This window comes from Perca fluviatilis, chromosome 5 (genome assembly GCF_010015445.1).
Source record: "Perca fluviatilis chromosome 5, GENO_Pfluv_1.0, whole genome shotgun sequence".
Taxonomy (NCBI): domain Eukaryota; kingdom Metazoa; phylum Chordata; class Actinopteri; order Perciformes; family Percidae; genus Perca; species Perca fluviatilis.
Window position 1 is genome coordinate 5,173,032 of NC_053116.1, and position 72,089 is coordinate 5,245,120.

Genomic DNA, 72,089 nt, shown 5'->3' on the forward strand with positions numbered 1-72,089 from the left:
TTGAATAACTTTTTACCACTTGGTTTCTTCAAACCTCGGTTGCTAGGTAACCATACTGTATACAAAAAAATAGGTACTAACTAACGGTTGTATGCTTTCACTGAAGACAGAAAGCGCAACTGTAGTATCCATTTTCCTCTAGAAATTCAATTGTTATAAACTTTAGAGACAAAACTTCCCTAATATGCCAGTTTCTGCGGTCATGGAAGATGAACGTCCGCCATGATTTCGGTGCACGCGAGCAACGTTTTTTTGTTGTTACGTCACAGGGTGTAAATAGCTCAGCTGTGTGGCCGAGGCTATTCGTACCGGGGGTGCAAATAGACACTCCAAAATTTTTATTTTAACAGCTGTAAACCAAGCAAATTTCTAGCTCTGAAATTAAAACAAAGCGAGTCCAGAGCTACTATCAATAGCATCCACACGGACCGAGGTATCTCAACAATTCCTAAGGAGATTACTGCCACTTTCCAATCCTTTTATTCAAAGCTGTATGAATCCTCCTGCAATCCAGATCCGACGCAGTGTCAAAAGTTCCTAAAAGAGCTAAACCTGCCTCTTCTTGACCCAGAGGAGGCAGAACAACAGGGTCAACCTATAACGTTAGAGGAACTTAAATCAGCGGTTTAAGTTCATGCAGCAGTTTTATCACTGGATGCGGAAAAGGCTTTTGACCGCCTAGAGTGGAACTGCCTGTGGCAAGTAATGGAGAGGCTTGGTTTGGGAGCCAAATTCATTGACATGGTACGCACTTTGTATGCAAATCCCACAGCCATAAGCTATGTTTCCATCCACATGTTTTTATCCGAATTAAGTGATATCGAATGAAAAATGCCTTATGGAAACAGTAAAATACGATTGAATTTCATGAATATCGACTCAAAGAAAATACGTTCGGTCTCATCGGATTTTCTCTTGATCGATATACGGCTTATGCGATAAACGCTGATGGAAACATTATTTGCCGAATAAATAATGAATTGCGATTAAGTTTTAGGTCATTTTATGGTTGCAACCCGCAATAAAACGAAGAAGTTTCAGTTCATTTCCACCCAGTATTTCCGCTCTGTTTGCAAAACAAAAACAGATGTAAGTGGACAAACGAGAAGACAAGATACTTTTTTAATTTAATTTACCAGAAAAATATAACAGCTATTTTAGATAGCAAAAATCGAAGAAATGCCATCATTTATCAGGAGCTCGGAAAGGAAATGACCAACAGTTACGACAGGGAAATTAAACACTTAACGTGAAAAAGCTTAACGTGGTTTAATGTGTCTAAACAACGATCAATCATCACCAGATTTATCATGATCATATCTTGACATGAACACTTAAGCCTGTCAAAAAAACTAAATCGAAATCCAACGATTATAGAAGTTATCTCACGTTAATGTTTTCTTCATCCCCTTCATTGGCCCTATGGCGAGGAAAAGTTTAACGTGGTTTAATGTACCTAAACAATGATCAATGATTACCAAATTTCTCTCTCATATTGCTCCTCATAACCACTGAAAACTGTCAAACTCGAACCCAAAGTCCAATTATTATGGACATTATCTGACATTAAGCGTTTCTGCTTCATTAGAGCCTATGGAAAAAGCTTAACATGGTTGAATGTACCTAAACAATGATCAATCATCACCATATTTCTCTCTCATATTACCCCTCATAACCAAGGAAAACTGTCAAAAAAATCGAACCCAAAGTGTAATGTTCTTATTCATCTATTTGAATAAAACATCAAGAATGCCTCTGGTGTTAGCTTCAGCCATTTTTTATTGAACCGTCTCTCGTCTTGCAAGCTCACTCTCTGCCACCTTATACAGTCAATCCAGCACCTGCTGACGTTAGAGCTCCCCCTATTAGTAGCTCCTTAGTTAGCACTTATCATTACACAAAGTCCTATTATTATGGACGACATATTGTGGAATCCCATGTCTGGCGAAAAACCTTTCACGTGTGTGATGACAGACTGTGCCGATGTACTGGAAAGCTGTGCAACTTCCGGATAGTTAGAATAGTAGTCAACCACCAGAAGGTAGTCTTTGCCATGCAGATGAAACAAATCCGTGCCTACCTTTTGCCATGGTGCAGTGGATAGGTCTGCTCCAGTCTCCTTGGCTTGACGTTCCATGCCCTGAGCCTTTAACAGACTCCTCCGGTTTCTCCTTAACACTTGTCCATTCTCCGTCTCAACAATAAATGACCTGGGTCCTAGCCTACTTCAGAGAACTGTTGCCTTCCTGTCCCAGCAGTCAGGGCCCTCAATCTTCACAACATCCCTTTCCTGAAGAGGTTCCAGATGCCTTGCCGTTTTGTCATAGTTCATTTTCTGTCTGTGCTTGAGTCTCATCCTTATGTCAGTCAGCTTGTTGTTGTGTCCATTAGCATTGTTTTGTGGAATTCGTGGAAGTGTGGTGCGCAGCGTTTGACGCATGAGCAGCTCAGCAGGGGACGCTCCACACTCTAGAGCTGAAGCTCTGTAGCTTAGCAAAGCCAAGTAAGGATCAGTCTTACCGTCTCTTGCTTTTTTCAACAGTCTCTTCACAATTTGTACCCCTTTTTTGTGGATACAAGGGACTAGAGGTGATATGTTGAAATCCATATTGCATTGCAAAGTCTCTAAATTCACCACAATCTTACTATGGACCATTATCGCTGACGACATATTGTGGAATCCCATGTCTGGCGAAAAACCTTTCACGTGTGTGATGACAGACTGTGCCGATGTACTGGAAAACTGTGCAACTTCCGGATAGTTAGAATAGTAGTCAACCACCAGAAGGTAGTCTTTGCCATGCAGATGAAACAAATCCGTGCCTACCTTTTGCCATGGTGCAGTGGGTAGGTCTGCTATCAGCATCGGCTCCTTTGCTTGTTTGTAGTGATGTTTGAGACATGTTTCACATTTCTGTATCATCTCTTCAATATCCTTGTTGATGCCAGGCCAGTAAACTGCCTCTCTCGCTCTCCTCTAACATTTCTCCACACCTAGATGTCCCTCGTGGATACGCCGGAGCATATCCTTGCGCATGGATTGTGAAATGACAATCCTGTTTTGTCTCAGCACCAGCCCATTAGCCATACACAAGTCTGCACGCACCGAGTAGAACACTCTCAGCAGACTCCTCTTGATTCCTTGATTAGGAATGAATTTTCCCAGGAAGTTGATCATTCCCATGGCTCTCAAGACACCTTTCTTGTCAGTGGGGGCTGGCATGTCCAATATGGCTTGCACTTTTGACTGATCAGGTTCCACCCCTTCACTCGTGACCTTGTCCCCCAAGAAGGTCATCTCTGTAACGCCAAAGAGGCACTTGTCTCTATTCAGTTTTAGTCCATTCTTTTTGACACTCTGTAAGAGTTTCTCCAGTCTTTCATTGTGTTGATGTTTTGTATTTCCCCATACAACCAGGTCATCTATATAGACTCTGGTACCTTCCAGACCCTCTATTATGGATTCCATAGCTCTGTGGAAGATCTCTGGTGCAGATTTAATGCCAAATGGAAGCCTTAAGAAACAGTAACGCCCAAATGGTGTGTTAAAGGTAGTGTACTTGCTGCTTTCTGGGTCCAGCCTCAGCTGCCAAAACCCATGTGAAGCATCTAGTTTGCTAAAAAACTTAGCACCAGCCATTTCACTCATTATCTCTTCTTGTTTTGGGATCTGGTAACGCTCTCTTTTAATATTTTCATTTAGATCTTTGGGATCAAGACAGACTCTTAGAGCACCAGTGTTCTTTTTCTTGACACATGTGATGGAGTTTACCCAATCTGTGGGCTCTTCCACTCGCTCGATGACACCCATTTGAGTCATTCTTTCAAGTTCTTTTTTTAAGCCAGCCCTGAGTGGTGCAGGCACTCTCCTTGGGGCATGCAGTACAGGCACGGCATCATCCTTGAGCTGTATTTTGTACGTGTAAGGTAATGTCCCTTGTCCTTTGAAGACCAACGGGAATCTATTGACAATGTTTGAACTTCCCTCACACTGTTGCTGTTCCAGTCGTTTGCTTTGTTTGACCACCTTCAAGCTGTCAGTGTTTATCTGATAGATCCTCTTTACTAGTCCTAGGTCCTCAGATGCTTTGTTTCCTAAGAGTGACTCGTGTCCATCAGGGACAATGATGAACAACATGTTATGCCGTTTGCCTTTCGCAGTCACTTTAAGTCTGCATGCGCCTTCTGTTCGTATTGGCTGATTATTATAAGCCTTCAGAGGTGTGACTTTCTCCGACAATCTTTTAGGCCTTTCAGTCAGTGTGTTGAAATCCTTCTCACTGATCAAGTTAGCTTTGGCCCCTGTGTCAATTTTAAATGTAACAATTGTCCCATTGACTAACAGTGGAGCAGTCCATTTATCCTCTGTGACTGTACTTACAGTTTGTCCTGTATTGTTTATTCCTGAGGACTGAGAAGTGACATCTTCAACATGTGACACCATCTTAATGAAAAATGTGTCACTCAAATCATCGCTGTCATCTGTGTCTTCCTGTACTGTGTGAACACCCTGCCTTTTTTTCTTAGAGAGACATATTCTTGCATAATGATTCTGTCCTTTACATTTTGCACATATTTTTCCATAGGCAGGACATTGTCTTGGTCTGTGTTTCTCACCACATCTCTTGCAAGTGAACATTTCTTTATCACTGGTTTTAACCCTGCTATCATTGTCTTTAAATTTGCTCCGTGGCTTTCCTTTCGTTGCCACAGCGTTCACTGCTCCGTCTTCTTCTCGCGCTGCTCCATGAGCAGCCTCTCTGAAAGTCAGTACATGTTGTCGTGCTAGCTCACTGGCTTGACATATTTTTATAGCACTGTCCAACGTGAGTTCTGTCTCTCTATATAATTTCTCCCGGAGCATCTTTTCATTAGTTCCAAACACTATTTGGTCTCTTATCATCGAGTCTCTGAGAACACCAAAATTACAGGTTAGCAGCATGGCTATTTTCCTTTCATCTGCCCGTCCATCCACTCCGACAGCCGCAATATACAGCAGAAACTGCTGTTTGAAAGCCCTCCAACTTGCATCTACGTTTCCAGTCAGCTTCAGCGGACTTGGCGGTTTCATTGCATCCATCTTGTTGTGTCGCTTCCTATTCTTGACCCCACTCCTGGTAACATGTAATGTTCTTATTCAATCTATTTGAATAAAACATCAAGAATCCCTCTGGTGTTAGCTTCAGCCATTTTTTATTGAACCGTCTCTCCTCTTGCAAGCTCACTCTCTGCCACCTTATACAGTCAATCCAGCACCTGCTGACGTTAGAGCTCCCCCTATTGGTAGCTCCTTAGTTAGCACTTATCATTACACAAAGTCCTATTATTATGGACGTTATCTGACATAAAGCATTTCTGCTTCACAGCAGGGCAGCGGAGCGGCTGTGGGTTGACTCTCCACGGTTCTCATTGGCTTTATAAGTCCTAATGTGAAAAAACTTAACGTGGTTTAATGTATCTACACAACGATCAATCATCACCAAAAAAAATCCTCTCCTATATTGCTCATCATAACCACTTAAAATGGTCAAATCTAACCCAATGTCCAAATATTATGGACGTTATCTGACACTATGATGAAGAAAACATTAACGTGAGATAACTTCTATAATCGTTGGATTTCGATTTAGTTTTTTTGACAGGCTTAAGTGTTCATGTCAAGATATGATCATGATACATCTGGTGATGATTGATCATTGTTTAGATACATTAAACCACGTTAAGCTTTTTCACGTTAAACGTTTTAGAATGTCCCTTACGACAAGCCGTGGGACGTCCTGCGGAGTAAATGGAAGGCGCTCAAACAGCGATACACGGCTCAAAAAAGAGAGTTGTCTCGCAGCGGTGCCGGAGGGAAATTAAAAGGCAAGTTCCAGCTTTTTGATGAGCTTAGCTTGGCTTCTAATATTAACGACAACAACTACTTTTGTCTAGCAAAACTTTGTTAGCAAAAGTTCGCTTGAATGTTGTGCGATTCAGTGCAAAAATGAATGGAAACACCTTAAAATGTCTCAAATCAATTTGATATACCAATTTAATCGCAAAACAGCATGTGACATCATTACGCACATGTTTTTATTCGCTTTAGAGCTGTTGGATGGAAACACACTTTCACCAGCTTTATTCGCATGAGTTTTTTTACCGAACTTCAGATAATTCGATTGACAAGTGGATGGAAACTTAGCTATAGTCTCAAACAATGGCCTGCATTCACAGCCAGTCCCCATCGTACGGGGCTCGAGACAGGGATGCCCGCTATCTCCCATGCTATTTGCAATCTCTCTTGAACCGTTAGCCCAGGCCATAAGGCAAAATAAAATATGTAATGTCTAGATTAAATCCAATAACTCAATATCGTTATTTGCAGATGATATTTTACTGTACATATCTGACCTTGAGGACTCTGTTCCAAAAATCCTTAAGATCTTTAACGAATTTGGCTCAATCTCCGGCTATAAAATCAATTTGAATAAATCGAATCTGCTCCTGTTGAACAACAAACAGGTAACATCAGCTATTAGTAATACAATACCAACCCAAAGCAAAATTACATATTTGGGCATCACCATCCACCTACAGCGAGTTGTCCAGGACAACTATGAAACTATACTAAGTAGCGTTCAAAGGGATCTGACTAATTGGTCTGCGCTGCCGGCATCGCTACGGTCCAGGATTGCTGTGATTAAAATGAACATAGTTCCTCGTGTGAACTTCTTAAGTACAATGATCCCCTTACCCCACCAATACATTTCTGGAAGAAACTCTATGCTGTAATCCGGCAGTATATTTGGAATAGTAAACAAACTAGGCTAAAATACTCTACCTTGCAACGTACCACGAACACGGGAGGCCAGGCCCTCCCCAACCTTAAAGGGTACCATAGAGCCTTTCAGCTACGGGCCCTCAGAGTGTGGATAGACCCCTCATCTACAGTTCCATGGAGAGAAATGGAGCAAAACCTCACTGGAAGTGTAAGACTGCAAGACCATGTCCAAAAACGTGTATGCTAACCTATGACCCTATTATCACCAACACATTGACCAACTTTAAAACAGGTGGAGGAGCAACTTCGCTACACCAATAAGTGGCATTTGAGCACCCCAATTTGGCACAATATGCACTTAGTGTCTGGTAACAAACCTTTTGTTTGTAACCAGTGGAGTGACAGAGGTATTTATACTTTAGACCAGTTATTCAATGGGGAAGGTATGTTGAGCTTTGAGAACCTGAGAACTAGCTTTGAGATCCCTAGGACATCCTTTTTCCTTTATCTTCGCCTAAGATCAGCCCTCGGGGTAGTACCATGGGGAAACAGTCTCGAGACCCACCCAATCATTAAATGGCTTGTTGATTTTCCTGCAAGAGTATTTGGTGTCCAGGATTTATGCTAAATTGATGCAAGTATCCTTAGGAGAACTCCCAATGCTAAAGAAATGGGAGCAAGAGCTGAGCCCGGAGGAGAATGTAATTAATTGGGAGACAGTTTGGGACAACATTTCCCACTGTTCCAAGAACCCAAATCACCAGCAGATCCACTTCAACATATGTCATAGGACATATTGGACACCTCAGAAGAGATACGTTTCCAAAGGCATTCCTACTCCCTATTGCACGTTCAGTCAACCTGAACAAACTGGAACTTTCCTACACATGGTCTGGGAGTGTGAACAGGTACATGAGTTTTGGAATGAAACAATATCAATTATATCTGATGTAATAGGATGTCGAATTTCTACTGACCCGATTGTTTTGTTACTTAAATACTGCTTGGGAGACAGAATAAAATTTGGCTAGCTGGCTCAACTGCGACCAAGAAAATGATAGCCCAGCACTGGCTCCCACTGGCAACCACTGTTTTATACAAAGCGAGTGGGGGCTCGCTTTGTATAAAACAGTGGTTGCCATACTTCCTGGACATAGTTATTTGAGCTATAGCAAGGATTAACAAAGCCAGGTCATCGACTATAGACCTATGGAAAGGTGCAGCAGCAAAAATATCAGTCCTAATGACCTCAGCATCACAAGAAGTAGAGGAGAGCGACTAGGCAAGGTGTGATTTCGGTTTTTGTTTGTTTGTTTTTTCTTTTTCCTCGGTCCAGGGGTTCCGAGCAGGAGTGTCCATGCTATCCGGGTGTGAGTGTTCAGTCTGCAGGGAGGTCCAGTAGTAGCGAGCAGAATGGTGGATGGCAGGAGTGAGTGGCAGTCAGGTTCCAAAAACCTGTAGCACAAGAGAAAACAGGTCAGGACAGGCAAAAAACACAAAGGGCAATATCCAGCGGGTTGAGTCAGCAGCAAGACTAATGTGGTCATCTTGACTATGATCTGATGACGAGTGACAAGTTGACTAGGGTATTTAAAGCTGAGGTGATTATGGTGAATGAGCTGCAGCTGGAACCCTGACTACAGCACACCAGGCTTCACTCCTGCAATTAACAGACAAAGGGGAGGGACAGAAAGCTACGTGGCAGTAGCAGGCCTAACAGTACCCCCCCCCCACGGACGCGACAGGGCTTATCAGGATGCAACCGATGAAAGTCACGGACCAGAGCAAGATCCACAATGAAGCTACGGGGAACCCAGGAGCGTTCCTCAGGACCATAACCCTCCCAATCCACAAGGTACTGGAAACCACGGCCCCGGCAGCGAACATCCAGAAGTCGGCGGAAAGTGTAGACAGGACCCCCACCCACGACCCTTGGCGGAGGTGGGGGACGAGAGGGCGGGCACAGAGGGTTAACAGACACAGGCTTAATCTGGGACACGTGAAAGGTGGAATGAACCCGTAGGGAGGCAGGAAGCTGGAGTTTCACAGCACAGGGGTTAACAACAGACAGTATGTTAAATGGTCCGATAAAACGTGGTGCCATCTTCTTAGATTCCACTTTTAACGGAAGATCACGTGACTTAAGCCATACCTCTTGCCCAGGAGAGTAAACGGTATATATAATTACTTAAAGTGATGGTTCGGAGTAATTCACCCTAGGGTCCTTTGCACCATGACCTCGAGCCAAACACCCCCCCAGAAGCTTTTTTCACCTAGGTCTAACATTGGGAGAGTTAGCTTAGAGTAGCGTTATCAGCTGAATAGCTTAGCGCAGGGGCTAACGGACCCACGTTTGTATCTCGTAAATTACCCCACTAATAATGCCCGAATGATAATCCAAACGTTTATAGAAAGTAGCTAAAAACGATGGATTGGAAAGTTTGTAAGTACACCAGAAGTTTATGTAAATAACACTTGCCTGCTGGCTTCTGCTCTCTGCTGTTGTTGCTGCTGTAAGACGAGTGCTTAGAGCCGTCTACAAATAACAACACCGAAAAGAGATGCAACAAAAATATTTATTAATTTAACTTTTTTTTTTAAAGTAAGTGCTGTAGTATAACTAGCAGGAGACAAGTAATAATTGAGGTAAGTTTGGAGACATTACCTTATTTAATCATTGAATTAATACATATTTTTGTTGTAACTCTTTTCGGTGTAGTAATTTGTAGATGGCCCTAAGCACTCGTCTAACTGCAGGTAGCAGCAGCAGCAACAGAGAGCTGAAGAGGGCAGGCAAGTGTTCATAAACTTCTGGTACTTACAAACTTTCCAATCCATCGTTTTTGAGAGCATAACCTATTTGTACTACTTGTAACGTTTGGTATCATTTCGGGCATTATTAGTGGGGTAACTTACAAGATACAAACGTGGGTCCGTTAGCTCCTGTGCTAAGCTATTCAGCTGATAACGCTACTCTAGCTAACTCTCCCAATGTTCGACCCAGGTGAAAAAAGCTTCTGGGGGGGTGTTTGGCTCGAGGTCATGGTGCAAAGGACCCTAGGGTGAATTACTCCGAACCATCACTTTAACCATAACTGGTCACTTGATTAATTTATAATAATACTGAAAAAGCATTACTAAACCATATAAACAGTTATTAATGCCCCTTGGTATCCTTATTGTAAAGTTGAGAACATATGCACCTTAACTAACACTTGATTAATCTATAACAATACTGAATAAGCATTACTAAACAATGATTTGATTTGATCTTTTCAAAATAGAAGCGTTAGAAAACGGCTATGAATTATTAAATGAGAGAAAGAAAATAATATCAGGGTCATTTAGAGCTATCTTAGCTGTTAAATTAGCTCTAACATAGGCTCAAATTAGCAAGCATGGCTAAATATAAATTAATTAACATTAAGATATAGAGATAGCTTTAGGTAAACAAAATGACCCTATTCTCTGGCAGATTTTTCTGTAGAGCTAACCTAACAGCTAGGCTAGGTCTAAGTGACCCACATATTATTTTGTTTCACTTTTAAGAATCCATAGCAGTTTTCCAGCTATAGAGCTTTTATGTTGAAAAGATATATATATATATATATATATAAGTATCTGGCTGTCAGATGCATCAATGCATTAATATTCTGGACACAATCTAGATAATGGATAATTATATTCATTTGGTAGAGTGTGTACCATTAAGTCAAAGAGTATTAATAAACTATGAATCATTGTTTAGTAATGCTTATTCAGTATTTTTATACACTACCGGTCAAAAGTTTTAGAACACCCCAATTGTTTTAGTTTTTTATTGAAATTTTAGCAGTTCAAGTCCAATGAATAGCTTGAAATGGTACAAAGATAAGTGGTGAACTGCCTGAGGTTAAAAACAAAAAATAATGAAACATTAACATAATAATGTACATTTCAGTATTTTATAAAAAGGCTTTTTTCAGGGAACAAGAAATAGGTTAACAACGTAAAGCTGTTCTGCAGCAATGGAGGTTGATCAAGCTTTGAAAGTTGGTGGTACCAATTCCCACAGGTGTTCCAACTCGTCTGGATTACTTACAACCCTCTCTGTTTGTAGAAAAGTATTGTTGGAACACACTGTGGTACCATACCCTCGTGAGCATTATTTGAACAGTATTGTACTGCAGAAAGTAGTGTGTTGCTATAAAAATGGCGAAAAAAGCAATTAACAATGGAAGAGAGACAGACCATCATAACACTTAAGAATGTTGGTCTTTCCTACAGAGAAATTGCGAAGAAAGTAAAGGTGTCAGTGAGTACAGTATTCTTCACCATCAAAAGTCACTTAGAAACTGGGGGAAACTCTGACAGGAAGAGGTCCAAAGCCACAACAGAATCAGAAGACAAGTTTCTGAGAGTCAACAGCTTGTGTGATAGGTGGCTCACAGGACAACAGCTTCAAGCACAGCTTAATAGTGGTCGTAATAAGCAATGTTTAAAGTCTACATGAAGACAAAGGAACAAGCAAACCTCTGCATGGAGACTACGGAGTCTTTTCACTGATCTCACCATCAACCAAAAGTAAGTCATATGTTGGAGGATGGACAAATATAGTGGGGACAAATATAGTGGACAACCATAACTCAGTAAACAATAAAAACAGTTTTCTCATAATAATGCTGTGAACCTTAAGACATTCAAACATCTTTATCAACCACCTAGTAATATTAGGAAATACCTTTAATTAACATCAACTAAGGGTTTACTCTAGGGTTTAGCTGAACTTTACGGAGCATATAATGTGTGTGTGCACTAAATGTAGCCTGTTTTGTATGTCGTTTTTATATAATGTCGTTTTTATATATTTAGGGGTCCAAGCCCGAGTCTGGAAGAACTGGCGGTAGCAGAGCTATGCCGTTCGCACAGTAGGGCTGTGGAACCCTATTGTTTTTGTAAGGATTAATCCTCATCATATTCATATTATTATTCTTCTCCGCCTAAAACTCCGACTACAGCCTAAACCGTACATGGTGGGGGGTTGCCATTTTCAGGACTGGTCCAAAACTCTGAGACAGGTCCTCAGGCGCAAAAACTGACCCACTTCCACCACTAGGTGGCGCTATGGCAGAAAAAACGCGTTTGGCCCTATAACTCCCACACCGTACACCCAATAACCATAATTCAAAAACCATACATCCACACGTTCCCTGGATACAATTGAATCACGTGATCTAGGCCATGCCCATTTCCGCCTAGACTTTTATTTATCAAAAACTTACTTTTTCTATCTCCTCCTAGACTGTGCGACCAATTGGCACGAAATTTGGCACGTAGCATCTCCATATGGGCCTGACAAAAAGTTTATAAAAATAATTTCTATAGGATAAAAATTGCGCATATTACGCACAAATTAATTTGTGTAGCTAACTATGAAAACATCAACGTTGCCATATCTCGGCCAAAATAAATGCTATCAACGCCAAACTTTAGATTCTTGTTTGCCATGACCCTCTGAAGGTCCCCCATGTTTTACGAAAATTGGTCACTAGGGGGCACTACAAGTACAAAAAGTTTATATCTCATGAACGGCTCATCTGATTTTTACAAAATTTGATGGGTACCATCTAGGGCCACTCCTGAGGCCAACCCTTGAGTGGGGTACTGAGGGGTCAAAGTGGGCGTGGCCTATGGGACCCAAGTCTAGATTCACAACTTACACTAATGTGAACAACTTTAAATTTGCAGGGTAAAAGTTACTTAAAGAATTTTGCTACGTTAAAGTATGGGCGTTTGACGACCAAACAAATTTCCTAGCTAGCTACCACACACACATCATATCTCGGCCAAATTAAATGTTATCAGCAAATAACTTGAGATCATTGTTCAACATCCCACTAGATCGGCCATAAGGGGGCGCTATAATCAATGTTTATTTGTTTTGGCCCATAACTCAATGCATTTAAATGGGAAATATGCAATTGCAATATCTCTGCCACAGTAAAGGCTATCAACACGAAAGTTGTGATGCTTGTTCGGCATGGCGCTATGAGGCTTTGTACCAAATTTTCTAAAGCACGGCCATTAGGGGGCGCTATAGTCAACATAGACCAGTTTGGGCCTTTTAACCACTTCTGAGGTCGAGCATGTCGTATACAACGTCAAATGGCACTTCTGATTCATAACTTTATAACTATAAATAGTAGAAACTTAGGGTCTTTTGGAGCTAAAAGCTAACAGTTTCCCCTTTCTGCTGATGTTTTTGTTGTCTTCCTAGCCCTTACAGAAGGTTTTGCATCCAGCCTAAAACTCCAGAGTTTTTCGGGTCTTTGTGCAATTAATCCATACTGTTACATCCAAGATTGATTCACTGTGTGTAAGAAATGTTAATAGTTTGTCCTTTATGAGTTATAATGTTCAATAGGTTTATTTTTGCACTGGATGACTCCAAATATATAGAACTGTAGATGTGATGCTCGTTCGGCATGCCGCTCTGAGGCTTTGTACCAAATTTGGTGAAGATCGGCCATTAGGGAGCGCTGTATCTAACGTAGACCAGTCTTGGCCCTTCTACTCAATCAATGTTAATGGGATTTTTGCAACGGCAGAGTACCGCAGACCTAGCCTGGCTCAGCCCTCCTACGTACTTCTGCTCAATTTTCATTTCGCTTCAGTACTCTGTCTGGGTTTGCGATATAGTCTTGGGTTTTCTCGACCAAAGTTTTTGGCGGTCCAATCAGCGAACAGAGGGAGTGGCTGAGAATGATGACGTTGAGGCTGTGCGCTAGAGTTGCGGCGGAGAAAGATGCGAGCGAAGCCATTCAGTCCATTGTGGCAATGCTGCTGAATATCCAGAAGTTAAAGCCCGAGGAAGAACAATCTGTTGTGGCCCTCCTCCACACGGGCTTCGGGAAAAGTTTTATTTTCCAGTTTGGTGTGTTAGTGGTAAAGGAGTTGGCTAAGGCTAACGCTAGGTGCTATTGCTAATAGCCTTGCATGATAGCCTTGACAGTCTCCCCTCTTGTTGCACATGCGCATTACATACGTCATGACCAAACGTTAGCGATTGGCTATGACAGATCCAGCGTAGCTCTGGGCAGATTCAATAGTTTTAAACTTCAACAGAATACCTGCCTTCAAGGACTCTCTGTACAAATGAAATGTACGAGAGTCTGGTAGGACCAGGCTACTGCAGACCTTGTGGATCACACTTCTCAATATTCACCAACATTTGCCTCCCCACATAACGCTTTGGGTCCCGCTTTGGTGTGCTCCCCGGGTCATCGGGAGCGAGTGGCGCACTTCCCCAGGGCGTCAGGGGCGACTGGCATCGGAGGCTTGGGTTCTGTCATAACTGCTTGCAGTTCTAGTTTAATTTTGTAACCACTTGAGCCACGGTGAAACGTTTCGTGTATATGGTTGAAATAACAATAAAACACAGTTGCGTTGACTGTCTCACTGTCTATGGTAGGCGTGGCTTGGGAGTGGACTCAGAGCAGCGAAGCAAGTGCATTCTGGGATTTGGTGTCTTTCATCCACGTGAGCCAAAAACAAAATTTCCTGGCTTTTCTCAGCCTAGAAGGCACCAATAAAAAAAAATGTCACATTTATACTACATAAGTGACCCAATTTAAAGATATATTCAGCTTTCCAGCGGGGAAATATCCCTTTAAGGAGAAATCCCATCAGGCGATTGGAAACAATCTTGAAGAAGGTTTTGCACTCAACACTAAGGAGGGAGATTGTCCTGAACTGCTCGATGTTACTTGCATTCTCCTTCTTGGGAATCCACACACCTTCTGTGTATCTCCACTGCTGAGGTACTCTCCCTCTTCTCCAGATGGTTCTTAGAATCTTCCAAACACGCTCCAGAAGCCTGGGGCAATGTTTGAAGACCTTGTATGGAACTCCACTTGGGCCCGGTGCTGCTGATGTACTGGCAGATTTGATGACCTCTTTGACTTCCTTAAAGGTGGGTTCGTCGATGTTAAATAGGGTGCTTGGTTCAGGTGGGCATGTGAGGGCTGCACAGTGACCAAGGTCTTGCTCCCTCATGCCACCGCTGTAGGTGTTGCTGATATAGTGGTTGATATCTTCCTCAGGACATGAGAGTTGACCACTGCGTTACTCTCCCAGCAGCTTCCCTGTAAACCCGAATGGATTTGCAATGAAAGCACTGCGCCTACGGGCCCTCTCCTTGCCCCTCTTCCTGTGCCACTCAGCACGCCGAAGGGTGATTAGCCTCTCCCTTACCACACCCCTAAGTTCTGCCAGGGCTACCTTCTCCTCACTTGCCTTTCTGTACTGGCTCCTGAGTGTTCTCAGCTCTTGTCTGAGTTGGCTAATCTTGACTTCTCGTCGGTTCGGAATTGGTGCTGCAGTAGACGTCTTGGTGGCACATTGTTCCTTGGTGCCAAACCTGTTTGAAGCAATGCTGATTATGAACATGCTCATAGTTCGTAGCCTCTGGTCCACACCACCCTTGGATGTTGCTTCAAGGGCTGCATCAACATCTTCATCAAACTATTGCCACACTGACTCTATGTTGGCAGCAGGCCACAGAATCCGGCGCCGCTCTGATGGTGTGCTTTGGGGTGTAGCTTGTGGTGCTTGGAGACTCTGAGCACTGTGGTGTGTGTCCGGGCCTTGTTCCTCCTCCGTCTCACCAGGTGTTGTACTGGATACTGGGACTTGCGTTGCATCACAAGCTTCCTTAGGTCTTGATCTGGTGTATTTTTACACCAGTCGCGTTTTTGCAGACCTTGCCACATTTGCAGACTGCACTCATAGTCGATTGTCCATTTGCATTAGTCGTTACCAGAAAATCAGTCCGTTCAGGGCGCTCATTCTCCTTCCCTCTTGGGCGCCCGCGAGGGTATTTTCGGTGTTTTTGGGTACTCCCTCTCAGGAGCTGCAGTTTGGGGTGCTAACCCTCCCTGCCCCGGTTGCTGTCTCTCCAGTTGTCACCACACTTTCAAGGTCGTCATCAAGCCTTTTCCTGGAAGTCAATGGCGATGCCATGCTGGCTTAGTACTTGAATACACCTTGTGGTGCAACCTGGACACGTCAGTGATGCTCCCAGGGTCATAGGGTGTTTCGGGTCTTACATCAGTCACCCTTACCCGGCCGACCCAGTTGGGGTTGATCAGGCCCCGACTTGTGTCCAGGTAGCGCACTACGCATCCCTCTTCCTTAACCAGAGCCACCGTGAAGCCTTTTCAGCAGCTTCCAGGTTGTTCTTGATGGCATTGTGGATATCTGAAATTGAAAGCCCAATACAAAAGTGATGTAATTTATAAAAAAGCACATGTGAATGTATCACTGACATTATAACAAATATACAAACATAATAGGCCTAAATCACAAGTGCTTTATAAGAGAAAGGAAAGTTCCTCGATGGTGCGTTCAAGTGCTTTAGTGGCAGTAGGAACACTACTCACACAGATGTTATAAATGTCATCTCATTAAACACAAATGGTTTGAAAAAAATTAAACTGCTGTTTTTTTGTGCTGATATTTGGTTCTATCTGGGAGCTATAATGAGTCACCTGCTATTAAATCATGCAAGTGGTGCAGCAGCAGCCATAACAATGGCTCTTATGACCATAAAGTGCCAATTTAACTTACTTTGTTAGCACAATAACTTTCTTAATGGAAATGGTATCTTACTATAGGCGAGCACGTTATTTCAAAGATTTACAGTAATCTTTGAAAATATTGTGTCCTCCATTCAATATAACACATACCCAATATTATAACTTCATTTTACTTTATGTTAAGCCCTACAGATAAAAACATTAACATGGATGGATCCAATATTAGTTGTGCTGAATCTAATTTCTTTCCACTTTCACTTTATGGCAGCTTCTGCCTGAAGTGTTGCACCTTTTACTTTTTCATGAATTCATGCTGTGCTGCATGAAACCTCTACTGTAAGAAAATGGAGACTTTCATTTTAACATGCGAGGACAGAAGACATCGCTTTTGGTTTTCTTTCATCTCTTTCTTTCATCACCATGTGGTCTCAACTTCCTCTGATATATGATGTAGGGCAGCCCAAAGATATTACAAACATGAAAGAAACTAAATAAACTTAGCACAAAAAGTAAGGAAATTTGTGTTTGGTAGATTATTTCTCTGTTGTAACAATGCTTTTTGACAATACATCTTATACTGTTGGAAAGCCTGTTTAGTTCCCTTTCAAATGGTGCCACATTTGTAAGGAACATGCATTGTGGGATGAGAAGCAGCGCTAGTATGTGGGTTGTGCCCATGAAAAATTTGCCAGCAGTCCTGACCTCAACCCCATTGAACACTTGTGGGATCAGCTTGGGCGTGCTGTTCGTGCCAGAGTGATCAACACAACCACGTTGGCTGACTTGCGACAAATGCTGGTTGAATGGGATGCCATCCCACAGCAGTGTGTGACCAGGCTGGTGACCAGCATGAGGAGGAGGTGCCAGGCTGTTGTGGCTGTGTATGGTTCTTCCACACGCTACTGAGGCTCCTATTTGTGAAATGAATATATTTTTAAATTGCCAATATGTCTTGTTTCTTCAAACTTCAATCATCCAATCCACCAAACACCAAACGAGTCAATGGCAGAATAAGCTGTTTGGCATTGGCAGAGAAGATTTGGCAAATTTTTCATGTTGCTCATACCACAAATGCATGACTTTCCAACGGTATAAGATATATTGCGAAAAAGCATTGTTACCACAGAGAAATAATCTACCAAACACAAATTTCCTTACTTTTTGTGCTAGTTTATTTTTCCACCGACTTAATTTGTGAAGTTGAAGTAAAATGTAATGACTTACTTTTTAGAAATTTAAATTTAGTTTTGAGGAGTGCAATCAAAGTTGTAGATGTATTAAAAACTATTTCTAACAGTAGGAATGTTATTGTGCATATCTTTAATTAGCATTCTGACTAATAAGAATATAATTTTTACATTGGAGAAATGCTAATATGGATATCTAAAATGTAATTACAGATAGGAGTGTGGTTAGATTAAATGTTAAAACGGCTTGCTAAATGCTGCAGTTCATTTTAAATCATTTTGGAACTGCAAATACATAGCTATATGTGAAGAATGATGTCAGCAAAAAATAAAGATCAGTGATTGATCAGTGGGAGATTTCGTCTTTGACTAAATTATTTTTATTTGGCTACTTAATAACTTATTGGCTGCTTTGATCACTGGAATAGATCTACTGTGAGCCATTTTATTTTATTCAAACATATTAAATAAATAAATTAGTGCTATCAGTTAAACGCGTTATTAACGGCGTTAACGCAAACCCATTTTAACGGCGTCAATTTTTTTTTTCGCGAGATTAACATTCTTTTTGGCCTAGCAAACTTTGTAGTTGAACTGGCCAAAGAGTAGTAGGCTAACGTTACGTTTTGAGTGGATGGCGAGACGCCGAAATGGATGCCAATAAGATTCTGAATGAGATTCTTTTAAAAAGTTGCCAAATAGTTCCATTGACAAGACCCAAGTGATCGATGTGTTTTGTCCTTGTGAACTGAGCTATCATCACAGCATGTCCAGTCTGAAATACCACTTGATGGCCAAGCACACAGCTGATGCGAATTCTCCGCCCCCTCATCAAAGCCAGGTGACAAAAGCACAAAGCAAGCCAATCCACTTTTCCATGTTGATAAGAGCATTAAAATGAGAAAAAATAATGGGACAAAAAGAAATCAAGGGACATTTAGAATAGATAAAAATGTGTGATTAATTGCGAGTTAACTATGACATGTCTTTGTGTTTGTGGAGGTTTGGATCTTTATTTTCTGTAAGACAAATGTTACCCAATCATTAACAAAGCCAAAGTATGATTTATCTACTCTAACAAAAACATTAATCGTCATGACAACTGGGACAAAACAGCAGGTGATCACTGTCTGTTATTAAGAACATTTATCTTTTATATATCTCGAGAGCAAAGATGTTTTTTGACAGAGGCCAAACAAATACACATAAAGCCTCCCACCTCCTCCATATACAGTACCGGTCAAAAGTTTGGACACGCTTTCCCATTCAAGTGAATGAGAAAGCGTGTCATTATTCATCACAAAGTTTCAAACCTTGAAAAATTCTTTATCTCTTTTAACTCTTTAACTGTCATCAGTTACAGACATTTATAAATAGGTTTTACTTAGTTTTTTTGGAACCTTAAAGGGCAACTATTATAGAGCATTTTCAGGATTTTACTTGCATGTTTTGTGTGTACTAGAACATGTTTACCTTTTCTGTAGGAAGTAAGCACACCTATTGGGCAGTGATGTACCTAAGCTGGGAGTCAGACAGCAGCCCAATTGTAAGACTTGTGGAGTCTAAGGCCAAGTTAACTCTGTTGGCCCACAGAGGAGACGCTGTCAGAGATGTGTGGAGCAGTGTTTGCCTCACACTTGAGGAAGTATTTCAAGCTACACAGTCAAATCCAAGTGGAGAAGTGGCATCACCTCGTGGATAGCCAAACAATCCTTGGTGCAATACAGCGAGAAAGCTACGGCTATCAGACATTCTTTGTAAATAGGATTGGAGAGATTCAAAACACAAGCATTCAGGACTGGTGGTGGATTCCTGGTGCGCACAACATCGCTGATGTCATCACCAGAGATGCCAGCCATCAAAACCTTGATGAGGACTCGGAGTGGCAGAATGGACCAAAGTTCCTGGTGTTTCCTGTGAGTGAGTGGCCAATAAAATCAGCTAAAGAACTGGCTGCCACTGCCAGAGAAAACATTAACACATTGCAAAAGAAAGCTTTTGTTGCAGCACTCTCACGACACAAAATGGAGAAACAAGAAGCAGAACCAACAAATGTAAGGAGACCACCTGCAGGCTCAGTTATTCTTTAAACTTGTTGATGTCAAGCGGTTCAGCATTCTAACTCAACTGGTGAAGAAAGTAGCATGGATTTGGAGAACAGCAAAGAGGTTTCTCAGAAAGAACAAGTCCCTAAACAGTTCAAAGTGGGAGTTGGTCTCATTAACCGGAGTAAGAGTCAGAGAACGAGAAGACACCCTAAGAGACACTAGGCTCGTTCGAGATGAGCCAGATCTGCGCAGAATCGATCACCGGCGATCGCCACCCAATGCATGCCGGTTAAATTTGTGTCCGACTTGATCCCGACTTACTCTGACGTCATGCACATGTGGGCAACGATAATCTCACGAGACCAAGGCGGCCGCAGTTCTGAGACGCAGGCAGCGCAGTTGCTTTTCACCAACTGCAAGAGCCAGGCGGACGCAGGCGGACCGAGTGCATGCTGGGAAACGCCGGCCTCTCAGCTGATCTAACAGCTGATTGGTTCAGAATCGACTCAACATGATGACGTTTTATATAAACTTTTTATTGATTTTGAATCGGAGGGATTTTAACTGCTGTTTGTCTGATTTAAATGCTTATTCTGTACAGAACACATGTTGTGAGGCTGATAGTTATGTTTAGAAGTCGGAGAGACTAAATCTGTTCAGATCTACAGTGTGTTAATTAAAATCAGCAACAGATCTCATGTAGAGCATTTTGACAGCTACTCTGTCATAATAAAAACAGCTGGAGACTGTGTAGGAGCTGATATATGGGTCTGATAACATTTTATTAAATCGGAATCGGACCACCAGTGTTTCTGTCACTTCCTGTTCAGCCTGAAGGCTGCTGGAATCGGCTGGAAAACTGTCTGACTTGAGAGCTGACTTTTGTCACCGCCCCCGGCTGCTGCCGCCTGCTCTCGTCTACTTTACAGGCGAGGCGCAGTTCATCTCGAACGAGCCTATTTTTTGTGCTGCGCAAATGGGCACAACCTTCCCAGGCACCACAACAGACCGACGGGTAGCCTATAGAGATCAAGACTCTGGGCTAATGGTTTGTGGTGGCAGAGTGCAAAGCTTTGAAAAGGATAAAGTTGCTGTTCCAATCCTGCCTGTTGATGCGTGAGTGTCCATGCTGCTAGCTCGGGAGGCTCAAAGTGAGAGTCATGACGGAGTGGCTGGAACCTTGCTTAAGATGAGAAAGAAAGCTTGGGTCATAAAAGTTTCGCTGATCACTGCATAATTGCAGGAAAGCAAAAGCAAAGAAATGTCAACAAGTAATAAGTGATCTTCCACCTGAACGAACTGAACCTGCTGCTCCTTTCAAATTCACAACAGTAGACCTCTTTGGACTCTATTACGTTAAGAATGAAGTTAAGAAGAGGGTAACACTCAAAGTCTGGGAAGTCGTCTTCTGCTGTATATCCACACAAAGTTGGTCTACACCTTGTCAAATGAAGGGTTCCTGATGGTTTATGAAAGGTTCACAGCAATCTGTGGGCACCCAAGGAAGATCTGGTCTGATCCAGGCACCAATTTTATTGGTGCAAAACCAGCCTTAGAGGAGCTCTATAGATTTCTGGACAGTGGATGTGAAAAATCCATCCAGCTGATTCTCCATACAGGAATGGCGCTGCAGAAGCTGCTGTGCGTGTTGTAAAGAGAGCGCTCCAAAACCTTGAAAAAGAATCTTCACTTAGTTATAGTGAGTTTCAGACTGCTCTTTCCTCAGCGGCCAACCTGTCAAATGAACATCCAATCGACACCAGAATACAAAGCCATGAAGACTGCATGCAGTACATCACACCAAATACTCTTCTTCATGGGCGAGCATCTCAGTGTGGAGATATCAACACTTTCAAATTTTCCAGCTACCTCTACAAAAGACAGAGCAATGCAGTCAGAGGTAAACAAGTTCTGGAAGTCTTGGAGCCAACTTGCTGGTCCTAACTTGTTTGTAAGGAGAAAGTGGCACACCACTCAGAGGAACGTCGCTGTAGGAGATTGTCTGGTTGAGTGACCAATATGCTTTGAGGGGGCAGTTCAAGCTGGGTTCAGAACTAATCCACACTGCAAAGGCATTGTAAGAGATGTCAATGTGCGCATCTTTCCAAGTTACTCCATCCCTTTCACAACAGGATTGAAAGGAAAGACAAAGAATTCCAATCAGGATAAGGAGAGAATCCAAGCAACCATTGTTCACTAGGCCTGGCAAACTTGATTCCTTTTAAGGATTCGGGTTATTCTGAGTCACTCACTAAACTGATCCGGGTTGTGCGAGTCACTTGAGTCAGTATTGAATGCTACATCTGAGGCAAGCTTTTGATTTGGATAAATGCCATGTTTTCATTTAGAATATTTAAATTTTATTTGGAAAATGTTATATCAATAAATGTAAATGGTCTGAAAGAAAACCGAATATTCATTTAAAAATGACATGAAATTATATTTTGAAACTTTAAAAGGACTAACAAATAAGAAAGCCATCCGGAATCTGAACATTTCATGCACCCGTTTCATGTATGTATCAATGCATTTAATGTTTTCAATGTGTATGTGTATCTGTACTTGTATAATAAAGTAGTCTGAAGACAAAAAAAATAAAATAAAAAATAACTCATGAGTTGTTGCCGAGCCGAGGCAGCCGAGCCGTCTGCTCGACCTAATTGCAATTTAATATACTACATTTATACACCAAACCTAAAGTAGGCCTAGCTAGGCCACGTGCAGAACATTGTATGTTATTTAAGTGAAAGAATGGCTTTTGTTGTGGATTTGCTTTACCCTGAGATTGAGCAGACATAACTCGCTTGTCTGAATCAGATCCACTCATAGCCGGCTGATTCGTGCGAATGACTGACTCTCGCGAGAACTCACGAATCACCGACAACTCACGAGTCATCAACAACTCACGAGTCATCAACGTGAGTTCTCGAGTGAATTCCATGGTCTGCGAGCTTCCGGCTTTGAGGCGTGGGGGGGGGGGGGGCCCCTTTTTTTTCCCTCCCCGGGGGGGTTTTTTTTTTGTGTTTTTTTTTTCCCCTTAAAATTGTAAGTTATACAGCTTTTGGCAGCTAAGATGGCTAGGACTAGCAGTAGCTAATGTTGCAAGAGGTTTGTGTGCAGCGCTGTTATCATTTTAGATCTAATTGTAGTAGGACTCAACTGAACCGGGTTAATGATGCTAGGGACTCGATTTGTGAGTCAATTTAAAAATATCCGAGTGAATCACGACTCAAACAGGTTTATTGTTCACAGGGATATTAGGCGGCTGGTTGTCTTACTTCCAGTGGAAGAACAGATGGTGAGTCAGGACAGCAATGCGTCAGGACCAAATTCGATCCTCAATGTTTGACTGTAAAGCAGCGCTCTCCCAAGTGATTCCATTGGGAGGTCGAGTGGGAGGTGTCAAGTCATACTGGAGAAAAACTGTTTAAATCCCAAGCAGCTGTTTAAAGCGGACGATTGTTAAAGTGGGCGGAACCAACGTGCCGGCCGAGTTTCGCCAGGGGCTTTAAAAAGGAGACATCAGAAGTAAAAAGGAACACAAGTTGACGAGCGGCAAACGGCGAGAGTTTAAAGGAGAGACTGTTCAAAATGCTGCCTTGATCACCAGCTCAAGCATGCAGAACTGATGATCTACAAGACCCGAATGGCAGCCGGTAAGAGACTGAGCTCTAAATGAACTGAGACTGCTGAAAACCGCTTCTGCTGTTATAGCCACACGGTCGGCAGCGATACAGAGACTCTAGCGTAACTTGACCCTTTAATGGCTGAGAGACTTGTCTGCTTATCATATTGATTGCAAATGTGTTTCAACTATTGTAAAAGTTTAACTAAACAATGGTGAGGTGGTGTTTGGTAACTGTTAAAAGTGCATACTGCTTTGGGGTTTGTAGCAAACATGGTGAGATAAAGGCCTCATATGAGCTAATTTAAAATGCTTTTGATGTTATATATGGTATTGGTTTAAATAATTGCACTTTAAATATGTTAAATAAGTATGATAAAATGTTTAATTACTACTTTTATATATGGGAAAAAAAGTACTATAAAATGTTAAAATGGGTTTAAAATTATTTAAACGCATTATTATATATTATTAAAAATGTATATTTCTTTCTTTGTGTTAAGGTTTTCACCTGCCACTGCACTGCACTGCTATTGCTACTGGTAGAAAAGACAAAACTGTTAAGCAGCTAAAGGACCTACAAAAAATCCAAAATGCCTTCCTTGGCTGAAGCAATAACTCAAAATGAACTGCTGAAGTGTGCCAAAATAAAAGAAGAAAAAAAAGGAAAAGTAGTGTTTGGTCATTGAGTGAAATCCAGTTCTTTATTCCGGGGTGGATGCATCAAATCCCTTTCAAGTGGGGAATCTGCACAAAAATCAGAAGAGACTTGACTATTATTCATCACAAAGTTTCAAACCTTGAAAAACTCTGTAACACTGTACAATAAGGGTACATTAATTAGCATTAGTTAATAAGCATTAATTAACCGTTATTAAGGGTTGAATAAATTGTCTAATAAACATTAACAATGCTCGTTAAGGTATTAATTGATGCATTATTTACCATCAGTTGATGCCTTAACTGTTAATCAGTTAACTAAGGTGTCTATTTTACCATTAGTTAATGCAGTAATAAGCCCTGACTATTAAAAACAGTTAAGGTGTCTGTTATATCATTAGTAAATGCAATAATAAGCCTTGACTGTTAATAACAGTTAAATGTGTCTATTTAACCATTATTTAATGCAGTAACAAGCCTAGACTAACAGTTTATAACAGTTAACTAAGGTGTATATTTTAACATTAGGTAATGTACTAAAAAGCCTAAAGTGGAAATAAAAGCTAACTAAAGTGTCTAAATAAACCCTTAGTTGATGTTGAAGGTATTTCCTAATATTACTAGGTGGTTGATGAAGATGTTTGATAGCATGTATGTCTTAAGGTTCACGGCCAAGCCACGCCATTATGAGAAAACTTTTTTATTGTTTATTTAGGGTTTATGATTGTCTACATACCTTTGTCCACTATATTTGTCCATCCTCCAGCATATGACTTACTTTTGGTAGAGGTTGAGATCAGGGAAAAGACTCCGTGGTCTCCATGCAGAGGTTTGCTTGTTCCTTTGTCTTTATGTAGACATTAACTTAAAGCCCAACCTATATAAATTATTGTGCATGCTATATAAGCATTACTTAACCTTAAATGGTCACTTAATTAATGTGTAACAATACCGAATAAGCCTTAATAAACCATCATTAAACACTTAATGCTCTTTGGTAGACTTATTGTAAAGTAGAGAACATATGCATGCATGTCCTTAACTTACACTTGATAAATGCATAATAGTACTTCTAAAACATCATTTAACCATAGTTAACCAGTTATTAATGCTCTTTATGAGCAATATCGTAAAGATGAAAGCATATACCCCTTGAGTAACACTTGATTAATGCATTAATTACCATAATTAAGTAAACTGTCACTGTCAATTCTTTATACAAAAATGTATGTTAACAATTTAACTACAAGTAGCCACTTTCTTTTGTGATTTCTAATAAAATTAAAGAGCCTCCAAAAGGAATGAATCATAAAGAAAACATTGCAGTGGTCTATACAATTACTAGTATTGGGTATTAATTCTAATGAATTGTGTCACTTTATAACGTCATGACAATATAAATGCCTGCATGAGGCAAATTATTTTAAGGTTTCTTTATTTGCAGAAGCTCTTGAATCTCTTTCAACTGCTACACTTTCTTCAAAATGGCTTCATCAGCCTCAAGAGCTTCTATACATTGCTTAGCAATGTCTGTGAGCTTCCACCCCTTAAGCTGTTGAACCAGTTGCTCATATTTCTCCGGTGCAGCAATTGCCATCTCAGCTATTGCTGCTGTTTGGGCGATTGTGTTTCTGTCAACTCCATATTTTAGGAATGCATGTGCCATTGACTTTCCCTTTTGAAAGATTCCCAGCACGGTCCGGAATCTTTGCACCACCTCAAATGGTTCACCAACTATTACAAACACACAATAATAATGACAATTAACTCACTTGAATCATAAATGGCAAACATAACTGAAAGGTAGATTCTGGGATGTGACAACACTAGGTTAGGGATCTGAGACCCGGTTACAAAATATCTGGAACCAATACAATCAGAACAGATAGAATGAATTTGAATTCCAAAATATCATGAAAATAAGTCCCCCACAAGCCACTGCCGAGTTTGAAAGACATGGTTTCAAACCATTTGTCATATCCACAAATGTATTTTGGTCCTTGATTGAATCATTTGTGACAGGCTTCCATCAGGAGAAAATTTGAAATCTAAGCTTAAAGGTTAAAAAAAGCAATGCTTTCCTCAAATTAACAATGCAAAGACTAGGGCTGCACAATAGGGCTGCATGATATGGGGAAAATATGCGATGACGTTGTTGAATATTTCGCAATAACGATAATATTTGCGATAAACAGATATTGTATCGTACTCAGGCATTACTGCTCCTGTCAATATTCTTCTACAGGGCTCTAGATTGAGACCAAAATTTGTAAGGGTGCGACTAAGATTTTTCCTAGGTCACCCCGGTGCACCTCATGTCCTCACATCCGCTGCCTCTCCACGAACGAAGCGATGCCATTTATATCGATATGGTTTAATGTTGCGGGGGAAAACCTGTATTGGTACCAGTGTTTCTGCTGGTAACTCTCTGTTATTGCAGCCGCTCGGCGAAAAACACATTAGAAGTTATTAAATGCAAATAACTTCAGTTCGTTGAGTAATAGCGTGTAAGACGGAGCCTGCTGGACCTGGGCGAGAGATGTGACCCATGGCCAGAATATCATAGTTCATAAAAATGCAGCGCAGTGACGATACAGACGTTTCATAGCCTACACAAGACGTGTGTAATGCCGCTGACCCGCCAAAGCGCATTCCACCCGTGCTGGACCCATTCATAATGAGTCAGCCGTCACTCGGTGAGTAGCATACGCTTCAGTCCATCTCACTCTCCCTCTGTCTGTCTATTTTTACATTTTTTTTTAAAGATTTCGGCCTTTATTTTGATAGGAAAGCTGAAGACATGAAAGGGGAGAGAGAGGGGGGAATGACATGCAGGAAAGGGCCGCAGGTCGGAGTCGAACCTCAATATATACCAACTGAGCTATCCGGGCGTCCTCTCTTTCAATGAATCCGTTATTGTTGTTGCAAACAAGTGAAGGAGCTTTCTCAGAGATATATATATTTTTTAATATATCCTAGGCTATTTATTTCAGATAACTTTAATTTTTTTTTTATTTAGTTGCACCAGCACAAAATTTAAGTGCACCCAAATTGTCGCCGTTAACTCTGAATTGCGATGCACGATATATAGCTCTGTATTTTTATACAAAGTGGGCTAAATGTTCAGTTTTAAGTCAAAGCCACTTTTCACAAGCTCTTTTATTAAAACACATTGTGATTAAAATAAAATGCAAAGACAGGGTTTCCTTTACCAGTTTGAAAATATACAGCTACAACACAAGTAAATGAAAATTATCTGAAATAAATAGCCTAGGATATATTAAAAAAAATATATATCTCTGAGAAAGCTCCTTCACTTGTTTTCAACAACAATAACAGACTGATTGAAAGAGAAAGAGGACGCACGGATAGCTCAGTTGGTATATATAGAGATTCGACTCCGACCTGCGGCCCTTTCCTACATGTCATTCCCCCCTCTCTCTCCCCTTTCATGTCTTCAGCTTTCCTATCAAAATAAAGGCTGAAATCTTGAAAATAAATAAATAAATAAAAATAAAAAACAGACAGACAGACAAAGTGAGAGAGGGGGGAGTGTGATGGAGCATATAGTACTCACAGAGTGCCGGCTGACTCATTATGAATGGGTCCAGCACGGTTGGAATGCACTTTGGCAGGTCAGCGGCATTACTGCGTGGAGGAGAGATCCAAACACAGGCACAGCTTTACAGAAGGAATGGGTCATGTAACGCAACATTAAACCATATCAATATAAACGACATTGCTTCGTTCGTGGAGAGGCAGCGGTTGCGAGGACCTTAGGTGCACCCGTGCGCCATAGGAACATTTTCAGTTGCACCCTTACAATTTGTTATTTAGGGGTATATAGGGTAATTTTTTTTGTCATTTTGTTTTTGAGTGGTATGCATCCTCACTAACCTGGAAAAACTTGTAAACAGTAATTAATTTAGCGTGTCAGGTGAATACGTCTCCTGCAGTGGGGAGTCGGTGGGACTGCAGCGTTCTGTAACATTAGCTTCTTGTCTCATCTGGGGTCTGATAAACATTAAATTCATCAAATCCAGTGTCCATAACGCTATTTTACAATATATGTAGCTGTCATATTTCATGTAAACTACATGAGAGCAGTTTTCATGTTAAGGCTTTCGTCGCTGTTTGTCACTCTGCCTGAGAAACTGCTGTACTCTAATGATGAGGTGCTGTCACTGTTTCAGTTCCTCACCCTCAAAGGGGAGAGAGAGAGGATGACTGTTCGCTTGAGTTCAGTAAAGCAGACGGCTCTGCAGCCGTTTAATTACGACTTTATTACTTTTTATAAACAGATATAGGAGCGGCGGTGCGCCGCTGTTACACGTATATAGCGGAAAACCTGATATAGGTGACAGTGTTAACCCCCTCGTTTTTACTTTGAAGTCACATCCTAAAATCTAACTTTAAATATAATTTATAACATGACTTGGTTCAGACATAAAACACATATGCTTGACATACCTTGCTGACGGTGGTTTCTTTCTTTTTTGCTTTTTCCCCCCCTTCTTAGCCTTTTTCCCCCTTCTTATATTTCCTCCTCTTAGTCTTCTTCTTGTCGGAATCTGAATCAGATGATTCTGAGTCCGACTCAGAATCATCTGATTCTTTTTGAATCTTCCTCTTCTTTTTTTCTTAATGTCAGTTGATGAATCAGAGTAAGAAGAGTCCTGGGTGGATGTGTTCCCCCTTTCAGCATCATCATTGAAGTGTCTTTTTGACGTTTTCCTTTCTTGGGACCTAACAAACCAAGTGGGATATATCAATTACTTTGAAATTCATGCAAGCGCAAAGGATGCAAGGTTTGAAAGTCCACTAGATCAACCTCAGTTTTACACATATCGTAGACTGAAATGACAAACCGAACAGTGAGCTACCTTGACAAGGAGCAGGGGAAACTCTGAGTCACATAAAAACACCTTTGGCATGTTTATTAGAATGTGAAACTATACAAAAAATTACTATTATTCTGATTTAAAGCTTTTGTTTTTGCTAAAACCACTTCCTCTCTTCATGTAGGCATACTCATTAGCTTGTTAGGCCATCATTTCTCTCATTCTCTATGGCTTGTCTAGCCAGGGAGGAGGGGCCAACTTTGAATACCAGTACATTATACCTTTAAATCACAAAACACAAAAAAAAATGTATGATGCATAATTCAAAACAAAATGGATTCAATACCTGTAGCTCACTCACCATCAGAAAGTTGAGTACGGAGAAAATCTCTTTCGTCAGAGCGTCTACTTTCTCCTCCAGGTTCTCAATCCTCAATTTGAACAGTTTTATGTCCGATTGTGCTTTAAAAAGGTCTGCTTTAGCATAAGCCACATTAACTGTTGGGGCCACTGCAGTCTCATCACTTACAATTAAGACCAAACATATTCCAAAATGAATAAAATTTTCAATTGTACTTGTAATTTTTCCACAACACATAAGTGGTTCTTAACATTTTTAGACTCAAAGCACACTTAAACTCAAACCAGATTATCAGGCACCAGTTTATACACTGTTTTTACAGGAAAACGCTGGCAGCTGTGGTTACCAGGGAATTCCTGTAAAAAATACAGCAGCACAGAAGATAACTTTAATGACGAAATATGTACAAATGATTTACAGTGAATCAAATTACGGCTGAATCACATTAAAAAAAGCTGAAGTCTACAAAAAAAAAAAAAAAAGTGTTCATTTCACATAACCGTTGTATATAAATAAACCATTTCCTGTATTTTTTTACATGTAATAATTGCTTATTGTGCATCAATAAATGATAAAATTAAAAGGGAAAGATCATACCAAAAACTAATTTAAACTGGTAGAACAGTAAAACTTTGCTGTTCTGTATATTACATAAAATCTATTCATAATGCTGTATTGTTTTAATAATCAAGTTATAATGTATAATTTACTTATAAACCTCCGAAATGATTTATACTACGCCTACACCAAGACATGCAAAAACACATCTTGAGAAAAGACAAGAGGAAAATATCACTTTTGGGAAATTTATTTAACAGCAATCGTCAATAGTCCAACAACTGGATGCATTTTTTTCTCAACGTATACAACAAACAAAGAAGCTACATGTAATGGTTCTTTTAACTATGACTGAATCCAAGTTGAAATACTCCAGAAGACTACCTTCTTTAAATCTGGACATTAGCCTCTTTAAATCTGGACATTTTCTGTCACAAACTTTACAGTCCTTCCAGAAAAATGTTTTTTTTGTGATTGTTGCAGGCAAAAATCCTTGATTATGCAGCACGTTTTCTTAAAAAATGCGATGGAATATGCGGGATATTTATGCAATTTTATGCAATGAAACTGCAGGAACTTGCAAAAACTGCGGTTTGATGAAAAAGAAAAAAAACAGTGATCCCCCCCCCCCACCTGCTTTTCGATGATGTTCACGTCACGTAATTACGTCACTTCATAACATTCCCATGGCAACAGGGGAAAATGGCTGCTTGTGAAGTAAACGCAACATTTTTCAACTTTCTGCTAAGATATGACTTTTTTGCAACGAAAATGCGGGGATTATGGAATCATGTAAGCCCCGCATATTTTGCGCAGAAATCGGCAATTTATGCGGCGAAAGTGCAGCTTATTTGAAAAAATGCGGCCCCCGCATAAATATGCGGACTTTGGCTGATTATGCATTGAATTACGCAATCGCATAATCACGTCTTTCTGGAGGGACTGACTTTAAGTGCCAGGCGCACAACAACCTAATTCACAACAATTCACGCTCTTCCTGTCTGGAATGTTCCACAGTACGGCATAAAACAACTGGATGCATTTTTTTTTTCAACATATACAACATGCAAAGAAGCTACATGTAATGGTTCTTTTAACTATGACTGAATCCAAGTTGAAATACTCCAGAAGATTAGACTCTTTAAATCTGGACATTTTTCTGTCACAAACTTAAGTGCCAGGCGCACAACAACCACCCGATTCACAACAACCCACACTCTCCCTGTCTGCAATGTTCCACAGTATGGCATAAAACTTCTCCATGGAGACAATCAAGTGATGCCAACAGGCCAAGTTACAGGTCAGATCTGTGGAGAGGCGAGCCCCCACACAGTAAAAATGCACATTTGTTAAGATATTTTTTTACAATTAAAAACAGTTCTAATTGAATAAATGCAAGATAGATAGATTTTATACCATACTATGGGACATTCCCGCAAAGCAAAAACATCTTCATGAAAACAAGCAGGTGGTGGACCCTGCACCTTTAAGAATTTAAAACAAAAAGGAGAACTCCGGGCAATTTTTCCGTTAATCTTGATCGCTATATGTACAGTGCCTTGCGAAAGTATTCGGCCCCCTTGAACTTTTCGACCTTTTGTCACATTTCAGGCCTCAAACATAAAGATATAAAACTGTAATTTTTTGTGAAGAATCAACAACAAGTGGGACACAATCATGAAGTGGAACGAAATTTATTGGATATTTCAAACCTTTTAAACAAATAAAAAACTGAAATATTGGGCGTGCAAAATTATTCAGCCCCCTTAAGTTAATACTTTGTAGCGCCACCTTTTGCTGCGATTACAGCTGTAAGTCGCTTGGGGTATGTCTCTATCAGTTTTGCACATCGAGAGACTGACATTTTTGCCCATTCCTCCTTGCAAAACAGCTCGAGTTCAGTGAGGTTGGATGGAGAGCGTTTGTGAACAGCAGTTTTCCGTACTTTCCACAGATTCTCGATTGGATTCAGGTCTGGACTTTGACTTGGCCATTCTAACACCTGGATATGTTTATTTGTGAACCATTCCATTGTAGATTTTGCTTTATGTTTTGGATCATTGTCTTGTTGGAAGACAAATCTCCGTCCCAGTCTCAGGTCTTTTGCAGACTCCATCAGGTTTTCTTCCAGAATGGTCCTGTATTTGGCTCCATCCATCTTCCCATCAATTTTAACCATCTTCCCTGTCCCTGCTGAAGAAAAGCAGGCCCAAACCATGATGCTGCCACCACCATGTTTGACAGTGGGGATGGTGTGCTCAGGGTGATGAGCTGTGTTGCTTTTACGCCAAACATAACGTTTCGCATTGTTGCCAAAAAGTTCGATTTTGGTTTCATCTGACCACAGCACCTTCTTCCACATGTTTGGTGTGTCTCCCAGGTGGCTTTTGGCAAACTTTAAACAACACTTTTTATGGATATCTTTAAGAAATGGCTTTCTTCTTGCCACTCTTCCATAAAGGCCAGATTTGTGCAGTATACGACTGATTGTTGTCCTATGGACAGAGTCTCCCACCTCAGCTGTAGATCTCTGCAGTTCATCCAGAGTGATCATGGGCCTCTTGGCTGCATCTCTGATCAGTCTTCTCATTGTATAGCTGAAAGTTTAGAGGGACGGCCGGGGTCTGTAGATTTGTAGTGGTCTGATACTCCTTCCATTTCAATATTATCGCTTGCACAGTGCTCCTTGGGATGTTTAAAGCTTGGAAAATCTTTTTGTATCCAACCGGCTTTAAACTTCTCCACAACAGTATCTCGGACCTGCCTGGTGTGTTCCTTGTTCTTCATGATGCTCTCTGCGCTTTACACGGACCTCTGAGACTATCACAGAGCAGGTGCATTTATACGGAGACTTGATTACACACAGCTGGATTCTATTTATCATCATTAGTCATTTAGGTCAACATTGGATCATTCAGAGATCCTCACTGAACTTCTGGAGAGAGTTTGCTGCACTGAAAGTAAAGGGGCTGAATAATTTTGCACGGCCACTTTTTCAGTTTTTATTTGTTAAAAAGTTTGAAATAGCCAATGAATTTCGGTCCACTTCATAATTGGGACCCACTTGTTGTTGATTCTTCACAAAAAATTACAGTTTTATATCTTTATGTTTGAGGGCCTGAAATGTGGCAAAAGGTCGAAACGTTCAAGGGGCCGAATACTTTCGCAAGGACTTATATAGAGTACTGTCGATAGAAAGAATCGAATGCGGTGCTAGCAACACTATTGCCGAGCTCCCACCTCAGCTAAAATGACAGTATTATGGGGGCATAAGATAAAGAGTTAATTAAAAAAGGGCCATTAAATGTTAACAAGATGCGTTTGTAACTAATCCATTGTTTAATTCACTCTCCCCTCTTAGCTGTAGCTCGTAACTGGGGGGTGATGAGTGTGTTCAGCCGGCTCGGTAATAATCATCACGTTAGCAGTTCTTTATTTGTATTATATATATCCATTTTGTGTGCTTTGTTGTGAATTTATGCAGTCCTGCGTAGCCAGTTGTGTTGGCTAGCCCGGCGCCCTACTTTCCTCTCCCTGCCTGCCTGCCGCCGGCCGACAACAATCCACCAGGCGCCCGCTGGTGGTGGATGTCCTCCAGAGGACAGTTCATGCTACAGCGAAATATTGAAGTTTATTCCCCCCTCATAAATAGGTAATTGAGCACTGAAGTGATCCTATCAGTGACTATGTAACTACATGGAAACAGACCAAATGATGCCGGTTTCTTGTAATACTATTACGAATAGCGTTACTGAAGGCTAGCTCTAGCTCCATAGTTACGTTACTCCAAGCTTCTTCCCTTGTGAACACCTCCGTTCTTCACTCTTCACACACAACGCTCCGTTTACCTTTTCCTGCTACAACTGAATTCCCACGGGGCTTCAGCGCAAGGCTACAGCCTTCTGTAATGCTAGTTACTTTACAAGAAACAGGCATCATTTGGTCTGTTTCCATGTAGTTACATAGTCTTTGATATGATCATAACCACTACAGTGCTCAATTACCTATTTATGAGGGGGGAATAAACTTCAATATTTCGCCGTGAAAGCATGAACTGTCCTCTGGAGGACATCCACCAGACCAGCGGGCGCCTGTGGATTGTTGTCGGCAGCGGCAGGCAAGGGAGGCGGGGAGGAAGTAGAAGGATGCCCGGTCGGGTCTGCTAACCTGGCTAAGGAAACTACCACACAATTCGCCACTGCAGAGACTCATATCCACCAACGACAGCACACAAAATGGATATATATGCTACAAATACACATGGAACTGCTGTGTGATGATTATTACCGGAGCCTGGCTGAACACACTCACTCATCCCAGACGGCAGCTAGCAGCTAAGAGGGTAGGTGAATTTAAACAATGGCTAAGTTGCTAAACGCATCTTGTTGTCATGTAAGGGCCCTGTTCATGTTGCACAGACATTTTAATTGCATTTTGTGTCTGTAAAGAGGCACAAAGACATTCTTTATCTTATGCCCCCATAACTGCCGTTTTAGCTGAGTGGGAGCTCTCGGCATTAGCTGCGTCAGCTCTGTGTTGCTAGCACCGATTCGGCTCGTTTTTTTTTTGCTATCGACAGTACTCATATACATATAGCGATCAAGATTAACGTAAAAATTGCCCGGAGTTCTCCTTTAATTACTATAACACACATTGTGGATTTAAGAGAGTGAAAACTAACAGTACCTCTTCTGAAACAAACAGTCAGAGTCCACAGAAAGAGTCCATATTTAGGCTTAACGCCACTCGTGATCGGAGAGTTCCTGTATCAGCGTGAGGACTCAAGGGTTCACGTTGAGACGACGCTTGGAGTTTTTATTCTCTACTTTGGTTCCTTTTTCTGGGTTTGAGAAAAAACACCTGTAGAATAAAAGCATATTAATTGATCAGTTAATACACACACACACACACACACACACACACACACACACACACACACACACAATGAGAATGAGATCATCCTCATTTGACAAATAATCTGTCAACAATAAAGTGTCCATATGGAAATGTTCTTTGGTTACTAGTTTCACAAGTAGTCACTAGTGTAGCTGACCTTTGAACTTCAAGTGGACAAAGGGTGCCAGTCACCTTACGCCCTACGAAGCAGCTCGATTGGTTGGGGTTAGGCATTTCACCTTGAGTGGTTAAGGTTAGGTTAGGGGATTGGTCAGGGGATAGGACCTGTACATGTAAGCATGGACGCCTGGACAATAGTAGTGTGTGAATGCTATTGAAAGGGGTGATAGAATGATTATATAGGGTATTTTACACTCTTCCTTAAGGTCTCCTAATGGGGTATGTAACATTGGTTGGGCTGAAAATTGCCCGAATGCTATTTTATTTGGCCCTTAACTACCCTGTGAATATGGCTCTATTTGGAACAAGAGCTTTTCTTCCAAATATGGTATGCTAATGAATATTCAGAATGAGCTACGCGCTGATTGGTTTGAGCAAACTACATAGAAACATATGGGATACTCGGCAGCAGGCCTCATATTTCAGACACTGCAAAGTTATACATTGTCGGGCTATTTCGTTATTAAATTCACTTCTGAGACTTTTTTAAGCGAGAAATCAACTATATAAAGCTCAAATATGGGCCGTTTTACGAAAATTGATGGCTAATTGCAAATTTGGTAAGACTGTGTGTCGGAGTTCAGCTGCTGGTGCTGCCTCGCCGCCCGCTGGTGCTGCCTCGCCGCCCAGCCTGCCTTCCTTCACAGACCCCGGCCTGCTATTAGGTACTTGGAGCTCGGTCACGGCTGGCAGCCCACAGCAGGGACTACCAACACTGCTGCCCTGACACAGCTCCAGGGCCTTCAACTCCCCTCTTCCTGCTAGCTAAATTCCCCGTTGTGTGAGCGTGAGAGCGCCGTCAGCGAGCTTGTTACACCAGCAATCTCTTACCACATGTTACACACGTCACGCCACTTATACAAAATCTAACTAAAGGTCTTATAAACCTAACAACGGTGTCCGATTTCAAGTTAATTAATATTTGTGAAGACTAGGCGTTTCGTTAGCTGTGACTGTCCCTTCAATGCTAGCTACAAATCACGGATAGTTAGCTTCCTTTTCGCCTTAATTCGAGTATATTTACAGTTTGAATTTCGTCGCGCCACTTACACGACATCTAACTAAATGTCTTATAAACCTAACAACGGTGTCCGATTTCAAGTTAATTAATTTTTGTGAATTCCAGAGGAATTCTAAGAGGAAGCTAGCTCTCATTGATAGAGCTCCATCCAGCCGCAGGCTCCATCAATGAGACTCACGGAAGCGGCGTTTATTTCCCCAATCGTTTGTTTAAATAACTCAACACATTATAATTACACACATTAAAAGAGTAACTGGAACCTGTGGTAAGAGAATGCTGGTGTAACAAGCTCGCTGACCGCGCTTTCACTCACATACACCGGGCATTTAGCTAGCAGGAAGAGGGGAGTTGGAGGCCCTGGAGCTCTGTCAGAGCAGTGGCGTTTCGAGTCCATTAGCCCAAAACGGTGACTTTGCGCGGGTATGGAGTGCTGTGGGTTGCCAGCCGTGACTTGGCTCCATCTACCGCCCAGCAGGCCGGGGTCTCTGAAGGAAGGCAGGCCAGGCAGCGAGGCAGCTACACAGGCAGCACCAGCCTCTGAACTCCGACACACAGTCGGACAAAATTTGCAATTAGACATCAATTTTCGTAAAACGGCCCGTATTTGACCTCTACATAGTTGATTTCTCGCATAAAAAAGTCTCAGAAGTGAATTTAATGGTAAAATAGCAGATGAACAATGTATACAATTTCTGAGATCTGCACGACCTAGATTCAGAAGACTAACTGATCTCAGGTCAGTTGTGTAGCCAATGCAAATGTTGGGGCGTGACAAAGAGAAAGACTAGAGCCAAATGAGGAGGAGCCGCAATAGTTGACGTCAACTATGGGGCTCGTTGAGATTCGCCCGTTTTTAGAGGCAGTTTCAAATAGTGAGATTTGCAGAGAAAAGAGGTGTCAATGGGATTTAGAGGTTCTATGTATGTCCTAGTTACCCACTAAACTGTCATTATTCAACTATGACAAGGTAAAATCAGTTTTGCATTCTATCACCCCTTGAAGGGCGGGTCTTGGCATGGCCATAGTGGGATAAAAGAATATTGCCTCTAGGTCCTAGAGTCCCAGGTCTGACAAATGAGTAAGCCATTTTTAGGTTTTAAGTTTACTCACCTTTGAAGAAACTCCAGAGTTGAAGCCAGCTCAGATGGATAATGGATGTTGAAACAGTAGTAGCTCCCGAACATAAGGCACAATGCAGAAATGAAGGAGGAGATGTTTGTGTTGGTATGGTTCTGATCCAGACTCAGCATGTACCTTGTTGAGGAATAGCAGGACTGTCCTATAAACAAATTAACAGGTTATATTAATAAGCCCTGCACTCACATGACAAATTCTACAAAAAGTGCAATAAAAAAAATAATAATAAAAAAAAGAGATATGAAACAGACTTACCACAGACAATAACAGCAGGTGTCAGAGGCACTTGCTCCAGTTGGACCTCTTCTGCCAGACCTGTATCTTCTACATGGAAGAACATTGACTCCTCCTTCTCATCAAAGTAGCTGAGCAGAAGCAGGAGCATCTCTATCACATCATCTGAGCAGCCACCCTGCGGTCCCCGCATCCTCTGAAGCCTTGCATAATTCTGAAGGAACTTCTTGCTCTTGTTGAAACAAACTGTGGTCATGTAGTCGAGAAGCCTTTTTCCCTTCAAATCCAAATTTCGTGTGAATGTCTCTTTGAGGTCAATCCCAGTGAGTTCCTTGAAGTGTACGGACATGCCAAGATCATCAAACCAAAACGGCCACTCCTCTCTAAGGCATTTGATACTTTTTCCCTGGTTTACATGTTGACGCTGTGTGTAAAAAGTGGACTTCATTAGACATTTTACCTCCTCTGGATTAGCATCAGAGTGTTGGAACATCACCTTGAGTTTTTCCATCTTTTGTTGCTGGCTCTCTTGAGTTTCTTCAAGGGGCAGACATTTTACATTCCATTTAATGCATCCGTAAGTGTCCTGCATTGCTGCTCTCTCTTCTAATGGGATCTCGTCTGTGTGGTCTGAGACATCAGTCTGAGGTTTTCTTTTTCTTATTTTGGGTGTTGAAGTGCGTCTCACATTTTCAATTCTGTTATGCAACTATTTGACACGGGAATAGTAGCCTGTTCCAACAATATCACCCTCTATTACATCTTGCAGAGAATTGGGATATTTTGCCACCATTTTTTTGCAACGTCAGTTGAATGCTTTTTACCTACATGAGGGCATTTTTCCATCATCTCAGTCACAACAATCCAGACCATTTGCCTCCTCAGTTTTGGGCCTGGCCTTTTTCCCCTCTCCAAAGAATGCATCACTTCTTCAGGAAATTTACTCCATGGAATTTCAAAGTTGTCGTCCCACTGTGTGTCAAGTCCTGGGCTACTGGAGGAGGTTGATGATGAACTTCGGGGTGAAACGGAGAGCGATGACAGTGATTGGGTAGCTGAGGCTTCCAAAGATGATAGTGAGCTGTTCTCGGGAGTTTGGTCTTTAAATGACAAAAAAAAAGAAAAAAGATTAGGATTCACACTGTACAATATTACACAATGTCCATGTGTGCTTTTGAATAGTTGTGTGTTGTATGGTGTTTCTACTTACATTTCTGTTTCCAAACAGAAAGAAGCCTTCTGGCTTGTACAGGTCTTAATGCTGTCATCAAATCAGCCTCTGTTACAAAGCGTAGATCATCATACGTCTCGACTCCAATGGATTGCAAGTGCTCTTCCAGGATGTTTTTGTTTACTGCTGGAAGTTCTGGTAGGCCTTCCATGATGGCAATATCTAGGAAGGTTGGCTCTGAGTCACTCATATTTGCAATGAAGAAGAAATGCCACCTTCAAACAGAACAGAAAAAAAATATACAGTACATACACTTAACAGAGCAGGGACATGCATCAGGTAACACTTATATTAATGTCAAACTATTTACAATGAGAACTAAGTGAGCTTTAATTGGGCTTTATTTTGCCACAATACTGTGTTTTAGTGGAATGACTTTGTATCCATCAAGAATGTATGATACCAAAGGATAGAAATCGGGCAGGTCATTAATGTTGATACACTGTAACCCAAGACTGTCCTTTGTCACAGAATACAGATGGTATTCTGAGAGCAAGATGCCTTTGTGGATATCCATCAAAACATACACAGATGTTTCATTCTGAATCAAGATGAGTAGAAGTTCACCAAACTCCATATACTCATCATTTCTGTACACAAGAAACTGTCCTTTTTTATATGCAGTGCCCTTGTACTGAATGTCTGTGGTAACTGTGGTATTGCTTTCTGAAAAGGCTAACTCCCTGACTGCATGTTTAATAGTGTTACTGTAGAGGTTGGGATAAAACGCACAGCTGTCCTTCACTTGCAGTAGTTTACTGCATTCTTGCCCTGCTAAAAGATATGCCTGATACATCTGATGACGCTCTGACAAAGTTTGACAAATGTTTTTGAAGTTTTTCAAGTGTCTGGCACATCTTTTAAAATAACTGTTTACTTTCAAAGCTAAGTGTCCATAACCTAATCAATGGACCAAATTTCAAAAACAGTGCTGAATAATGGCGCAAATAGTGGTGCTTGGGTTTTAGTTGAATTTCAGGAAACATCTTTCTCAACTCCAAATATTCTTGGATCAATATGTCAAGATATGCTTTTTGGGACAAGGAAATGTTCTGAGCACAAATAAGATCCACAATGTCTTTTAGCTGGAGAGCTAACTGCCATACTTCATCGTTATGGTTTTGCACTTTGTCACCAATCAAAACTGGTAGCAATCTCAAAAGGTTCCAGTTTTGAATGGCTTGCCCTGATAACATGGCTCCGTGAGGGTTAACAGCACATGGCTTTGTGAGTGCTTCAGATCCTTTATACTTAAACTGTTTGATGCGCTTGTTTAAGAGTGAGTATGAGAACCATTTTTTCTTTTTTATAATGTTCTTCAAGTATAGTGCTAGATCATATGACAAGACTCCTTCAAAGAGGTCATGACCTAAACAAGGTGGGAGACCAGGCTGGGATACGTGTAAAGACTCAAGGGTATTAAAGACAGAGTTTACCTTTATTCCTCTGACGCCTTGGATGTTTTCAGCCTGGAGATCAGCAACAGCCGCATCATACGTCTCTGGGGTGCGTTGAGGACCACAGGCATTCGGATCAGCCTCAAACTCACTTCTTGTGATTTCACAGTACCTGCAAAAATATTGAGAGCGGCTGAAGTTCTCTGTAAACCCACCTATGCAATGAGAACCCAAGTTGTCCCCAGCAATGCAGTAAAGACCCCCTTTTACTTTTTCTCCATCTACATTTATTCCATCTGTCTCCAAGGATTTGAGATCTGCCAACAACTGAGAAAACTTTGGCTATTCCAAAACACTTAAGGTCATTCTCAACACACAACAAGACTAAAAACATATTATCAGTATTTGAACGCAAATGAATGGATAAATTTGCTAATGAAAGATAGACTGCAAGAACTTTGTGCGTCTTTTTAGCAGGACCAAGGGGATTCACAATTTCAAATGAATCTTGGTACAAAATCAGTTTGAAGCTTTCAGAGTTTTCATTAAAGAACTGGTGACATTTGAAATTTTGTCCATCATATAAATCCGTAAAAACCTCTACATCAGGATCTCCAAACTGTTGTGACTGTGTATTCCTCCCTAAATGTGACTGTAAAAAGGTCTTCAGAGTTTCTGCCACTGGTATGTAGTAAGCACATTTTTGTGTCATGTTTTCATCCATTCCCAATGCCACTTTTTGGGGTTCTGTGTATTTAAACATTTTCGTGAATGTCTGATTTCTGGAGTATGTTGTTCTCAATTGTCCCTGATGACAGGCAGAGAACAAATCTGACTCTTTAATGCAGTCAGATTATAGTGACTACTTCATCCGATAGGCTCATATCATTTTTTAATAAAGAACTTGCTTTAGTTATTGTGTAGGCTTGACCTAACTCGTGCACATTTTGCATTTCCTCAACAATAGTCTGTATAGTAGAGGCAGGAATAAGCAGCTGTCCTTGCAGTTTGAAGGAGAACTCCGGGCAATTTTTACGTTAATCTTGATCGCTATACGTATATGAGTACTGTCGATAGCAAAAAAAACAAGCCAAATCGGTGCTAGCAACACGGAGCTGCTGCAGCTAATGCCGAGAGCTCCCACTCAGCTAAAACGGCAGTTATGGGGGCATAAGATAAAGAGTGTCTTTGTGCCTCTTAACAGACACAAAATTCAATTAAAATGTCTGTGCAACATGAACAGGGCCCTTACATGACAACAAGATGCGTTTAGCAACTTAGCCATTGTTTAAATTCACCTACCCTCTTAGCTGCTAGCTGCCGTCTGGGATGAGTGAGTGTGTTCAGCCAGGCTACGGTAATAATCATCACGCAGCAGTTCCATGTGTATTTGTAGCATATATATCCATTTTGTGTGCTGTTGTTGGTGAATACGAGTCTCTGCAGTGGCGAATTGCGTGGTAGTTTCCTTAGCCAGGCTAGCAGCCCCGACCGGGAATCCTTCTACTTCCTCCCTGCCTCCCTTGCCTGCCGCTGCCGACAACAATCCACAGGCGCCCGCTGGTCTGGTGGATGTCCTCCAGAGGACAGTTCATGCTTTCACGGTGAAATATTGAAGTTTAAATAGGTAATTGAGCACTGAAGTGATCCTATAAGTGACTATGTAACTACATGGAAACAGACCAAATGATGCCTGTTTCTTGTAATGCTATTACGAATAGCGTTACTGAAGATTAGCTCTAGCTCCATAGTTACGTTACTCCAAGCTTCTTCCCTTGTGAACACCTCCGTTCTTCACTCTTCACACACAACGCTCCGTTTACCTTTTCCTGCTACAACTGAATTCCCACGGGGCTTCAGCGCAAGGCTACAGCCTTCTGTAATGCTAGTTACTTTACAAGAAACAGGCATCATGTTTCCATGTAGTTACATAGACTCTGATATGATCATAACCACTACAGTGCTCAATTACCTATTTATGAGGGGGGAATAAACTTCAATATTTCACCATGAAAGCATGAACTGTCCTCTGGAGGACATCCACCAGACCAGCGGACCCTGTGGATTGTTGTCGGCAGCGGCAGGCGAGGGAGGCGGGGAGGAAGTAGAAGGATGCCCGGTCGGGGCTGCTAGCCTGGCTAAGGAAACTACCACACAATTCGCCACTGCAGAGACTCATATTCACCAACGACAGCACACAAAATGGATATATATGCTACAAATACACATGGAACTGCTGCGTGATGATTATTACCGGAGCCTGGCTGAACACACTCACTCATCCCAGACGGCAGCTAGCAGCTAAGAGGGTAGGTGAATTTAAACAATGGCTAAGTTGCTAAACGCATCTTGTTGTCATGTAAGGGCCCTGTTCATGTTGCACAGACATTTTAATTGCATTTTGTGTCTGTTAAGAGGCACAAAGACACTCTTTATCTTATGCCCCCATAACTGCCGTTTTAGGCTATGTTTACACGGAAACGATCTGAAGAGAAAACGCAAAAGTGGCGTTGCGTTATCACTTTTTATTCTGCGTTTAGACGAGCGTTATGGAGGGGAAATCTGCGTGCATATGGTGACGCAAAAGTGTGTGAAATTCGATGTAGTATGCACTCCAGGTGACTAGGTGGCACTGCCACACAACACCACCAAGGCACCCACCTGCGTAGAACATTCATTCTACTTCTCTCCTTAGTAGCGCGAAACCAAAACATGCCGAAGCGAACAACAAAAGCTTGTCTGGAAAGACGAGGAGGTGGAGTTGCATGTTTGTCTGATGATGACCGGCACATTTGACCGTGATAAGCCACAACACAGCACCCACGGGAGCACTACCAATACCCTGAGCCTCGCGGCCCTTCAGCCACTGCTTGAGAGCGAGAGGCAGCGGGCAGAGGAGGCTGAAGCAGACCCTCCTCTGCCCGCTGCCACTCGCTCGCTCTCTCTCTTCATCCGTAACGTTGTCGCCTGCTCTGGCTCAAATGAATAGCCTACATATAGTCATCGAACTATAACAACCTTATCCACATTGTTGAAATCATTTAAATATTGAGCCATTACATTGAAATTCTAACAGGAGCCTATAATTTCTGTATCCTACTCCGTAACAGACTCCTTTTTCTCGTCTCTCTCCACACCTCTGTCTTCAGACTTTTGCGTTTTTACCCTTTAGACGGTAACGCGACGGTGGAGCGTTTTTAAGATTTCCACTCTGGAGGGTGGTTTCAGTCTTTTGCGTTTTTAAGCCCCAAAAACGGCGTCGCCGTATAAACGAAAGGCACATCCGATAAAATATTTTTTCGTTTTCACCCGAGAGCGTCATCGTGTAAACAGGGCCTTAGCTGAGTGGGAGCTCTCGGCATTAGCTGCAGCAGCTCCGTGTTGCTAGCACCGATTCAGCTTGTTTTTTTTGCTATCGACAGTACTCATATACATATAGCGATCAAGATTAACCTAAAAATTGCCCGGAGTTCTCCTTTAAGGTAAAAGAGACACATGTTTCTGAGATAAGACTGACTATCATTCTCTGGCATATCACAGGCTGCACTAGCTGTTGGCATGGCTTCATGTGTGTTTTCTGAATCATCTGTACTGGCAGGGGCAGATCTACCGGGGTGGCATAGGGTGGCAAATGCCACCCTAAAAGAAAGCCTTGCTACCCCTGCTGCCACCCCAGTTGGCAGCAACGAATAACGGTAAAAGTTATGGCCAATTTGACAATTTATGAGCGTGAATCTCCAATGTCCGACTACAGTGAATGCAGCACGAGATGACGCTAGTTTTGTTTGGAAAACTGAGTGGCGCGAAGCGAGGGAGCCAGGAGTAGCGATGAATGGAGACACAGGAGGAAAGAGGTCAAAACGGATTAACATCTATCAAGAAATGAAATTATAACGAAAGCACAGTGCCAGCATAGTTGCAATGCTGATTTTGAGATGATAAAAATCAGGTTGAAGAACGTTATTTCGCTAACTATACATATAATGTTAGTTAGGTCTGACGTTTGTTCTGTGTAAAGTAGGCTAAAAAAGCTAATATTGATTCAGCGTCTGTCAAGGAAAACATTGTTACTTTAAATCTTACAGAAATGAAGAGGAAAGGTAGTATATTCAGTTTTTGTGTCCAAAGAGAAAGGCGACAGAAATAGAAAATGAACAAGTGAGCAAGGTAGACGGAGGTGGAAGGAGAGAGAAAAGAGGTGGAAGGAGAGAGAGAAGACGAGGTGGAGAGAAAAGGGCCACAGAAATGTAACAGAGCTAGGATACAAAGCCAAGGCGACCAGGGCCAGGAGGAGGTGGGAGAACACGACAGCGGTGAAGATATGGAGGGAGATCATCACCAAGATGAGGAGGGAGAAAGCGAGAGACAAGATAACGTGCAGGGCTCAGACAGTGAAAGCAGAGTGCCTGGGCCATCACCAACCATCTCCAGTCGAGCTGGTCCACAAGGTATGGAAACTGTTGCTGCATAGTATACTAAGTTACATAGGATAAGAACAACAAATGACTTGAATAATTAGGGAAAGTTGTCAGTGTGAAAGTGTGATGAGATGGGGAGATGAGTTTTTATATTTTGTGTAGAATGTATTTTAGATCTATTGCTCAGATTAAATATAAAAAATATATATAAATAAAACAAAAAATAAACAAATGAACCTAAAAAATACTCTCCCAGGCTAAAATGTTAGTGTGTGTTAACACAGTCTGATGGTTATAACTAATCAATGACCGTTCCTAATCTTGTACAAATGCTGCCTGCATCGCTGCCTCTCTGACACAGTCAAAAACAGTTTGATTCCCCTCTCACACATCTGCCACTCATCGCCTGTGTCTTACCTTAATGCCTTTCCTGTGATAATGCCCCTTACTTCTATCATACTTCTATCTCTTAAGTGAGATCACATTGTATGGTTACTTATTCCTAATATGAACTGCTTCAAATGAAACCTCAAATGCAGGACATTGATTGCATGAGATTACCGTAAATTTGTCTGTATGAGTTTGTAAATGGCAGCCTGTGCCCTTTTGTACTGTACTGTGTAGCCTACTGTATATACTATTTCTCATCAAACTGTGATAACTGATTAAATTCAGTATATATACGTCTGCCATATGTTGCCACCCCTCAAAAATTCCTGCCCCCCTCTCGCCACCCCATAAATATTTTTCTAGATCCGCCCCTGTGTACTGGCAATGACATCTGGGGGCTGAGGGGGACTTTCCCTGTACAGGTCATCAATACCATCAGGGGAGCATGCTTTATGCTTCCTACACATGTGAAGTAAATGATGACTTTTTTGTAAACACGTGCTTACAACCACTTACTGGACATGACACAGACCTGCCCTCTCCAATATGATCATTTAAATGAGACACTAGCTCTTTCACCTGTGAAAATGGCAGGCACATAATGAAACTGCGCATTTTAAATTCGCAACAACAGCTATAGGAGCAGCTTGCGATGCAGTTGCATTGTGCACACGACAAAAATGGCCCTTGAAAGCTGACTACGTGGTAAATGTTTGACTACTGTTGGCGCCAACACATTTGAAATGACAACGGGGCTCATTCCTATGCACTCTGCAATGTAGTACATAACCTCTTAACTATCCAATTTCTTTTTACAAAAGACGCAGGTGATCATTTTTGGGATTTTAAGTGTCTGCCTGTGCTTTTCAGCTGAACTAAGTTATCATGCATTGACCTAGCTAGCTAGCTACTGGCCTTAAATATCAACTGGTGCTAGCTTACACCATGTGCTTTTAGCACACATTTTCGTTTGGTCTTGGGAAAAAAATAGTAGGCTAAATGTGAAGCTTACCGTGCAAAATTTCAATTTTCCGATTGAACAGCAGCAAACCTTCCAAAAAACTTGTGTTAAAATCGTAGATTTGTCCTAAAAACTTTTAAAATGACAAAGTGGTCCGAAGATTTCTGCTCCGCTCATGTGTTCTCTCCAGCAAGCGCCGTTCTAGCTCGCTCGTTAATTACGTCAGCCGCAGCCGTGAACGAGGATCTGTTTCTCCCGCTCCTCCCGCCCTCACGTCATTATCCAATCAGAGACGAGATTCAGCTGCATACACTATGAAATTTAAAATAAGGCGGACTCGGTGCACAATGAGCGTACAAGTACAAGTCTGTGGTTAGAAGGCACTGTTAGGTTGTTTAGCCTGTGATACAATGCTCAAATTATTATATATTTTTAGAAATATAAATATAAAACCAGTAGGATTAAGTATTACATTAAAATGTAAAGACTAAAAGAAACATAAAGCATACAAGGATTATGGTTAATAATTTTAATTCCTTATACACACACTCTATAAATAGGCTACAATAAGCTACAAATAAATCATGCAATGTTAGTGAATGCACTGTTTGGTTGTTTAGCCTGTGATAATGACACAATGCTCAAATTATTAATATTATTTTATCAATAGGCATATGTAAAAAACCAGTAGGCTAAGTATTACATTAAAATTTAAAGAGTAAAAAAACACAAGGCATACAAGGATTAGGACTGAACAGAAATATTACTTTGCATATATCAATAATTTTAATTTCTTATACACACATCTACAATATGCTGCAAATAGGCTAAATATAAAAACAATGATATTATAATTGTAGCCTATAATTTTATATATAAATAGATAGGCAACCTATCAGGTTCACAATGACATTTTTTGTGAAAACATTTTTATTACCTCAATTTGCATCGTTTCATCAATCATGTTAAAAGTACGGCATAAACTTGTAAAGTGACTTACATATATTTTTTTGTATTTTTAAAAACAACTATAGACTAAAACTATAGTTTTTACAATATTTGTATGTCAAATTAACAAATTTGTTTTGTCATGAGTATTATAGTATTTCTCTGTTTTTGATAGTAATATTTGTAGTTTTAACAGATACATTTGATTATAATCACATATAGTTGTTGTAAATATAACAAAAACATTCTGGGCCTAATTTACTAACACTAGCGCAGTTTGCGCTGCGTCTGCTTATGCGAGTTCGGTAATAGCGCACGCTATGCTTCCACATTTTGCGTAGTATTTATCAACCCTGACACCCATCAGGCAATCAGCGTCTTTCTCCGCCCACTAGACTAGTAAATTGCGCTGTAGCAAAGCGGTACTTGTGCTATGATATGGCTGAGTGCAGAATGCGATATTCCCACTGCTGATGCTATGACTGTTTGAAATGATCCTGATGCCATATTTGTAATGTAGCGAGGAGTTTAACAACTGCTGGAATGGGATGTGAATGCTGAGTGGGAGATTCAATTTCATCTTTGATTTCTTCCAGTAATTGCATGGCTGCTTGATCTGTAACGCTAAATGATGTTGTGTTCACTGACAAAGTGTGATTCTTGTGTTAAAAATATTTTCAGCCTCGCCTATGTCTTCGTCTTGCTCAAATTACTGTTGCCATTTCACCAGCGGCATAAAGGTCTACGAGGAAACTCGATTGCGGCTGGTTTAGACCTGCTTTTAAGAGGGGGAGAAAATTTTTCCCCCGCAAGAATAGAGGCGCTCTTACTGACAGTCTTTGTAAATACCACGGAATATATAATTAGGTGCACTTGCGCTTATCCTCCCACCTTTTTGGGTGGAACTCCCACTTTCCCCACGATCCTCCCACGAACGCATATTGAAAGAGCAACTTGTCTCTTCTCGCTCATGTGGCAGACAATCTGCGATTTTACCCAAGTGCGCCCTGTTTGTAAATAGCCCGCATCAGTTACGTCCGTCTTTGCGACCAATTAGCGCCTGGAAACAGGCGCAAACGGCTTGATAAATCTACCCCTCTGTTTAATAGTTTACAAAAGTTCACTGTGATTTAAACAAACAATATATGTTTTTGGGTTTACAATACTTTTCTGTAGGGATTTTACATAGTTTTTATGTAAATTTCACGGTCTTTTTTTACAGTGTAGTCATGGTAATCCATTATGTAGATTGTGTCACGATTGTTTTGTTTTTTTTAAGAGATATTTGACAGCATATGTTTCAGACAGATAATGATAAGATTTGCATCAGACTTGCATCAGACCACCAACAATCACAGCATTTATCACACATGTAAAGATCACAGTATTAATTATGCTCTGGGTTGTTTGTATTTCTTAAAACCAATCACAACTATCCTGTGCAGCCTGGGATGAAGACATGGTGCACTTGCAAAATAGATAGCGGGAGATGAGGGTGCAGGATGTCAGGCTTTATTCCAGCAATGTAGCATACATCCATTGAGCAAGACTAAGTAAAGTACATATTAATTAATCTATAGTAATGCATGCTTTGGCATAATGTTTTATTGTTGGTGTTAAGTAAATTATATTTATGTAAAATGCCAAAATGCAATGACAAAGAAAATATATTCAGCCATTTTTTCTCTGTGTGTGTGCATGCGTGTGTGTGTGTGTGCACGCGTACGTGTGTGGGTTGAAATAGATATAACTTATTAAATTGGCTGCATTAACTTGAGGTTTTGTTAGAACACCCCAAATTTCTATTTGTTATCCCATAGTAAAAACAAATGTTTTTCTTACTTTGAATTATATAGGTTTGTTGCTATAGCAGACATTGTAAATCTGCATGGTTTATTAACATTTTGGAGCATAGTTTATTATTTTAAATGTGTCTTCATGCATTGTACTTTACTTCTTGAAGACTTTATTGCAGCAAGAAGATATGAAGGTCTTTTAGAGTTTTCAAAGTGCCCCCCTTGCATGTAAACCGCAGAGCAATTGAAAAGTATAACTATCATAGTGCAAAACACACTTTGACTGCTGCTGTCAAGCCGCTCACACGATCAGAGGTAAAAATGCGAGGTAGGGCGCAGAGCACAGAGTCAAAGTCAATGTTAAATTAAACTTTGAGCGCAGCGCTCGGCGGCACTTCCGAGCTTTGCACGGCGACCTCTGAGTTGTCTGCACCACTCTCCCCATATAAACAAATTGGCAATCATGTGTAGGCAGATTTTCACAAACCCGGCCCAGCAGAGAGACAGACCAAGACAACTATGCATATGTAGCTTGTTCATTTAACAGGGCTAGCAGTACAGACAAAGTGGCAGCAGTGTTGGAACTTCCTCTGAGATAAGCTAATGTTATATCATCTGCTCAAGACAGAGTGACAACAAATTAAAACTAAAATGTAGCTAAGCTCATGGGAGCTGACGTTAATGGTCGCCACATCTGAAGCGGCCACATTCCACAGCAACTTTAGAAAATACCTAAACCGTAGGTTATTCCAACCCAGTCTCACGTCAGTTCGTGATGGCATTACGAAATTAAATCTATTAGAACGTGATACCCTCACGTTATTTTGAAGATTTACGTGTTGGGGTCACGTTTTTTATACTAATGTATTTCAATGAGAAGCATCTTACGTAATCACAGCACGAAACTCTCTGCCAGTCGGGCTGCAGCAGAGAAGCTGGATACAGCTTTGATATTATTGGTATTTTTAGCCCAATAATCGCTGTTTTAATCAACATTTATTCACCAGATCTTATCACGGTTTATATGTATTTCTTTTAATGTTATTATTTCGGTCTATTTAGGCCAGGGAAGCTGGATTGCTTTGTTGTTTATTGATATTTTTAAAACTATTACGCTACATCTTTCAACATGTATTTAGCTGTTATCATGGTATGCATTTCTTTATTTTAATAATATTCGTTTCGGATCTTAACGGTGAAATATTACAGTAAATAAGACAGAACAGTAGGCTACGAAATGAGCCGAGCTGGGCGCATTCAAAGCCGATGTCCCAAGATGCAATGCGGGCATTCAGTCACAGAATCAGACAGCGATCAGTGGGTCTATAACGCCAGTATCGCTTCAATGTACGTAAGGGATCACGTAGAGCATTGTTATAGCGAATACAACAACGACAGGGTGATCAGGACCCCGACGCCAATCTTCTTCTAGCGGATTTATTGATAGCTCTCCTCCAGAGGGAACAGAACTGCGTCCATGGCAACGCTCTGCTATGCATGGCAACGGTGTGTTATACTAAGCAACGGTCTGTTATCAAGAAAATAACAGACCGCATTGTACATTAGAATATAAGCAAGTCATGTAATAAATATATATAATCAATAGTTTTGTCACCAGCAACAACGTGTTGCTCAGTTTTGTTCCAGTAAGTTATGCATCGTAATAACGTTTAAAAAAAATCAGCTGAAGACTCCGGAAGTGACGTCGTAATTACCGCTCGGCGGATAGAAAAGATACAAATACATAATATTCGTAATATTGATGTTTTTGTCTAACGTTGTATTTGAGGAGTTAAACAATAAAGATAGCATCAATAATAAAATACAGTTTCATGTATTTGTCTCATGTATTGTTTGCTCGGCCGGCCGGCGGGCGGCATCAATCTGAAATGGAATGAAGCCCATTCACGGCAGACAGCAAAAACAGGAGCTGAACACGTCCTCCCACCCATCCCGGAAGAACTACAAGTGCTCAAGCTTTGTAACAGATTCTGGGCCTCATCTATAGTGGGAGTTGTAGTTTTTAAATATATTGGTATATTTTTCATAAGTAGAAGTTGGTAGTGTAGAATTTTGGATACACCCTGGGGTTTTTTGGGATGGGGAAAACACTGGTGTCATCAGATTTTAAAAATAGAATCATTAAATAGGTGAAAATAGCTTATTAACATATTTGATAGTGCTTACAGTGGATAAACTTTGGAGACCATATCTACATGATAGCTGAGGTCCAGAGCTTTCAATGACAGCTGGTTTTATGTGTGTAGCACCTTCTGTTGCTAAATGACATCAGCTGAAGACTCCGGAAGTGACGTAGTAATTACCACTCAGCAGATAGAAAAGATTGCTGAACGTTGTATGTGAGAATTTATACAATAAAAATACCAATAATGAAAAAATAGTGTTTTATGCTAAGCACTTTGATTTGCCTTGTCGCAGAAAAATACTAGGCCTATATAAACAAACTACAGTTGAGTGTTTAGAACTACAGCCTAATGGCTTGGTGGACTAATGGGCATTTGTTTTGACTTGTAGGCTACTGTTGTGAAAAACAAAAAATAAACTACTTACAAAGAGAAGCATTTTTCATTTTATTTTCCATGTATAGTTATTTAAAAACGCAATTTTCTAATTTTGCAGTTGATGAATGTTAATAGCAAAGACTAAAGGGGAAAAAAACATGAGTATATTTATGTGTGGGACTTAATTTGATTTAACATCACACTGCATTATTAGTTGTTTTAAATAACTGACTTTTTAAAAATAATTTATGGTAGGCCTATCATATTAATTATTATTCAGAAGATGATCCTCATATCAATCAGCATGGTTACAGCTTGTAGCTATAACCTTTGAGACTACCTTTTCAAAATTTAGAAGGGGCTAGTTTTAGGAACATTTTAAGCAGATTTTTGCTGAGGTTTTTGTTCACAGAGATGTATAGCTTTGCATGGGTATGTGTACACAAACATGTGTTTTGGCATTTTTGGCACCATTCTACTGCAGCCTACTGCACACAGACACAAGTACTTTTGCATATTCTGCTAAAATAGAGACCAGAATGTGGTGCCAAACCAACAATCTCATTCAACCATTTCACAAAATGAGGAGTTTCATTCATTCATTCATTTCATTTATTTGTATAGCACAAGTAAACACAACAGAAGTTGACCACTGTGCTTCACATAACAAGAGTCAGGAAAGAGAATAAAACATCCTTCAGACAGCAGAAAACATAAATAAAAATAAGAATTTAGAGAAATGCACGCTCCAAGAGATAAAACTTTAGTTTGAGTTTAAACTCATATAAAGAGGACAGCGATCTCAAGGAGACGGGGAGGCTATTTCACAGCCTAGGACCAACAACAGCGAAGGCACGGTCTCCTCTTGACTTTAGACGCGAGCGTGGCTTGGACAGATTATAGTTGCTCGTGGAGTTGGTCGTGACATGGGTCAGAGGGTATATGAGGTCATAAATGATAAACCAATCAATCGGCTCTGCTCCTATAGCACCTTGGTGTGTATATATATATAACACCTTTGGCTGGAAGGCCCATGTTGAAAGTGTGTCTTATCATTTAGAGCAGACACTCACAGTGAATCAGAGGGTTTATGTTATACAAGGCTGCATTACAGAGCATTTTAATATGTTAGCAATATCTAAAAACATCTAATTTAAAGCTTACTTGTAAGGGGAGCACAGAGAATATGGTCTGATCAATACTTATTCTCCATGCCAAGTAACTCTTATCCTCTGTCGGAAGAAATGGGTACCTTAATGTAAACTAAATAATTCTAAACTATAGCCCTAATTTGGACCTACCTCAATTAAAACTTTAAATAATGTTGCTTGAGGCTGCAGGGAATAGTTTCATGATATGATGCATATAGGGTTGTGTGTTGCTCACTGTTTGTGAAAGATGAGCAATAGATTGTGGCTGTGTGATGTGCTTCAATCTGACTACATATCACTTTGTTTATTTTTTTATTGTAAGTATGTCATCTGTATGATAAAACAATATGTCAAGCGTTATTTGTGAAGCATTTGAACTCAAGGCAAATACCCCTCTGGGGACAATAAAGTAGGCCTATAGCTTGCAAAATGGTCCCTATGATATGTGAAAATGAAAACCTTGTCGTAGGACTATAGCAAACACATCGTTGGAAAGGTCTCAACCTGGAGAGTAACATATGTCAGTCTGGAGAGCATACATTACTCCTGCTTTGAAATATTGACCTTTGAACCTTGAACCCAGTCCATGTTTGAAGGCTTGTCATTTAGCAACAGAAGGTGCTACACACATAAAACCAGCTGTTATAGAAAGCTCTGGACCTCAGCTATCATGTAGATATGGTCTCCAAAGTTTATCCACTGTAAGCATTGTCAAATATGGTAATAAGCTATTTTCACCTATGTAATGATTCCATTTTTAAAATCGGATGACACCAGTGTGTTCCCCATCCCAAAAAACCCCAGGTTGTATCCACAATTCTACACTACCAACTTCTACTTATGAGAAATATACCAATATATTTAAAAACTACAACTCCCACTATAGACGCGGCCCAGAATCTGTTACAAAGCTTGAGCACTTGTAGTTCTTCTGGGGTGGGTGGGAGGACGTGTTCGGCTCCTGTTTCTGCTGTCTGTCGTGAGTGGGCTTCATTCCATTTCAGATTGATGCCGCCAGCCGGCCGGCTGAGCAAACAGTACATGAGACAAATACATGAAACTGTATTTTATTATTGATGCTATCTTTATTGTTTAACTCCTCAAATACAACGTTAGACAAAAACATCAATATTACGAATATTATGTATTTGTATCTTTTCTATCCGCCGAGCAGTAATTACGACGTCACTTCCGGAGTCTTCAGCTGATTTTTTTTAAACGTTATTACGGTGCATAACTTACTGGAACAAAACTGAGCAACATGTTGTTGCTGGTGACAAAACTACTGATTATATATATTTATTACATGACTTGCTTATATTCTAATGTACAATGCGGTCTGTTATTTTCTTGATAACAGACCGTTGCTAAGTATAACACACCGTTGCCATGCATAGCAGAGCGTTGCCATGGACGCAGTTCTGTTCCCTCTGGAGGAGAGCTATCAATAAATCCGCTAGAAGAAGATTGGCGTCGGGGTCCTGATCACCCTGTCGTTGTTGTATTCGCTATAACAACGGTCTACGCGATCCCTTACGTACATTGAAGCGATACTGCCGCCCAGCATAGCCTACTGTTCTGTCTTATTTACTGTAATATTTCACCGGCAATAAGACCGAAATAATATTATTAAAATAAAGAAATGCATACCATGATAACAGCTAAATACATGTTGAAAGATGTAGCGTAATAGTTTTAAAAATATCAATAAACAACAAAGCAATCCAGCTTCCCTGGCCGAAATAGACCGAAATAATAACATTAAAAGAAATACATATAAACCGTGATAAGATCTGGTGAATAAATGTTGATTAAAACAGCGATTATTGGGCTAAAAATACCAATAATATCAAAGCTGTATCCAGCTTCTCTGCTGCAGCCCGACTGGCAGAAAGTTTCGTGCTGTGATTACGTAAGATGCTTCTCATTGAAATACATTAGTATAAAAAACGTGACCCCAACACGTAAATCTTCAAAATAACGTGAGGGTATCACGTTCTAATAGATTTAATTTCGTAATGCCATCACGAACTGACGTGAGACTGGGTTGGTTATTCGGACACCTGGTCCTAAATACATTTTACAGTTCCCCACATTTGTTTTTAGTGGCAAATGCGAGTGAAGCGATCACAAAGTCGAGCCTTGATTGTTTCATCTAATACGACACTAACGTTACAGTTTTTTTTCAGAATGTTTGAATGTTGAAACAATCTTTTGCTGCATTGAAAGTAATTTATGGTTTTATTCGTTCCTTATCCACACTAGCTAGCTTAGCTGTAAGATTAGTGCAAACATGAGCTTGCTAGAAGGTATAGATTAATCTAAAATTGCAGTTAGATAATGTTAACAAAACTTACCCTGTTCTCCTGCAGATTGGCCTGCATTGTTCTTGTTCACCCTCCATCGCTTTGTAATCGTTTTTTCTGATGTTTCCTCCATTTTGTTACTCCTCAACAGGCCACAGGTAGCGTTACTTTACTATTGGAGTTAGCTAGTTTTGAGATTGTGCTCCACTGAACCTATATGCTAATCCCTTCTCAGTTTTATTAGATATTGGCATCTATAAACGTGCTATAAATTTCTAGGTAATGCAACAACTTGGATGTATGTAAGGCTAGAGGCACTGAAATTGCTCTTCTGATGACATTTTGGAGCAAGCAGCCCCAATAGTAGAACTGATCCCAGTCAACTGGAGAGGTAAGACACTGTCAATCCCTCCTTCCTAACTGACCTATAAGCCTATAAAAGGATAGCAATTTACTGCAATTTATTGATATTTACCAAATGTGCAATGTGTAACTGCAGGTGTCATGGTTAAGAGCGTAAAAAGAAAGTTGCTGTCCCTCTTCCAAGGGAAAAACAGTAAGAAGAGGACCTTAAAGTTAATAAAATGGCTCCAAAAAACAAATTACTAAAAAAGAAAGTAAAATGTGGAAAGCGTCATCACAAAATGAAGCTGAGACCTGCACGCAAAGCCGACTACTTTGAATGGCTTGTACCCTTCTTTAAAAACAATTTGAGCTTCTTTTGTGTCTAACATTTAATTGTATGCGAGAAATTAAGCGAAGCAAACAATATTTTTCTTATCAGACTTAAGTACTTAAGACATAATAACATATATACATTTGCATAAAGATTTTTTTGAATTTGAAATATAGGACCTGTAGACGGAACATGCACAAGGGAAGACCCACAACAAAGTCTGTGAGGTCTGGATCATTGTTTGACAAGTCCAAATCCAGTCTGTCTTCTTGGATGACATTCATCTACAGGTAAGTTTCACCTCAAAAATGTTATATTCAGGTTGGTTAAAATAATGGTCCAAAAAGAAAAACTGCTTTTAGGGATATATGTATGGGCAGGGACGTCGTTAGGCCTATTTTAGGGGGGCTGAAGCTACCCCAAAATGTTCCTAAGCCCCCCTAAATGATAATAACAACAACAACAATAACAATTCGATTTATCAATAACCGTATCCTCATTCATATTTAGACGCAACAAATGATAAAAAAAATAGCCGAAAAGTCGAAAGTTGGACAGAAGTACAAGGAGTCGTTGTGCTATCAAGATAATGCACCACACCGTCTCGTTGCATTGGTGTGAACTGGCAGCTTTCAGAGTGTTGCAGACCGGAGTGTTGTAAGTAACTGGAGGATTCATCTTGTCTCGTCACTACGCTACTCTTTACTCTTTGGTCTGAACTCACTATGCACCCTCCCCCCAACAAACACACACAACGATACACACGTTAATGGAGAAGGAAGATTGATTACACCTGGTGTGATACAGAGTGAAATTGTAAGTTGTTTTTAATTACCTGCTTACCTTTAGCTACGTTTTCTTGAGGTAAAGGAAAGGGGATATTTTGGTTTGCTATGGAAAACTAAAGTCTAGCTAGAGTGAACGAGGGAAATACAAGAAATGGTTAACTTAGCAAGCTAATCACAACTCTTTATTCATTGCCAATAATATAGCCTATCTCTATATTAGGCATATTCTAAAACAATATCAGTCCCCATAGAATGTTGTTGTCACTGAAAACTAAATGTCATAGGGTCCCTGTTAATGCTATTGTACCATTGTATCCTTCAATTCATTGAGCAGATGAGATGGATATTCGAAGATATTTCAGCAGAGAGAGAGAGAAGCAGGAGATTGGCAGAGCAGTTGATTCTGAGGGAGCCGGTGTGATTGAGGTCAGTAGTGGTCTATAGGTCTAAGGATTGTTTGGTTTTCTTCTAAAAAAAAAGCATTTGTTGGCAGGTCTAGGTACTATGATAACTAAATTATTTAATTAAATGTATTATATATGCTAGCTATATTCGATCCAATTTAACTTTCTGCATTCATTGGCTGTGATAAATTTAATAAATATGTAGATGTTACCTAAATGTAGGCTAAAGATGAGCACATGCCCACAGATACATTATGTGAAAATAAAATGAAAGCAATCCTACATTCAGTACATACAGTATATACAGTAGTCATTACTCCAAATCTTTTATTCCTTCTGCCATCAGGTTATTGTATTTAGACAGTAGCCAATTTAAATAGGATCCTTATTAATATCCTACATGATAAAGTATGCAGTGATGCCTATTGTTTTCTTTTTCTTGTACTGCTATTAGTTTAACTTAGCAACTTATTAGCTGTCTGACCTCTGTTTGTCAGTTTTTGGACATTTTAGATCTTGTTTCATGTGACCAATTTGCTTTTCGAAGTCATGAAATAGCATCAGGGTGTTTTTTTTATCTTGAAGGATAAGACAGAAGGAGAGGCTGAGGAGGAAAAGGGTCAACAGGCAAGCTGCTCGAGGCAGGGAGAGCAAGCGGGTCCAGAGACAGAGGAGCTTGAGCAAATGGAAATAGAGAGAGAGGGAGACCAAACTGATCCAGGGAGAGAGGAGCAAACAGACCTAGAGAAGGAAAATGAAGAAGCAACTGCAGTGTGCATGATTTAGGTAATAAAGATACAGGGCCCCGACAGGTGAAGCTGAAGAGCTACCCACAAGATAGCTTTGGTACACAGAACAGGGCATTTCACCACAGCTGGTTTGAAAAGCACAACTGGTTGGAATATTCAATCAACCATAATGCAGCTTTCTGCTTCCCATGTCGAGTGTTTGGCAAAAACATAAAAAATGATGCTTTGGTCAGTAGTGGTTGCAAGAACTGGAAGAAAGCCTTGTTTATATTTGGCAAGCATGAGATGGCACACACACATAAGGATAGTGTTGTTGCATGGAAAAGCTACCAGGCAACTAGCCGACAGGGAGACGTTGCACAGATGATAGCATCTGCAAATGCAAGTGAGATAGCAGAGAGAAGAGAGTATCTAAGGCGAATTGTTGCAGTCACTTCCATGTTAGGGAGACAGGGAATCCCCTTTCGTGGCAATAAAGAAGGTGAAGACGAACCAAACAGAGGCAACTTTCTTGCTGTCATGGAGCTTTTAAAGGAGTTTGATCCGTTCCTTCAAAAATATAAGCCTCCATCAAATGCTACCTATATCTCACCAACATCTCAGAATGAGATTATTGATTGTTGTGCTCAAGCAGTGACCGATGTCATTGTATCTGAGATGACAAAATCCAAAATCTATGCCATTATGGCAGATGAGGCAAGAGATGCACGGTCAGAGCAGCTGGCTGTTTGTGTTAGGTACGTGTCAGAGGGGGAAGTGAAGGAACGTTTCCTAGCACTTACAGAGATAAAGTCATTTGATGCCCAGTCCATTGCTAATGAGCTGCAGCAGCAGATCCAGAAGAATGGTGTAGCAGAACTTAAGTGTGTAGCACAAACATATGATGGTGCAGCTGTTATGAGTGGGTCCACTGGAGGTGTGCAAGCATATTTTAGAAGGTTCTATCCTGAGGCTATCTATGTGCATTGTTATGCCCATGAGCTAAACCTAGTGTTGTGCCATACTTGCAGGGCTGTTTCAGAGGCTGTCGAGCTTTTCAGCTTGTTGGAGAGTGTGTATTCCTTTTTCAGCACCTCTCTAGTAAATCATCATAAGTTCATAGAGGCTCAGTCCAGGCTTGGATTGACAGCAGTTGAGCTTGTACAACTTTCAAATACTCGCTGGGCATGCCAGCTGCGATCCATTAATGCCATTCTTGAGGCATTACCTGCCATTTTTGAGTGTCTCTCTGTCATTGGATCCCCCATAGCTGTTGGTCTTAGAGCAAAACTACAAATTCTCAACAGTCTATGCACTACTGATGTTTCAGCAACTTCTGTCTGTAACTCAAGGACTCCACAAGCTCCTACAGAAGGAGACTTTAGACCTGGCAGAAGCTTTTATTGGCAAAGAAGCTGTCTGTGACACACCTGTGTGAGAGAACCAAGGCCACGTTCCACACACACAGTATACCAGAACCACATGCTAAGAAAAGGCATAAACAGAAGAAAATGAAGGATTTTGTGTTGGAGACAACCTTGGGTTCAGGCACTGAGTTGATCAGCTCAGAGACGTTGAAAACCAGTTTGCTTTTCCCCTGTGTGGACAGGATGGTTAGTGAGCTTGAACTAAGATTTTTTAGTGTACATTCAGGGCTCCTAAAAGGCATCCAGGCATGCAGCCCTAAATCTGAGAACTTCTTGAGTGAATCCTACTTGGATGAGCTAGCCAGTAGGCCTGGCAAACTCGATTCCTTTTTAGGATTCAGGTTATTCTGAGTCACTCACTAAACTGATCCGGGTTGTGCGAGTCACTTGAATCACTTGAGTCAGTATTGTATGCTACATCCAAGGCGAGCTTTTGATTTGGATAAAATGCCATGTTTTCATTTAGAATCTTTTAATTTTATTTGAAAAAAATATCCATAAATATAAATGGTCTGAAAGAAAACCGAATATTCATTTAAAAATGACATGGAATTATATTTTTTAACTTTAATAGGACTGACAAATAAGAAAGCCATCTGGACTCTGAACATTTACAATGACTTAAAATCTCTTTAATGTAAATTCCATGCGCCCCTTTTTCATGTATGCACTGTATGCATTTAATGTTTTAAATGTGTATGTGCATCTGTATTTGAATAATAAAGTTTTGTGAAGTAAAAAAAAAAAAAAACATGAGTTGTCGGCGAGGCGAGCTTATAATGTTTCGGACTGTCTGCTCGACCTAATTGCATTTTAATATACTACATTCATACACCAAACCTACAGTAGGCCTAACTAGGCTACGTGCAGAACATTGTATGTTATTTCAGAAGTGAAAGAATGGCTTTTGTTGTTGATTTGCATTACCCTGAGCTCGAGGAGAAGCTGCACTTCGCTCGCGCTCGCTCATCTGAATCAGATCCACTCGTGACAACGTAGCCGGCTGATTCAGTTGATTCGCGGGATTTACTGACTTCGCGAGAACTCACGAAGTCATCAACAACTCATGAATCATCGAGGGCGCTGTAGTTGTCGACAACTCATGAGTTCGTCTGGGCGGACGTGAGTCGAGCTTGTAATGTTTCGACTGCCTCCAACCTAATTGCATTTAGCATACTACATTTATACACCAAACCTACAGTAGGCCTAGCTAGGCTACGTGCAGAACATTGTATGTTATTTAAGAAGTGAAAGAATGACTTTTGTTGTTGATTTGCATTACCCTGAGCTCGGGCGGAGATGCACTCGCCGCTCCGCCTCATCTGAATCAGATCCACTCATGACAACGTAGCCGGCTGATTCAGTTGATTCGCGGGATTTACTGACTCCCGCGAGAACTCACGAGTCATCAACAACTCATGAATCACCAACAACTCATGAATCACCAACTACTCACGAGTCATCGAGGGCTCGTGAGTTCTCGAGTGAATCCCACGGTCTGCGAGCTTCCGGCTCTGAGTCTGCGGGTCGGGACTGTCTCTCTGCTCACTCAGGCGCTTGAGTTGACTTGTGGAGTTGCTGTTAACTACGAAATTGTAAGTTATAAAGCTTTTTGCAGCTAAGATGGCTAGGAATAGTAGAAGCTAATGTTGCAAGAGGTTTGTGTGTGCCGCTGTTATCATGTTAGATTGAATTGTAGTAGGACTCAACTGAACCGGGTTAATGATGCTAGAGACTCGTGATTCGTGAGTCAATTTAAAGACTCGGGTTAAAGATCCGAGTGAATCACAACTCAAACAGGTCTACTAGCCAGGCACTACAGCATTGACTTGAAAACAGAGGAGGTTCTCGTAGCAAAAAACTTTCTTGCCCGCAAAACAGAGGTTGGATGTCCACCCCAAGACATGTTAGCTGTGCACAATCTCCTAGACCCAGACATGTTTCCCTCTCTGAGGGCAACCATCCAAGTTGCCCTTACAGTGCCTGTGAGCAGCTGCTCTTGTGAAAAGTCCTTTAGTGCACTGCGTCGGCTTCACTCCTGGCTGCGTCAAACAATGGGGCAGAAAAGGCTTCACAATCTTGCAGCCATGTCTATTGAAAATGACATACTGAAGCACCTTAGTCACAACAGAGTGATAGACCAATTTGCCACCCTAAAAAACAGAAGGCATTCTTTGATGCTTCCACCCACGAAGTAGACAATAAACAAAAAGTAACTGTTGACTGTGGTTTTGAACATTATTTCATTATTGATTTTCCTTTATTTGAATACTGCCTTTTCGTTGATTTATATCATACATTGTATACATCATTTGGCAGAATAAATCATCTTTAATTGAGAAACGCTCAAACCTGTGTTGTCAAATTTCACTATGACCTTAAAATTCTGGTTCTTGGGTTAAAGCCCATGTTGCAAGTTTAATTTTCAAACGAATTTGTGGTAATTGCTTGTTGGTAATAAACATTTAAACTGGTATTCATGTATTTCATGTTGTTAGGTATCACAAAACAGAATATAACACGAAAAAGTAGGTACTATTTTACAGCGGTTTGTCTTTCCCCCACAATGCATTGCATGACGTCACGTTGGGGAGACGACCGAGACGACAGGCAAAAGCCCCGTCTCGGTTCACTGTCCCGGTCACGGTTTCTGCCACTGATCTGGCAAAATATAGCTTTTGGTCTCGACTGAGTCAATGTGTCTTTATTATGTGTATAATAATATTGGGGGGAAGGCGCAAGCTTCGGGACGTGATTCTTCGCGGCTTTCACCAAGTTTAACTACAACCGCCTTCGAGCGTGGTCCACGTTGTCAACACAAGACATGTGCGTTAGTGCTCCTTTTGTATCATACTTTTATTGAATGAAATATTCGGCGCCTACGAAAATAGGTGTTTTTGTTAACATTACACACAAAGCTAACTGGCTATAGTTAGCCTGTACGTTATGCTAGCGGGATTAGCTAACGTGGCGTAGCCAGCGGTAACTTCGGCAATCGGCAGTAGTTTCGCAGCTAACCGCGACAGTATGTTGCCCACAATCAACCTCTGCTGTTAAAAGCAGTCAATCTGCAGTGATGTTTTGAAATGGAGACACATGGATGTGTTAGCTGTCGAGGTTAGCTCGCCGAAGCTGCTTGCTGGCTATGCAACGTTAGCTATTGTCCGCTAGCATACGTACAGGCTAACTATAGCCAGTTAGCTTTGTTTGTAACTAACTAACAAAAACCATCTCGTAGGAGCGAAGTTTAACGTTTCATTCAATAAAGTTATGGTACAAAAGGAGCACTAACGCCACAAGTCTTATGTTGACAACGTGGACGCAGATATAGGAAACTCCGAAGGCAGTTGTAATATTTACCTAGCCGGCCAGGCTAATGCTGTTGCGCTAACGTTAGCGAAGCGTCGGCGTAGCGTTAGCTAGCTGTCTAAACTTGTGAAAAGCTGAACAGCATCCCCGTCCAAGTAAAATCATCAGTAAAGTCAAATAAATAAACACCAGGCAAATATGTTGTTACTGGAGCTAGTAGGCTACCATCAAAACGTGAGATATCTAATCATGATATCAATCATATCTATGTGTTTACAACCATCGGGGGATTTCACAGGTGGGACTGGCAAGTTAGCACATAGCTAGCATGATGCCTTGTATTTTCTAGATCTAGATAAGTTTACCGGGTACTTATCTGAACTAACGACATGATCACTGTCACTAGATATAAATAAAACATTGACTTTCACTTGGTGCTATTCACGGACAGTAAAAACCCCTCTTCCTCATCCCAGTCAGTCCCCATAGTTCTAGTACTAGGCTGATACACGTCTCCCCAACGTGACGTCATCACCGAATTGCGGAAAAAAAACCCACTAATACCAAAAACGACAAAAACCTGACAAAAACTGGCCTTTAACACTATTTGGAGACATTTTTAACAATGATATACATATATTGAGTGCTATATGTACCTATTAATCAACAGTGGTGGTTAACTTGCAACATGGGCTTTAAACTACAAAAACAGCCAAACTACACAGCAAAATTACACTCTGATTGAACCAATCCACAGCGCAGTTACAGTAATTACATAGCATTCTTTGGACAGCTTAACTTATATAGAGAGGAATTAGATATAGTATGCTATTACTTTATTATACATTTGCATGAGCAGACAGATAGCATTTAAGTCATTGCTTACAGAAGAACTCATCAGGAGCAAAGTCTGGCCTAAGTAAATTCCCTCATGCAGATTTGATGAGTCTAAAAGCTAACATTACAGGAACTTTTGTTGAACAGAGTAGAAATGGAAGTAGAGGATATGTCTATCACGTTTTACTTTTTAACATCTTGGTTTCTTAACTGGTTGTTGACATAACTATAGCTCTAATACAGTAACAAAAGATGTGAGTGCAAAGATTATGCAAACGCAAGTTACAAATACCTTGGGGGCTAAGCCCCCCCTGTCTTTCAATCCTAGTGACGTCCCTGTGTATGGGGATGCAATTTAGTATTAGGAGATGGTTACATTTGTATGAATTTATGCTGAATAAATTCTCTTATTTAACTGTTATTATAACAGTACTCCAGACTAACTTTCTTTGACAGTAGCACTGTAGCACCTAAATAAAAAATTTAGGGGCACAGGCATAAAATTTAGGGGCTTTTTTTTCACAGCCACATTTTAATCGAATGGTGCATAACACATGTGTAACATAGTTGAATGGGTTCAAGTTAAATTCTACTAAATTGGCACAACTACGCCACCTACTGTTAAAAGACGTAGGCTACCTGCTTCGAGTAGTTGTAGCGCAGCATTATGGGAAATTCCTCACAGCAACGGAGGATTTCCAACAAGGTAACATGTCTGTGAATGCTTGTGGACAATATAGCGTTAACTACTTGAAAAGCACTTAAAAGTTGACCCTGTTTGTTTGGTTAGATATAATAATAGTTTGAAGTTAATTTGGCAATGGTTGTATTTAGTTACCAGCCGTTTTATTCATGTTTAACCACTCGAAAAATATTTTCTGCACGCTAACTAGCACCTACATGTGCCGTCTTTCCAGACAGAGCATGCTAGCTGTTGTCCTTTTGAGATGAGCATTCACACACTGTTGTCTTCCATTGTAAATGCAGGTACGTTGCAGTATGTTGTATGTTGCTGTAGCCAGTGGTGAAATGTTTTGTACGGAGATATTTACTGTTGTTTTATACTGTGGAAAAAGTTCAGCACATAATTGTTAACTGTTAAAATACTGAAAAGGATATAAAAAAAGGTAACAGTCCAGTGTGAAGAAGCCATATTATTAGGGATGCACCGATCCACATTTTTTCACTTCCGATCCGATCCCGATACCTGCATTTGGATATCGGCCGATACCGATACTATTCCGATACCAGAGCTGTGCTTGCTTTAATATTATTATTATCATTATTGTTGTTTTATATGATGCTGAAATAAACTCCTCTCAACAGGCAAGTATGATATGTACGTATATATGCATGTATGTCCCAAAAGGCAACTTGAGGTAAGAATAAGGTCAGAAAAGGAAGCCAGAAAAACAGGAAATCCTATTAACAGGAAAAATCCCATTCTGAAAACAAATATGCAACTGTAAGGATTTCATATTGATTGTCGTTTCAATATTTATTAAATTCCCAAAATGTCAAATACTTGAGTCTTGAAATATAAGAAAAGTGCAATAAGTGTAAACATCTTACACACAAACTATCAATAAAACAGTGTGCATCTGAACAGCACAAATCAAGTACACTGGCTCTTGTAGCATCAACAAATCAAGGTTTTAAAAAGTCAAATATCTGAAATATAAGAAAAGTGCAATAACTGTAAACATCACACACACACACACACACACACACACACACACACACACACACACACACACACACACACGGTAATCGCTTTACAGGGTGTCCGCGGGGTTTTAAAAAGTATTAAAAGGTAGTAAATCAAATTAGTAAAAATGAAGGCCATTAAAAGGTATTAAATGGTATTAATCGCCATTTTACGAGGTATTTTTGAATAATTTTTTTGCAAACTATGAGTTGTCCATTTGTTTTATTATGTCAATTTAAATTAATCTTGTAAAGTTTGTGTGATATTATATCCTATCCCGCATCGGGTGACAACCTATTTTAGCCCGACAATCCAGACCCACACCAAGATGTTGGGTCTGGGTTCACACCATTGGCAGGGCTCAATCCGAGGGGCGGGATAAACGGTTGTCTTTCAAATTCCCTCTGCATGCTACAACCAGGCAGAGCAACGAAGAAGATAGCGGAGCTAGTTGATAGATTAAACTTTTGCGTATCGGGTCGGCAAAACTCCGAACACATCTTCTTTTTTTAAGAATGATTTCAGTGCCGTTCTTTGTTCTTTTCTCAAAGAATAGCTGAACTCCAAGTCTTCCAGAGTCGCAGCTAAAGCCGATTCCAAAGACCGCTGTTAGTCAGCAGCAGCTCTTCTTTGTTTTCAAGTTGTTTGTATCCCGCAAAGATGAACAGATATCCTGAGTGTTGCATCACACAGATGAAGAGTAAAGTGCAAACATTCCTCCAGGGAAAGCAGTTGGCAGGTGGCATCTCAGCTGGTAAGAAAATATTGTATAGGGACAGTAGAAGTGGAAAGGTTATTCAGATTGATTAAGGACATGTATAGCGGTCTCAGTGTGCAAGGTGGTTTTGTGCATTATCTTAACAGTGTGCAAGTGTTATTGCTTTTACGTAAATAATTTATTTTAACAAGTTCTGAAAAAATCTACTATGTACTCCTAGCTCTCGATGTAGATGCTGCGATGGTTGACAGTGTTTCCTCTAGAATTGTTTTCTGCAGCGGGGGTGCAAAAACAGATTCTTTTTAGCATCTCACATCACACTTTCAGTCACTATGACCACTACTGCTACGGTCAGAAACATAGATTGTGCCAAATATGAACAATAACGTCGCTGTCAACGGGCTTATCTGCTAATGTTAGCTACCAACCGTTAGCTTAACCATCCAGCAAATAGACGGTGTCATTACCTGAAACAGGTGATTAACGTCACCGCTCATTTTACACACAGTTTAACAACAAAACAAAACGCTGAGTGAACATTACTAGCTACGTTTTTCATGTTGGTTTGAGCGGTATGTACCCCTCATGGGGAAGAAAAAGCAATTCAATTGAAGCACTTACCATGAGATCACAGGTTCCCTTAGTTTCAAATGGTTAGAATGGCATGCATGTCTGTGTATTTATGTTTTCTTGTATTTCACTTGCCTCATGGAATATTTTCTATGTGTACTCATTTGGATGTCTGTACATACAGAAGAAGGTTCACTTAGTTTTAAGTGGTTATAATGGCATAAACGAATGCTTGTTTCTTTGAACTGCTTTAATTTATCATTTTATTTCATCTATTAATTTGATTCTAAAGGTGAAATGAATGCAAGATGGGTATAGGGTTGCAAGATGTATCCAAAGTCAGTGAGTCTAATCTATTGTGTTGACTTTCCCTATCTGCGTTGTTCTATTGGCCTAGAGGGTGTATTTTTATAAATCTCAAACTCTGTTTAATGGTTAGAAAACGTGTTGCCGTATAAACCTGCAACTTAATGGCGTGTTGGTTTTAAAAAATATTGAGAAGGTATTAAAAATGGTATTAAAGTTGCAGTAGGTAAGATTGTGAAGATACAGGACTTTGCCAACAAATTTGAACATCGACAACTTCTCAGTCCCTCCCCCCTTTCTGCTGCAGCCCAAACCGTCTCCTAAGCCCCTCCCACACAACGGAGTTTGACAGAACTGCCGGCATGTCAGACAACATGTTCAATAACTAAACACCAACACAACGTTAACTTTACTCACCAACAATAAAACGATGCTAACTAGCAGGCTACCGTTAGCCATTTCAGCATCATATCAGACCGACCACTGTGCTAATGTTACTATCATCCTCACCAACGTAGCTTTGTGGACTTTTGACTACTAATAACCAAGTGAAAGATAAATCATTCATGGTAATTATGTTACCTGTTGAGAGGAAATGTGGATACATCTGCATTGTTCTTCAGATCTTTAAAGTCCTGCAGCCACGCCACCTCTGAAAAGCCACTCCATTATTCACGGAGTTTTGGAAAACCTTTCTGCAGCTCGTGCGTGGGGAGGGGAGAACGCTATATATATGAGTGTGCCTGAACAGTGATTGACAGGCAGATAGACCACCCCTGTGGCCCTGATTGGAGAAAATCGACCGGGAGGGTGGAATTTTGCCAATGGCACTACAGGCTGTAGGAGGTGCCAGAGGAGCTGTCTTTTTTTTTTTTTTTTACATAATTCATGTAGTTCTACTGGAACATAGGGTCAGTTTCATATATAATATCACAGAAAGTTAGTTTTATAAGACTTGCCTACTGCATCTTTAAAAGGTATTGAATTTATCTCTAGGATTTCTCCCTGCTTTAGCTTTCACGTTGTCTGCCTGGCAGTGTTTCCTCCAGAAGAAGACGGTAGACGGTACCGTAGGGTGATTAACGTCACCGCTCATTTTACACACAGTTTAAAAACAAAACTAAACGCTGAGGGAAGAATACTACGTTTTTCATGTTGGTTTTGAGCGGTATGCACCCTAACTAACCTGGAAAACCGTAACGTTAATACAGTGTGTCGGAGGAATACAGCGTTCTCCTGCAACGGGAGTCAGAGGCAGAGAGACCGTCACCGCAGCGTTCGCTAACGTTAGCTTCTTGTCTCATCTGGGATCTGATAAACAGTAAATTTATCAAAGTCAGCGTGCCCGACACTATTTTCCAAGAAACTGTAGCCTCTCTGAATTACGGCTTTGCAAACATTGCATTTTGCTGTCTTGCTCTGCGGTGTTTCCAGTGTAAAGTATTTCCACACAGCGGACATGTTGGCTAGCCACAATGCTGCTCAATGCTATCCTGCTAGCTGGCTGCAAACTGTGGAATGGATTTCCGTGTCTCATAACTTTGTGTCTCATTGAGCCGCGCCTCCGTTAAGGAAATCCATTCCACAGTTTGCAGCCAGCTAGCAGACTAGCAAGCAGGAATCACCTGTGGAGTCATTTCAATTCAATTTTCAATTCAATTTCAATTCAATTTTATTTATAGTATCAAATCATAACATAAGTTATCTCGAGACACTTTACAGATAGAGTAGGTCTAGACAACACTCTATAATTTACAAAGCCCCAACAATTCCAACAATTCCAGTAATTCCCTCAAGGCGAAGGAAAAACTCCCTCTTGGGAAGAAACCTCGGACAGACCCAGGCTTTTGGTAGGCGGTGTCTGACGAGCCGGTTGGGGGTGTGATGAACAGTGGCGATAATAGTCAAATTAATAATGGAACAGTGACTGGATGTAGCGGGAAACTGCAGGGTTCAGCAGGACGCAGCATGACATTGCAGGGCATCGCTGAGCTCAGCAGGGAGTGCAGCAGGACCACGGCGACAGCTGCAACCAGGATCTTGGTGCCAACGTTCTCCAAGGAAATACGGCTGGGGAAAAAGCATAAGGACCCGGGAGTAAACTCCCCAGAAGCTAGGATTAGTAACAAGCATTTCTGGGACGGGCTGCACACAAATAGTAATAGTAATAGTAACAGTAATAGAAACAGTAATAGAAAGGGAGAGGAGAGAGCAGCTCAGTGTGTCAAAGGAAGGAAGTCCCCCGGGCAGTCTAGAACTATAACAGCGCAACTATAACAGGTAACTAAGAGAGACAGGTCATAAGGAGAGGTAGCTTTTTCGGGCTTAGAACTCTCCCCCTGCCGGATCTGGCTTGGCTGGCCTGCCTCCCTCTACTTTGTTATGTATTATTAATCTAACAATTATGAAGAGAAGCAGTTGGGCCAGTTAGGTGAACACTGCAACTCCTCACTCCCTAACTATAAGCTTTATCAAATAGGAGAGTTTTAAGTTCATTCTTGAATGAGGTGACAGTTTCTACCCCCCGAACCCAGATCGGGAGCTGGTTCCATAGGAGAGGAGCCTGATAACTGAAGGCTCTAGCTCCCATTCTACTTTTAGAGACTCTAGGTACCACCAGTAACTCTGCATTCTGGGAGCGCAGTGCTCTAGTGGGACAATAGGGTATTAGGAGCTCTTCTAGATATGATGGTGCTAGACCATTTAGAGCTTTGTAGGTCAAGAGAAGGACTTTAAACTCAATCCTGGATTCAACAGGAAGCCAATGCAGAGAAGCTAATACAGGAGAAATATGATCTCTTTTCTTAGTTCTTGTGAGAACACGCGCTGCAGCATTCTGGATCAGCTGGATTTCAGCAGACAACGTTAAAGCGCAGACATGGCTCATGGATATCGGAAATCTCCGCAGGTTGGATCGGGAAAATCCGATACGTGAATAACGCTGGTATCGGTGCCGATACCGATACTGGATCGGATCGGCCCCATCCCTACATATTATAATTTTGTTTATATATTGACTCTTTGTTAATTTGCAAGAGAACACCTTCAATTTTGTTTATTTATTTCAATTACATTTATTATTCATGTATATTGCTTTGCTAAAGTGTCAAAGTTTTGTACAGAGAAAATTAGGTTGTAGAGATGGGAAATTCCTCACAGCAACGGAGGATTTCCAACAAGACAGAGCATGCTAGCTGTTGTCCTTTTGAGATGAGCATTCACACACGGTTGTCTTCCATTGTAAATGCAGGCAGAGACGGAATAAACTGGCTGTTACCAACTCGACTGGCTCCGAGTGATATAGGAGACATCTCACATAGGTCACATTGGTGCCGTGACTCGTCCATGACTACGCTGGACCGGGTGGATGTCTTCTCGCCATCAGTTGGAGCTGTATATCTTTCATCCGTGTATTAGATTGTTGGGGTAATCTAATTGGTAAACAGCAATAGCCTCACTGACCTGTCCTTTTTTGATACATTCAGGAACTCATTTTATTCTCATTTTATTTGACTGTGAATTTTGCTAGAAAATATGAGTCTCAGCTAATTTAGTACCTTTCATATGACTCCTCATAATGTTGGTAGAGGGAGAGGGTTACATAGCAGTAGCACACCAGTGCCATTCTCGCTGGGTGATCATCGTAAGACAATGTTAGATGTAGATTGTGTGCACAGTTTTCTTAGAGGTGAGGATGTAATGAACACTCACGGTCAACCTATAACTGAGACACATCCATCACAGAGTACAAGCACATCTGTCCCACACCCTTCCCCTCCCCTTGATGAAGTGAGACTGGCTGACCAGATGAACACTATTGTGCAGCAGATTGGACAGCAAATAGCTGATAGTGTTATGACACACCTCAACACATCCAGCCCCTCAACTACTGCACATACCAGTCATTATGAAACACGCAATAAAAGAGGGCCCTCCCCCAGTCACACCCCGGATCTCTCCCAGGTCCAACTGGTCACCCAGGGCAGAGTTCAGATACATTGTCTGTTGACGAATGGGAGGAATCAATGGAAAATTACATCAGGAAGAGTGGTGTCCAGCTGGAGAATCAAGCGGAGGAAATTCTCATCCACCTGAGAGGCAGAGCCAAGGATTTTGTCAGGTTTGGGATTAGAAATGGAGAAGTTGATGTCCAGCATAACCCACAGACCATCTATGGGCTTCTTCGCAAACATTTCAGCTCCAGCCATTTCTCCTCTGTTCCTTTAGCTGACTTTTATTCCACCTTGCCAAAAGAACGAGAAGATCCATATGAATACTGGCTGAGACTCAACCGAGCGGCTGATGTTGCTAAAAGCTGTCTTGAACAGCAGGGTAAAATGTTTGATAACCCCAGTGTAGAAATCACACGTATGTTCATCAGACACTGCCCCTGTAGAGATTTAGCTCTTACCTTCAGATCCAAGACAATTGATAAATGGTCGTGAGGTTCAGGAGGTGCTGGACGAATACCATTTGGAGAAGGGAGTTAAGTCTTCTGCTGAAATGGGTGGCAAAATCAATGTGAATAAAGTTGAGCTAAGCCCTGATGCTAATCCAACTTCAGACATTCCTACAAGGGAGCCAGCTGTGAGTCATGACCACCCCACTCTAGAGAGGTTGATTGGCATGCTTGAGAAAGTGCTGCTTCAAGGCCCAGGTTATGCCCGAGCAAATAGAAAGCCACCTACCACCAATAGGCTCCCTAGAATTGAGGGCTTAACTGAAATGCCATGCTCTGTATGTAAGGACAGCTCCCACTCTGCCCTCACACACTGCCGGGAGAACAGACTGTTATTCCTATGTCACTCACCTGGACATTCCCGACGCAACTGCCCGGAAGGAGGACGCCTTCCCTTTGGTCAGCAGGGAAACTGAATGATCTGCGTGTAGGGGAGGACAGCGCAGATCCTAAGAGTGAGCCTCCCACCTTGGATTTGTCAGAAATAGATGATCTTGAAACATTGTACAACACCTACAGCAACGTGGTGGAGCCTGAAAAAACATTGATTGTGCAAGGTCTGCATAGACTCTCGAAGACTGCCAGCCTTTTCTATACAGACGTGACAACTGGTAATGGAGATGTTCTCAGAGCATTAGTGGACAGTGGATCTATGGCATGCACTTTGAGTGAGGCAGCTGACATGAAACTTAACCAGTCTACCCCTAACATTGTAAAGAATTCAGCTGAAAAATATGTAATTGTTGGTTGTGGCGGTTACCTTGTCACGCCTTCTGCCATGTACGACCTCATTGTATCAGTTTATGGCTATAGAGTGATCCTTCCAGTCCTAGTCGTGCCAGGCCAGACTGATGATATGATTCTCGGCAGCAACGCCATAAGGTGGCTCATTTCACAAATGAAAAAGACTGTTAATGACCAGTATGTCACATCGCCAGTGAACAGTGACCACCGTGATGAATTGCTCCATTTAATGTCGAAGTTGTCTGCCTCAGATGAGTGGGAAGGCAGAGCAAAGCCAACCTGTATCAGCACAGCTAAACTTAAAAGAGCGGTCACTCTGCGTCCCATGACTGAACATTTAGTGTGGGCTAAACTGCCTGCCACTGACATCTCCGCAGTAGGTAGTACAGTCGTCATTGAGCCCACCCAGTCCAAGGCCAGACCTGCACAAATTCTGGTAGGGAGAGTTGTCACTTCCTTGTCAGGAGATGGATGGGTTCCAGTAAAAATAGTAAATCCCACAGAAAAGCCGCTAACCCTGAAAAGGAATGCAAAGGTTGCAGATGTATCCCCTTGTCTTTCTGTGCAGGACTTACCTGAGCCAGACCGCATCCAGTCAAACGCACAGTACACTACAAAAAGAGATGTGTTAAAAATGACACGTGTAGAATTTTAACACATGTGGCGGGTGTGTTCAGGGACTACACATGTGTGAAATTTTACACAATAGATGTGTGAGCTATTTTAACACAGAAATTATGTCAGGTAATTTTACACACAAATGTGTGATATCAATACTTTTTACACAAAAAGCGTGTGAGACAATTTTACACTTAAATATGTAATTTCAAAACATTAAGTGCTGACTGTAGCTGAAAATGACCAGAAGCGACTAATAATGTGTTTTTATTACCAAGCATATGTACGGTAATCATAAAAAAATAAAGGTAGACCAATGTCAAAATATATTTACCATTTAATGAGTGCAAAGTACAACAAAAGCTAATGCACTAACTGTAGCAGGATATACAGTGATAAGACAAATATCAGAAGCATAAATACATATTAAAAGATACAATCACACAGTTATGACTAATGGATGACATAATAAGATATAACCTAACAGTCATATCATAAAACACAGATGCATGAATACATGTCATAAGAAACATTTGTTTAAAGTATAGTTAATCTGTATGAAAACCACATACTTGCATATAACAATCAATC

The 72,089-nt window shown here is 40.9% G+C and overlaps 1 protein-coding gene across 1 annotated transcript; it reads right to left on the bottom strand.

Annotated features, from left to right (window-relative positions):
- Positions 1-34,190: 34,190 nt before the first annotated feature.
- LOC120558499 lies at positions 34,191-45,682 on the bottom strand. Its single transcript, XM_039799517.1, has 6 exons — positions 45,535-45,682; positions 39,754-39,886; positions 38,297-38,532; positions 37,108-38,186; positions 36,826-36,994; positions 34,191-34,478 (listed from the first exon to the last, which is right to left on the bottom strand). The coding sequence occupies exons 4-6, from the start codon at positions 37,676-37,678 to the stop codon at positions 34,400-34,402; spliced, it is 819 nt and encodes a 272-aa protein (XP_039655451.1). The 5' UTR covers positions 37,679-38,186; positions 38,297-38,532; positions 39,754-39,886; positions 45,535-45,682; the 3' UTR covers positions 34,191-34,399.
- Positions 45,683-72,089: the final 26,407 nt, after the last annotated feature.

Excerpts from the sequence above, each read along its gene's own strand:
- LOC120558499 (XM_039799517.1), bottom strand. The coding sequence starts at position 37,678 with ATGCAGGACACTTACGGATGCATTAAATGGAATGTAAAATGTCTGCCC. Across the intron at positions 36,995-37,107 it reads ACCTGCTGTTATTGTCTGTG|GACAGTCCTGCTATTCCTCA; the intron begins GTAAGTCTGTTT and ends ATTTGTTTATAG. Across the intron at positions 34,479-36,825 it reads ACTCTGGAGTTTCTTCAAAG|GTGTTTTTTCTCAAACCCAG; the intron begins GTGAGTAAACTT and ends TTTATTCTACAG.